Source organism: Clarias gariepinus, chromosome 4 (assembly GCF_024256425.1).
Source record: "Clarias gariepinus isolate MV-2021 ecotype Netherlands chromosome 4, CGAR_prim_01v2, whole genome shotgun sequence".
NCBI classification, from domain to species: domain Eukaryota; kingdom Metazoa; phylum Chordata; class Actinopteri; order Siluriformes; family Clariidae; genus Clarias; species Clarias gariepinus.
The window spans coordinates 25,039,591-25,111,679 of NC_071103.1; the positions used below are offsets into that span (position 1 = coordinate 25,039,591).

The 72,089-nt window shown below is 35.9% G+C and overlaps 2 protein-coding genes across 2 annotated transcripts; both read right to left on the bottom strand.

Moving 5' to 3' along the window:
* Nucleotides 1-36,659: 36,659 nt before the first annotated feature.
* paqr7b (progestin and adipoQ receptor family member VII, b) lies at nucleotides 36,660-41,651 on the bottom strand. The gene is made up of 2 exons (XM_053493670.1): nucleotides 41,508-41,651; nucleotides 36,660-39,482 (listed from the first exon to the last, which is right to left on the bottom strand). The coding sequence occupies exon 2, from the start codon at nucleotides 39,447-39,449 to the stop codon at nucleotides 38,385-38,387; it is 1,065 nt and encodes a 354-aa protein (XP_053349645.1). The 5' UTR covers nucleotides 39,450-39,482; nucleotides 41,508-41,651; the 3' UTR covers nucleotides 36,660-38,384.
* A 1,217-nt stretch (nucleotides 41,652-42,868) lies between these two features.
* stmn1b (stathmin 1b) lies at nucleotides 42,869-47,378 on the bottom strand. Its single transcript, XM_053495491.1, has 5 exons — nucleotides 47,289-47,378; nucleotides 45,356-45,401; nucleotides 45,073-45,245; nucleotides 44,655-44,846; nucleotides 42,869-44,553 (listed from the first exon to the last, which is right to left on the bottom strand). Exons 2-5 carry the CDS (start codon nucleotides 45,369-45,371, stop codon nucleotides 44,485-44,487), a joined length of 450 nt encoding a protein of 149 aa, XP_053351466.1. The 5' UTR covers nucleotides 45,372-45,401; nucleotides 47,289-47,378; the 3' UTR covers nucleotides 42,869-44,484.
* Between the last annotated feature and the right edge of the window lie 24,711 nt (nucleotides 47,379-72,089).

The window sequence follows — 72,089 nt, forward strand, 5'->3', positions numbered from 1 at the left end:
AGGTAAAAAAAAAAAAAAAAAAGCTCTCTGGTATTTTTCCCGGAATATTTAGAGGTGTTAAAAGTATACAGTAATAAATAGCCACTGAATAGAGTAAGAAGTCATGAAGAGAGAGTTGGAGGAGAAGATAGAATGTCAGTGCGTGTCAGGGTAAAGTGTCTAGAGGTTACTGTGAATGGCTCTGCATCAGTGTTGGAAGCTGCCAAATGTCAGTATGCTGGGCCTGCACTAGCATACTTAGTTGGGCATGATTGATGTAACTAGTGCCCATTTGTTCTTAATCCTATGAATTTTTAAACAGCCACGCAGATGCTGACTGTGAACCTGTTTAAAAAGTCTATTGCGGTATTGTAATAAGAGGAAGTACTGCTGTGATGCTTTCTGCACACACCACTCCCTGATGGTGACTAATATATGGGGAAACAAATAATATTTAACCAGATAAATATTGTGTTATCATAAAATAATAAAATGTATTTAAAACATTGACAAAAAATATTTTTTACATTAAAGTTAAAATCAGAAATAAATTCATTCAAAATTCTATATTTTATATACAGGTTTTGTTGTGTTTGTTTCTTTGTAACTCCAAAGTTATTGATTTTATTTCTGACTTCTGACACTCCTGATTTAACCATGTCTCAAACATGTGCCTGTAATATTTTTCTTGGCCCAATAAGGGAGAAAGAAGGAAATAACTTAAAAGAGTGTGCTAAATATTTCAGTAGGCCTGCAGATTCTTCTCATGCTGAGCATAATGCTTCCCTTCTCTCTCTCCATCGAATCTTATTTTCTGTAAAAAAAAAAAAAAAAGGAAAACCCGCTATGACATTATTTCATATTTGGTGTTTTGTAAATTATTAAACAGTAACAGCAAAAAGAGAACAACATACAAAAGCCACAGCTGTGGTGGTAGACGGAAAAACTGAAGATAAGGCAGCACATTAGGGAATTAACTAAATTCTGTACTGTTCCAACAAATAATGATTGAACTATTTTCACCAATAAAATCAGCATTTTCGTAATAATATTTTCAATTTATTATCAACTACATAAACCAAGTGCATTTTTGTTCACGAAAGTTGTTTGTTTACTAAGTGGTTCCTTTTTAACATTTGAAGGTTTTGTATTTGTACCTGAGAAGATACACAGACAGACCTGTATAGTGACTGGCATCTACATGAATGTAGTTATGTTTGTATCTAACATGTAAAAATTCCTGTGAAATGTTATAATCAAGGTACCAAAACAAAATATACGTATACATCTAAAAGATGTCTACACTGAAATTATAGCACAAATCAGTTACTGGTGATTGACATCATATACCTATCCTTCAATGCTTTTTAAATATATATTTTATTTAAATATGGAATAATCTAACACTGTAGCTTTTAGGAAGCAGGGAGCATCAGAATATTGGCATTCATAATTTCAGTTACTTTTCAAAGATAGTTAGTGTTTTATTGAGTAGCACTGCTTCCACTTCCCCCAAGCAATGCTCTGTCTTTGTTCCTATGACAAAAAGATGAGACAGTGTGACAGACAGCAATGACAGGTGGACATGTACACCGTGTTCTAATGAGTCAGCAATAGCCATTAGGGCCTTAATTTCACCAAAAAAAAAAAAAGGATAACCGCTTGGCAGCTATGATGGACAGTAAGGGGATGTTGCAATGAAGTGACACAAAGTGATATTAACAGTGTGTTTAACATGAAAGGCAAAACTTAAAAGAGCACATGGCAGATATTGATCACGTGACAGAAAAAATGACATATGCTTTTTACCACATGATTGTATTTACAGAATTCTTCTCACTAAATGCTTATACACTTTGTCGGGCAAACTGCAAACCAGTAATTGCAGCTCACCTTGAGGCACCCAATCAATCATATGAGTGCCTGCACATCTGTAAGCAAACACCTTTTAATATAGATAATGTACATTATACGGTATAGACATATAGAGCACACGTAATTAAACAGTTATGTAATTTTACTTGTATTCCATCTAAGTGAATAAATATATGGTTAAACTCAGAATGAAAGCATTGCTGAAAGGTTCTCCAGATGTGCATTCAACGCATTATTAGTGCATGCATATGAGTGGAAATAAATTATCTTTATTTGATTGTAGATGTGGTGCATCTGGGGCCTTGTGTAAATGCCACAACCGAATATTGATTTCCAAACATAGTCAAAACATTGTGTTTGTCAAAATCCTAATCTAGGTGCCATATGCCAATACCAAGCTGATGGAACTGGAAAATGTGACCATATTTTCATTTTTTTTACTTTGTTCCAGAGGAAACCTATGTTGGTGGGCCAAATGGTACAAACAAAACCTATTTAAAAATATGATCGAAATATGTAGTCAGAGTGAGGCAAAAACCTTGAGTGAAGCTCAATATCCATTTTTTGTCAAATCTTACTATTTTATTACTTTTTTGTCTAAAGGAATTACTTCAGCAACATATTTTTTTGTGGTGCTTGTGGGCCTGATGGTACACTGTGGATGTAATATAGGGGTACTTGTAAATAGAAAAACAGTATATCCATTCAGTCTAACAATACATACATACATACTGTAGTGTATGTTTTTTTTTTTCTTATAGCTCATGTGGTTAGAATTTGTGTGAAACCTATGCAGAATTTAAAACATCACCCTCTCAGAACAGAAACCACCCACCATCAGTCAAAAAATCCTGCTGTGAAGATAATGCAATACGAAAAGTTAAGGACAATTTCATTAACAAAATACTCTTTTAAATACATCGTGAGATGGTAGGTCTTTATTTGAAGACAGCCAAAAAGAACAGAGGATACCTCGGCATTGAGCCCTGTGGGATACCACTGGAGAATCTGCATGGGGCAGATGTGGATCCTTACCATATCACATGATATGACTGTCCATCTGAGTACAAAGACAACCATTTCCATCCTGTACCATAAATTCCAAGGCTTATAAGGATGGACAAAGTCAGTATAACACTTTGCTGATTGGAAAGTTAACTGCATATCAGGCCTCCTTAACCAACATCAGCATCCAACCTCATCAATACTCTTGTGCTTGAATGTGCACTCCCCAGACAGCATACTAACATTTTTTTGAAGTTTTCCAGAAGAGTGGAGGCTGTTTTACTGTAACAGAAAAGGGAAAGCCAAATCAATTACAATTTTGCATATAGAGCAAGCACATTTTAATATGTAAAGAGAATATAGTCAATAAATGAATTGTAAAATTACTGGTTCACTAAAATTAAGATATATTACTCATTTCACAGATACAAATTCAACATGAACTCCTCATACCATGGCAAAGATAGTGGACATTCACAGTGCAGCTCCACTCTGTTCTGAATACATTTTTATTTAGAATTTTATTCTAGGAACCTGTGGCAATTCGTGTATCTCTAAAGAAAGTATAATTTGCTGTGGCTTAGAGAGAGTTTATTAGCCTTCTTTTAATTAAGCATGTTATTTATTTATGCATATTTTGGTAAAATTAATCCCTTTTTAATAATTAACAGGAGATTACTTCACATTTGATTTAATGTGCTATGTCTCTTCATTTTTTTTCTCTTGTCGCTTTCTATAAGGCCAGAGTTGTGTGTTACTAACGCCTTTCATCATATTCACCTTATTCACTGAGCTCTTGGGAAACAAAGCAGAAGCAAGAGGAAGCTTCTTTCTGTTTTCCGGAATTACACTTTTTATTATACAGTAACACATCAGTTTGCAGAAGAAATTGATTAGATAATGTAAAATTTCTAATCACTGTGAGTGATATCTTGATAATCTGATATCTTGATTTCCATGTCTTTGTTGACTGTCGATTTCAGACACATTTTCTGGCGAATCATTCTGTTACCTTGACTTGCATTGTTTCAGAATGGGGGCAATTAACAGGATTGAGCCAGATTCAGCATGTGTAGAATTCATGCTGTTTATATTCAACTATGTTATTTATTTATTTATTTATTTTTGGAACAACCTTTCATTGAAACTTGATTGAAATTTTAATATGACCTTTCTTCAATCACCTGCAAAATGCAACATATATAGTATAAGTGTATACATAATAAAGAAATATACACTACCGTTCAAAAGTTTTAGAACACTTTTTAACTTCATGATGGTTCCTGATTTTTTTTTTCTTTCTACATTGTAAAGGAATGCTGAAGGCATCTAAAAATGCATTAATCTCCTTTGAACAGTTAATGGTGAGATGTGTCTGCTACTTGTGCTCTGTAAAGACTTCATAACGCCTCTAATCTGAGGTGCTGTTAATTGGTCATTTTTCAGGCTGATAACTCTAAATGAACTTCTCGTCTGTGGCAGAGGTAGGTTTTGGTCTCGCCCTCCTGGGATGGCCTTCATGAGAGCCAGTTTCATTATGGTGCTTGACGGATTTTGCAAATGCACTTGACAATACTGTTCTTGCAAGAACTATTACAGAAAGGCTGATCTCTGTGTCTAACTGTTGTTTTTCTTGTTGTTATGTAATTACCCAATTCCATATGTGTTATCTTATAGTTTTGAAATCCCCAGTATTGTTGTAGAATGTAGAAAATAAATCACTAAACCAAAAAAAGAAATTTTCAAGTATTCTAAAACTTTTGAACGGTATAATATACTTTTACTCTTATCCTTTTACTCTTATATTTTTTGCAATTTTTTGAAGCAGTAAGTAGTTGCAGCAGGTACATTCAGAAAGAGAAAAGATGCATTTCTCTTTCTCGCACACACACACACACACACACACGCACACACACACACACATACACACACACACACACACACACACACACACACACACACAATGCCTGCCTCTCTTGGATTTTAAAAGGTGCATTAGCCCTTTCATGTAAACTAGAGATTCCCCTTGACATTTGCTAGAATATTATAAGCTCATGGTGAAAAATCAAAGAACAGCTTCTTCCAACTCTTAATGTAATTCTCCTATTTATCTTTGGATGTCAGGATAGAAGGTTTTCTAATCCTTTTACTGTGTGTATGCACGTGCGTGTGTGCTATGTGTGCATGTGTGTGTGCCCACCAATGTGTATGCATATGTTGTACTCCCCCTCTCAGACTCTTCCTGCAGTGCAATGCCAAACCCCACCATTCTTACATATTATGTATACATTAGTGAAATCAGCATTTGTTAATTTCCAGTGTACTTTGTGTGCTGCATTGTTGAAAAACCTTTAAAAACAAAACATAGATTTACTCACCTTAGTCTTCACTTTTAAATTGTTTCTAATAAACATACTATAATGATTATTTTTTGGGGTATTTCATAACTGTCATGGTTTTCCTCTAGAGCAGAGCACTGCATGCAGCAGATCTCAGTGTGCTATGAAGATGACAGCACAATGTCATTGCCTTTTCTGTATATATTGTCTACATTCCCACATGTCTTTTGGTTTCCCGTATTGTCTCCTCCCCTGTGTTGTCACTGGTTTTCTACCTCATGTGTCATGATTATTCACAAATATTTGCTTTTTTGATACTTTTGATAGTTTTGTGAGTGATATATATATATATCCCTTTTATCCTGTAGTCTGTGTCATGTTTATTGTTCTGGTTTTTAACCCTGTTCACAGTAGTAGATTCTCCAATCCTCCACATGCAACTCCACTAACTTTATAGGCTAGAGAAAGAAGTGATAAACCCCAGGATTTTAATGGTGGAGCCCCCAGAAAAAATACCTAGCCCCATACAGTGGTGTTGAATTCTGACCAGATACTTTACTATTGGGGTTGTTTTACTGAGAGTGTTTGGCTGATCCAAAGACACAAGGAGGCCAGTACCGTGCTCTAAATAGAGAATTGTGGAGCTGCCTTCAGTTTAGGCCCAGCTTTATGTTGAGTTCAACATAGCAACTTTAAAAACACGACCTTGTAAGAAGACCTTCCCATCCCCTCCCGACTAAGAACATCACCCCAATTTCCCTGCTTCACCACAAATGTTTCTTCACCTCCTTGGCTTCAATGGCATCATGCCCTATTTTGTCTTTTGGCTTTGATGATATTGTGCTGGCTCTACTTGCTGGCTTTGATGATGTCACTATTTCTCTGCTCCCAGTTTTCATGACATCACACTGTTTCTCTGCTGCTTTGCCTACCAGCTTGCTATGACACAGAGTTTCTACATTTCTGAATGTTTGTTTATATTTGTTTTGATTTATATCCACATTCATATGATCCATAAAATGATCCATATATCATTTTCACCCTAAGTGTGTTTTGAATTTCCTTTTTGGTATACTTCATGCCTAAGCCCTGGGGCTCTTTATTTCCTTGTGAGGTAAATGTTTAGTTTTGCATGAAACTTTACCAAGCAGTTTTACTTTTCATGTTTTATATTCTGATTTGACTTTTTTTTTTTTTTACTTTTTTGACCTGTGTTTAGGATTTAATTGCTTTTTTTAATCAAGTGTCCTTTATCTGTGCTTAAATCCATTTCAAGCCTACAGTACTTCACATGCTAATAATAGGCTAGAACAATATTTTCCCCATTTATATGTGCAAGAATTAAATATCTTTCCCTTATGGTATTGATGCAACTTAAACACCATACAGAATAGAGCATTACATGAATGACAAAATCTAATTAATAATAAGTGTAAATTACAGTGCTGGAAACTACACATTACATATTAAGTGCATAAAGAGAGCATTAGTATTTAATGCTGATGCAGTCTGAGAGCTGTGTGCTTTATTACACTTCTAATGGTATTTATGCCCTTATGCCCCGTACTAGCCTTTTATACATTGAAACACACAACTATTAGTCCATGTTACTAAATATACTTTAGTTTTATAAACTATTTTTATATTGTTCTACCCTAAAACTATCGTTATTGTTATGTATTTGTGTAGGATAGGATTACACAGGATTAATTAACATTCAGACTCTTCTCTATCACTGCAGGGCAATATTTACAGTAGCTGTATAGTCAACAAGGTGTCTTGTACAGCATAGGCTGTGAAGTGAAGTGAGCACTCATAGTGTTATGGAGGGAAAGTGTCTCCTTTGTGAAGCCTGTAAATATCACTGTCTTAGTCCCGCTTGGATAGTTTGTGTAATTGAACATTGATCTTATTTATCATCTTGCATGTTAAACTAAATTTGCTACTCTGACATCAATCAGTTGATAACACATTGCTCTATCTGCAGTAAGAATTGTCTTTGTGACATTTTTGTGCTTTAGTAGCAACAACAACAACAGGCATCCTTCTGTCTTTTGTTGACTTAACCTTATTACGGATTTTGTTACTGCCAATGTGATGTTGGTCAAAGCTTTTAAAAGTGCATCAGCAGCAGTAAAAAAGCAAAATAGTTTGTCTGACAGAGAATAAAGATATTTTACTAAGCCCACAGGGGAAAAGAATTCTTTTTCTCCTTAATATCAGAAATCCGTCTTGTATTCATAGAACAAACTGCAACAATTTCTGGCTTACTTGCTCCCCCTGCTGAAAGTATGATACTCATCACTGTTGTATCAAAATCTTGTGATCTGCAGAAAAAAAATGTTCTGCTTACTGATTTAAAACTACTAAGCAATTGCAGTTAAATAGACAATCAATAAAGTATAATAAAAAAAGCTGAATGTTTTAATAAAGATTAATCTTTTATATTTTTATCATTTATGTAGGCTTGTCATAAATAATCATAAAAATCCAAATTGCTAGACATTATTCTATATCTCAAAGGAAGGGGCAGTGCTAAGAGGTGCCTTGAATTTATATCCCAGTTTTCAATTTGAAATTTGGTGCCATGATGATGTCTTTTATGAGCATGAGATTTCCAAGTGCTTGTTAATAAATTATCCCATCCTTTAATTTTCATATTTAGAGTATATAGAGAAAAGGGATTTAAATAACAGGAATCAAACAGACAACACATACACTGACAATTAAATACTTTACTTTAATTTAATTAATATTCAATATTTACTGTACACAAATTACATATAGGCTTAATTTTATGCCATGCATACTGCTGCCATTCATGGACAAGAAGTAAATAGGGTTGCTACAGTGCATAAAATTGCCCTAACTCACGCTTCAAAACAATAAACTGCCAATTAACTTTTAAAAAAAATATGTTTTTAATATTACCTCAGTTTAATACAGAAATATATAAAATATGTAAATATATAAATTTCAAATTAAGATTTAAAATTCATAAATCCATCCCTAATTATCAAGCCAGAAGTGAAAAAAGATCCCTGAATATTTAAATGGCAACCCACCTTCATCTGGGTGACACCCAGCAATTTTAAATAATAAGTTCACAGTTGGAGATTTAAGTGCAAAAGTGGTTGTAACAATTGCAGTCCATGTTTATAGTTTGACTAAAAAGGGTTCTTAGCCTAGATACACTAAGAATGTGTAAGTCCTGTACACTAAGTGAAATGCTGTTCCAAAACTTTGATTTTTGTTTCTGACCCCTAGTGTATCCTTCATTATTTGAGGTGCCAATAAATACTCAGCATCCTTTGGTTGGTATAGCGATTCATAAAAGATGAGAAATTCACTGAAATGCTGTGCATGAGATGATTTAGTGCCTTAAAGGTCAATAGAATTTTTATAATGGATACTAAATTTAGCTTGGAGACAAACTCTTTAACTTACCAGTGTTTCTGAGATGGATGTGGGCTATATATATATATATATATATATATATATATATATATATATATATATATATATATATATATAGGCTTATTGTAGTAATCATAGTAATATAATTTACAAGTGCTTCTAATGAAAGACTGGACTGTTTAAGAGAATAACAGAAACATAATCAGAATCTGTTTATAGCTAAATGGAATAGCCTACATACAGTTGTACGATTCGATCAGATAATATTTCACATCATATTAATTAGGCAGTTTCAATAAAAGCTACACTGTTTAACTTTGTTTTGAAAAAGATTAAACATTGAAAAATGTCCAATTAACTTTTACCAATAATTGTAGAGTTCACTTCTTCATTCGTAATTTAACTGCTTGTCAATTTAACATAATTTTAATTAATGTAAAAAAAAAAGCTATATATGAATTTCTATAACATTTATGGTAAATAGTGGGAAGGACTTTAAGAAACACCAATTTCAAATTCCAAATTCACAAAATTTACATTATGGTCATTTGGTATGATGTTATCAATATGTTCATGCTCCCACTTTACTGGACTAAAAAAAAATAATAATCAGATTAAGGACAAAGTGCCAAAGTGGCAGCAAGCTATGGCAATCAATTTTCTCATATGAATAAGTATATAATACAAAATTAGATCAAAAATAAACCAAAGAGGGTGGCAAGGTGGCATAGTGGTTAGCGCTGTGGCCTAAAAGGTTCGATTTTCACCTCGGGTCTGTGTGCGTGGAGTTTGCATGTTCTTCCTGTGCATGGTGGGTACTATGGTTTCCTCCAAAGACATGCAGATGGCTAACTGGCATTCCCAAACTGCCCGTCTGTATGTGTGTGTGTGTGTGTGTGTGTGTGTGTGTGTGTGTGTGTGTGTGTGTGTGTGTGTGTATATGCCCTGCGATAGATTAGCACCCTGTCCAGGGTGTACCCTGCCTTATGCTCAATAGGATCCAAGCCCCCTGCAACTCTGTACAGGATAAGCGGTATAGAAAATGAATAAATGAATGAATAAATCCAAGAACCTGCTGAACCCAAGTGTTGCAGCCTATTATAGTTGATTTTTGAATGGGTTCCATGTGATTGCTTGATTGCCATGTTAAATTGGCTGTTCTAAGAGAATTAACTGATCTGCACAGAGCAGCTGTGATTTTAAGCATGCACAAACAAGAATGATATCTGAGAAACTGTGTTATGTAGATTACCATCTATTTTTTTCTTAAATGTCTGTTTTGATAAAGACAGCAAACTAAACAACATGGTACCAATATAATCGTATTGGTAAAATTGGATAAAAGTTAGTTGTTTCAAGGGCTAAAACTCTTCATTCATTCATTTTGACCAACATCAAATGCAATGTAAAAGCTTCTATTGTGGTTCAGTGCAAGTGCATGATATTTTAATTTGCAATGTGTTGCCCCACTGTTGCCGATGAATCTGTTTAGAAGATCAGATCGCCAACACAGTAGCCAACTAACACTGCTTTTGAATGAAATAAAGACTCTCTGTAAAATGGAGATAAAAACTCCTGATAAAATTGCAGATTTTTGTGCATTTTTGATGCAGAAAATAAAAGCATGTCAAAACTTTGTTTATATTTAATGAGATATACTGTTGCAGCAAACATACAGTAGCCTATTTTAATTTTTTTTTGATATCTGTGTATATTGTATACATAAACCTACTTGTAACATTATATCTATCTATCTGCAGTTTGTATGGCCTGCCAGTGTATCAGACTTGTTTGTCCGTCTCATCCCATAGGTGCTCATTCGGACAGTATTCTAGTTGCAATCTTGTAATCTAGTAAACATGTACAGTTCTACTCCTAACCTTTGTTAAGCTTTGTCTTATTTTGTTAAAGCGCCTTTTGCTTGTAATTTTTTCCCTCTCCTTCTTGCCAAAACACTCCAGTTCTATTAAATCGCGAGGTGATCTCCAGCTCTGTGTACTTCTCATGCCATTCCACAGTCTTTCAGTTTTGATTTAGCTATGGGCTGTGAGCGTTCCAAAACATTAATTTTCTTTTTATGAACCAATTCCTTTGTTAAACTGGATTTGTGCTTTGGGTCATATCATGCCGGAAGGTGAATATTTTACATCACAAAAACTTGAAATTTTAACAGGGGTCATGACATTTTATAGCCACTGTTTTTCAATACAAATCTTTCAGTAAAAATCAGTAGCAGGGCTTGGAATGGAGGAATGGAGTATACGGTTTGGTTTCCCAGGAACAGGAAATCTAATGAACAGGATATGATACGAACAGTACACAAGAAATCTCTGGTAAACAGCTATAACAACTAAGCCCTTTAAATTATATTCTGTGTTTCTTTATTTTTAGTTTGTTTATAAAAGATTTAATAACATGCTAATAACAACGCTGTCTGTTTCTGAAATTCTATGCTAGTATTTATAAAATGCTTCATTTATCATACTGCGCTTCACATGCATGTTTTATAACAATGATTGAGATGGCCTGATGTAAAGTCGTTTTACTGCATTCAGCAATTTAGTCCCTACACAAGACAAATCAAGACAAAGATTTCTGGAAAAACCAAAGCAACATGAGCGGAGAATGCCAGATACTGTAACTGCATCATTCTCTGTTCAGATGGCTGATTCTATTCACTTCATCTAGCCATCTGTACTCAGTCTTCTGTGCATCTGAAATTCTCAAGTTCTTTATATACAGTAAACTTACATAAAAACTTTATGCACAATAAAAGCTACCATGCTTATTCATGCTTAATATTTGTTTGTAAATAGATAACATCAGTGTTATTAATCCCTCTTTTATCAATTTATCAATTAAACAAGAGATTTTATTATCAGAAACATTGATTATCAAAATTTCTATTATTAATGTATACAGTATGTTGTCTTTTACAGCAAAAACTAAGCTTTGTCGTCTTGGTAGCACAGAGACAAAGTAATTAAAAATGTATTTGTTATTGGTTACAGTATGCGTGTCTCAACCACATCATGCCCCCGGCAAATCCAATTATCAATCTTTTTCCATTTCTGCATTATTCTAACCCATGAGTCCATGACAATGATCGTTCTGAGGGGGAAAAAAAGATTTGTTAATACAGGGTTTTAAAATTATGCTTCTTTTCTTGCTTTTCTTTATGCTTTGTTTTGTACCCAATGTAAATTTACTGTTATTTTCTGTTCTTTTAACAAATATACAGTTTTTTTTCTGATGTTTTGAAATAACATTTTGTTTGGTTTAAATGAGAGCAATGCAAGGATGGTCCTAGATTTGACACAAGAGCACCATTTATATTAGGCATGTTTAAGGAAACCTTATGAAAACAGTAGAATTTTGGAAAACTAGGAAGACATGGGAAGAACACAAACATAAACCCACTAGTGCAAACCTACTGGTGCAACACTACTTACTTTGCCATAATGCTCCCTCCATTATACACACTCAATATAAAATAAAAAAAAACAAATGGTATATGTCAGTTATGTGTCGCATTGTCTCAATGCTTTAAACAACCAGTTCAGTATTTCCTGAACATACTACAGTACTTCACCACACTGAGCATTATGTACAGTATGAACATCATAAACAACTGTAAAATAGTAAAATATTTAATTTTACCAATGCTCATTATGCTACTTCTTTTGGTACATTCAGTCCATTCATCATTAAGGAAATATCAACCTCTGCATCTACATGTTCTTTCAGGCTGGGGAAAAAAAACGTGCTATTGCTTCAAAAAAATTCTGACAGAGGACAAAGAGTGAGCTTGAAGCCGAGACCATTTCCATTTTCCTCTCAAATGATCCATGTTACGACTTGTGTTTTTTCCCTCTCGCTTGGTTGTGGATCTGTAGCTTAACATCCATTAAATTGGGAGCCACATAAAAACATGGCTTTTAATGTTTATCCGTATGCCAGCATCAAAGAGCAACAGCCCCAGACTAAAAGTGATTTACGCTTCATTTTGCCTGTTATGCACATTGTCTGTCAGCTAGTTCACCATGTTAAATACAAACCGAATCTGTCCTCTAATGCATTTATGAAGAATAAACATACATTTTGCCTTAAATACCCATATATTCTTATCGAAGATGCTCAACTATATAATATGTGCTTCAACCTAACATGATATTGTTTTTTGTGAGTGTCAATCTTGCATTGCAGACTCTTCTGTGTTCTTAGTGTTACCGCTACAACTAGGTTAAGCTGAGCTACTGAGAGAGAGAGAGCTAACAGAGCAAAACAAGAGAAAGGAGGAATTAGATTAAACTAAGTGAAGCAATAAATAAAAAAAAACAGCGATGAAACCTACAGGCTGCAATTACAGACAGAAGTTTATAGTGTCCTGACTTATGAGATGAAATACACATACATGGCTCTTTGACAATATTTTCAAGTTAAATAAAATTTGAAACAAACATGAACAATTTTTAATGTATGTATATTGCAACCCATTTTTTAATGTAGGAAAGATATTTTTAACACGAGAGATTTTAATCTTTATCTTTTTTTTATTATGATGCTTGATGTTAATATTAACTGAGGCTCTTGAACCTGTATCTGCATCAAAAAAATAAATAAATAAACTTACCCAGGTCAATTTCACATCAACAGGATTCCTACATCCTATACACTCTATACATACTATTTAGTTGCATTTACATTATGGCCTTTTGTAGACTGTGATCTACATTGGAAAAAATGCCATTTGCAGCCACCTTTTTAAGATTAATCCTATGTCTAACTTTTTTTATTATGCAATATCTGCACTAAACATATAGTAAAACCTTCTTACTTCTGTTGTTGTTGATCAACATATTTAAATTAAGGATAAAAAAGCAAGGATACTTTTAAAAGTTATGAAATATAAATGCTAAATTGTCACTATTATTTACAAATTATTTTAGTTCTTATTGTTGCAGAATTAATAAACTATGAATTTAAAATTAAATTAATGCTTTTTTAATTACTTACACAATAAACACACAAGCAGAAGTTTTACCTCCCAAACTCTGGTCTTAAATCATGATTTTGTACAATGAGTCATGAGTCTCATGAGGCCAGTCTCCCGCACAAGTCTCTTATTAGTGCCCATGTAAACTAAAGTGCTTCAACTACAGTATGGAGGACATAAACACTTAGAGTGAAACCTCTTAATTATTCATGAATTATGAATGATAATAATAAACATTGATGTAAACAGTGTACTGGGTTTTAAAATAATTTATATTGTTTTATAGCCTTTTAGGCTTTTTAGCTCATAAAAGTTTATTACTAACTTTGCTCCAAGCAACACTCGAACAATGGCTGGAGGCAGGAACAGATTTTTTTTTTTCAATAAACAGTACCGCCATAGCTAAAAGAATTACAAGATAATGTGTCACTTAACTACATGTACAGTATGCACAACCAACAAACACTTATCAATGCTAGCTCTAAGAGTAGTTATATATAATCACATCCCATTTGCCATTGTTTACATAAGGATGTCTGTTTTGTTACAAATATTACTACTTACATCAGTTGGCTAAGGAGCAGTAGATTGCTAGCTTGTTACAACTAAACTAGCGGCAAAAAAGCAATATGTGATATATTTAAAAGTACAACTACGCAGCATACTGTTTATCTGAGTATTAATGTGCCAAGAGAGGCTATTATACAGTAATAACTTTTTTAAGCTTACTACTAAGAAAACCAAAAATTAATATTAATAATAAAGTTTGGAAATTGGAAATGTCATCTTTTAAACAAGAAAAGTGCATGTTTAATATCTTGAATGTTTAATATTACAGATTCTGATCAATCTGACAGATTTACTTCAAAATGGATCATAAGGTTTTGCAAATATATGTGGGGTCCATGATTGTTCAAGTAAAAAGTCTGAAATTCATGTAAATATTTAAAATATTCATTTTTTTATGAAATCTGTTGTAAATAATACTTACTTAGGAAATAATTAGAAAATAATGCAAAATAGAACCATTTCTGATAATTATGTCTTGAACTACAGTAACAGCATTACCCAGACATATTTGTAGACATAATTGTATAGTGCAGCATTAATCAGACAAAAATGGATCCAGCGCTACAACAAAATTTATTTTTCAGTGCCTAGCGGTGATGTCTCCTGAATAAAACAAACAGAGAGAAATAATAACACCACATAGTATTACTTAACATCCAAAAGTAGAGCATTTTGTTAACATGATTATAAAAGATTGAATACATTCCTTATTGACTATGAAAAATTGAAAATTAAACTCCTTATTAATCACAAAATCTAAATGGCTCATATTCATTCCTTTTGGTAGGACAAGAGGCAATACCAGATCAGGTCGATTTCTTACCATAACATACGGCCTCCTCATCCTGGGTTAAAGCTAATAAAGCCCAGTTTTATTTCCCAGAGCTCCCGCTCAGGCCAGATCTGTCCACACAAAAGAATTGCAGCCAGTCCTGGTCAGCACTATTTCCCTTTCATTATTCCACAGTAGTCTTAGTCCAGGCTCATCAAATGCTTCAGGTAGTAAACTCAGCTCATAAAATATAGAAGACAAGGAAAGATAGGGTCCCTCAGGCATGGCACTGGTTTCTACAGGAAGATCAGAACAACTCAACATCATCCCTTGACCCTCCCTAAGAAAAGTAAGCAAGTCTCCTCAATCAAAACTGCATTTATATGCATATACATTGGTGATTTTAATGTGCAGGACCGCTATTACAGTACATGCTATTTCTTAGACTATGTAGCATAAATATTCTTAATAAAGTAAGAATATTATGATTATGTGATTAAAAGCTTTATAAAATAAAATGTTATAACATATGCATGTCAGGTGATTAGACATGAATGGTCTCATTTGACCAACAACAGTAGTTTATTTGCTCAGATATGCACTGTCTTTACACATTTACAAAACAAAGTACTGTTATGCATGGCAACTGGGGAAAATATTTTTTTTTTTTGGAAAATATTTGTCAAATTTTCACATATTCTACTATACAGTATACTATTTTAAAACTATAGGATTTCCTTAACATATGTAGTATATGTTCTTTCTTTTGCACATGCAATATCTCAAGCAAAAAGTAAAATGAATTCAGATTTCTATTAGTTATAAAAGACACTATGCTTAAAAATACATGCTGAAAAACAAAATCACTGCCAAATTTGAAAGAATTATTTAGTTAATTTAGTTTTAAATGAGAAATGCATTAGCACCTTCATTATCAGCAATATTGATATTAGTCTCATCTCCTGAGGAAAAAAACACACACCATTTAAACACTAACCACACCATCTTTACTCAGGTGACTGTGTGCAACATTGGTAATAATCCCTGGTTAATGTAATTAGTTCTGTTCTCTTAGCTAAAATTACTTTTGGTCATTATAACATTTATAACTCTGCCTGCTGTCTTCTATACACAACATGTGGGGGGTCTTTTTTTGATAATGGTGTGATGATGCAGAACAAACAGGTATAATATATTAGTAAATATCTGATCAGGAACTGAACTAAATAAGCTAATGTCCATTAAACCACAGCATATACTGTATAGCAGCTATGCATAAAATTATCAAAGTTCTTAGCTAATGAGGTTTATGTAATATGCATGCATGCATGCTCATAAAAAATCTAAACCAACATCTGGATTTACATAAACAGTTTTGTGCTTTTATGCGTGTGTGTGTGTGTGTGTGTGTGTGCGCGCGCGCGCGCGCCATTTGGATAAAAAAAAATAAAATAAAAATTTGGATAATTACTACAATGACTACTACATTTCAGCCAACAACAATTCTTTTAACCCAAACTGATGGAGTGAGTAGCTTCTCATTTCTTTAATGACCATGGACATGCTTCAGAAGTATCAAATTACTGGCCTGCATCAAGCAAAGAAAACAATTAAGGATCTGGCTGAAATTCCTGGAACTGTGTTAAAAACTGTCCAATGTATTATTAAAACCTGGAAAAACAGTGAACTGTTAATGAGGAAGAAATATAGGTTTGTGGTCAAAATTTATACATACTCTATATACAGTAGTATACATCGGGTCTAGCCTCAGCAACATTATGTGGATAGAAGTTATTAGACTACCTGAATGCACTTAATGATCATGATTCTTATTAATGGATTTCTTTCCTGAGGGCATGGGCATGTTCCAGTACGACAATGCCAAGATTCATATTGTTAGGTTCAAATTGTGAAAGAGTGGTTCCCTTTGAAATTATGCATTGGCAATTGTTTATATATGATAGATAGATAGATAGATAGATAGATAGATAGATAGATAGATAGATAGATAGATAGATAGATAGATAGATAGATAGATAGATAGATAGATAGATTCTATCCCTTTTACCTTAGGAAACAAAACCATGCATAATGTTTTGAACTGTAGAATGAAAATGGTTAGCCAGCTGACAATTACAGTGTCCTGTGGAGGTCTTTTTGCATTTATGGCGAGTTTGGATGACTGCTGACAAATTCTACGCAGCAGCCACTTATGTAGTCTATAAATGTATATCTACATACTGTATGTGGCTAATGGTTTTACTGAATATTTTGGCACTATTTTTCTTTTGCATAGTGTTTAAGACAAAAGCACTATTTGTGGCAATACTCACAGCACATGCTCCCCCCACATTCCAATAGCTCTAATGGCTGTTTGCCGAGAAACAACAAACCCAGGAAAATAATTGAAAGAGGATTGGAATGTGATTGCCATTTTCATGTTTACTACTGCATTCTCATCCACACCATCTGACTCAGCATCTGTCAGGACCACATTCACTTTAGGTTCTTTGCTTGGGAAATTTTAATACGTACAGTAGAGGATCCACTGTATAAGTGCAACAGATTTTATCATTTAGTGCAATACAAACTACAAACTATTGAAGTAATCACAAATATAGCTACAGAAATATTATATTTTACTGTATATTTAGTCAAATTGTATTGCATTGCCTCTTCCTGCTTTAGTGGGAAATGTCGGAATGATTATTGTGTTAACGGTGATGTTTTCTTTTGTATTTTGGTTAGTACATCATGTTTTAAGCAAACTCTTATTGTTGGCAAACACAGGGCTGCAAAACAAAAACACAATGTCTTTACATTCTACGGACATTGTTTCCAACTGCATATTCTCTTTTCCCAATCCACCTCTACACCACACAAGGCTTCAAGCCAAAAGCAGAATAACAAGTGTTGCCATCTGCATCTCATCAGTTTTGCCAAATCTCTTTACTGTGCGCACTGCAACTCGGCATCATGGGGGAATGAGAAATCCAAGCATGCATTACCTGCTTGACTTATGTTACGCTGGCCTGCAGAAAGCCCTGCATCATGATTAAGTCACATTTGCATTTCAATTAGCTATTTTGCACCAGGGCTTTTGTGTTCTTTACTACATTTTGCTTGTTTAATGGTCCTTAGTGAAATGAATAGCCAGAATTGTAATAAACAGAGGACTTCATTATGCAGATGCAAAACTTACAGTACACCATAGTGTTATAAAACTGTCTCTTGAGATGACCCTTTGCCCCATGAAATTCTGCATGTAACGGGATACAGTGTACCTGGATGTGTCCTAGTTTTTTTTTATTAGATAACTGTTTTGTAGTAGCGGTGCTCTATTACCTGAAGATCTAAACTTAAATTGGTGCTTTTGTTAGATTTCTGTGGAGCAAAAAAGAAGCATTGATGTGTTGTTGTTTGTTTGTGGAAGATGTAATGGCAGTTCATCCTGCAGTTAGGCCATAAAGGCTTTTCAATAAAGAATTTACTGATAGTGTGCTTTAGACATAAATGTCAAGCATAATGCTGAACATGGTTCTATAAGATCTTTTAGTATCCCGATAAAATTATAACTACAAAAAATTTCTCATTGAATGCAACTACTACTGTATATTGTTTCTTCATGAAAATATAATTTGCATTGAAATGCGAAGGATTGAAGTTGTTACCCCATTCTTGCATTCTTGGCAGGCTATTGAAACTTCTTCTTCCTCTTCTTCTTTTTTTATCCTACTTCTTCTTTTTGCAACTGTATGTATTTCTTTTTGCAACTGTATTCCTATTTAAATTTATTTTGCATTAATTAAAGATTTGTAAATAAGACACTTTATAAATAAGTGTTCAAGCATTTAAAGTCACATTGGAGTTAGTAGTAAGCCATTCTTATATACAGCACAGTGGGGCAAAAAAGTATTTAGTCAGCCACCTATTGTGCAAGTTCTCCCACTGAAAAAGATGAGAGAGGCCTGTAATTTTCAGAAAATTCACAAAATCACATTGTAGGATTTTCAATGTGTTCACAACCTCAAACAGTAACATTCCAAACTCCACTATGGCCAAGACCAAAGAGCTGTCAAAGGACACCAGAAAACAAAATTGTAGACCTGCACCAGGCTGGGAAGACTGAATATGCAATAGGTAAGCATCTTGGTGTGAAGAATTCAACTGTGGGAGCAATTATTAGTAAATGGATGACATACAAGACCAGTGATAATCTGCCTCGATCTGGGGCTCCACGCCATTGGGTCAAAATGATCACAAGAACTGAGAGGAAAAATCCCAGAACCACACAGGGGACCTGGTGAATGACCTGCAGAGAGCTGGGACCAAAGTAACAAAGGCTACCTGCACCACCAGGGACTCAAATCCTGCAGTGCCAGACGTGCCCCCCTGCTTAAGCCAGTACATGTCCAGACCCGTCTGAAGTTTGCTAGAGAGCAGAAGAAGATTGGGAGAATGTCATATGGTCTGATGAAACCAAAATAAAACTTTGTGTTTGGAGAATAAAGAATGTTGAGTTTCATGCAAAGAACACCATACCTACTGTGAAGCATGGGGGTGGAAACATCATGCTTTGGGGCTGTTTTTCTGCAAAGGGACCAGGACGACTGATCTGTGTAAAGGAAAGAATGACTGGGACCATGTATCGTGAGAGTTTGAGTAAAAACCTTCTTCCATCAGCAAGGGCATTGAAGATGAAACATGGCTGGGTCTGTCAACATGACAATGATCCCAAACACAGCGCCCGGGCAACGAAGGAGTGGCTGCGTAAGAAGCATTTCAAGGTACTGGAGTGGCCTAGCCAGTCGCCAGATCTCAACCCTAAAGAAAATCTTTAGAGGGAGTTAAAAGTCCGTGTTGCCCAGCGACAGCCCCAAAACATCAACATCAATGGGCCAAAATACCAGCAACAGTATGCGAAAAGCTTGTGAAGACTTACAGAAAAATGTTTGATCTCTGTCATTGCCAACAAAGGGTTTAAATTAATTAATTAATTGATATTAAGAAGTATTTAAATAAAATTTTGTTATGGACCGAATACTAATTTTCCACCATAATTTGCAAATAAATTATTTAAAAGTCCTACAATGTGATTTTCTGGATATTTTTTTTCGCATTTTGTTTCTCATAGTTGAGGTATAGCTATGATGAAAATTTCAGGCCTCTCATCTTTTTAAGTGTGAGAACTTGCACAATTGGTGGCTGACTAAATACTTTTTTCCTTACTGTTCAAAACTGTTTAAATGTCATTGTAAAACAAAATATATATAAATACAGTACCAGTCAAAAGTTTGGACACAAGGTTTGATTTATTTTTTACATTCTCGAGAAAAAGATTGGATTATTTAAAACTACGAAATTACACTTAATTACGGCATTACTTAGGTAATTAAGTAACCATAGTTACTTACAGATGTTATTTTAAGACACAAAGATCAGCTGTTCTCGAATAGTTCTTGCAAGAACAGCATTGTCAAGTCCACTTTCAAAACCCATCAAGCACCATGATGAAACTGACTTTCAGGGAGACCATCCTAGGAAAGTTCAGTTCAGAGTTACCAGCCTCAAAAACCACCAATTAGAAAGACCATGGAGTAAGAAGGTACAGTATGTCCAAACTTGCATTGTGCAAATAGTGTATGTATTTTAAAATGTCTACTTTTTTAAGTATAGCAATATAAATTTTTAATTAGTGTTCACTGTTTTAATGAAGAAAATTGATGAGCTACTATGACAAAAAATATTTATTAAAGCTAAGATATACACACCTAATTTAAGCACCAAGCCTGAACTTGACATTGTGTTAGAGGAGGTTAATTATTGTTATGCTGTGCTACGAACTACCAGTGCTTCTCTCCAGATGAAAAGATTTATCGCATTCAATATAGTGTGTGTATCTATGTCTGTTAATACAATAATCTGTAATGTCACTGAGCCATTTTGCAAAGTCTTTTTCAAACCCCAAAATAAACCAGCTCTTTCTCCAAAGATTGATAGCACAGATGGATATGATAATGAGAATTAAACAGGCTATAATTGGCATTGATTTACAGGCACATTACTCAGTTTCCTGTTTGATAAACCAGGCATGGGCATGGCAGAGATAAATTGAAATTGCTCATCATTTTGACCTTGTCCTTTCCAAGGATCATATTTCTTGCTTGAAAATGGTAGGTGCCTATTAAAAATGATACCCTCACTTCCAATTCCTTGAGGGGATGACAGAATAATAGCTGATTTGAGTCACCAACACACTCCCCCAAAATCACTGTGTTCCACCAGTCTATCTATAGTCCTCTAAGGATTGTCATCCTACAGTACATCATGCCATGTTAAACCATACGCTCATCATAGCTATATATCTATTTGTAAAAGAGTCTGATGAAGGCTCATAGTCTTGTTAAAAACCATTATGAAAATCCATAATTTATTTTTCAATTTATTTTTATATTTAAATTATGCAGAAAATAAAAAATTATGCAGAATATCTATTTATTATTATTATTATTATTATTATTATTATTATTATTTGTTTTTTTAACAAGGAATATTTACTAAGCAATATCGCATGCTATTCTGATAGATCCTTTGTATGCGTTTTTTTAACTAACTACACTACTGGTCAAAAGGTTGGTCACAACGTCTAATTCCATTGTTTTGTTTTGTTTTTCTTTCTACATTGTAAAACAATGCTGAAGGCATCTAAAATATGCAATAATGTCCTTTAAACAGTTGATATTTAGATGTGTCTGCTACTTATTTCCTATAAAAGATTAGCTACTCTAGTACTGAACTTCCTTATATGAGCTCCTAATTAAAGTATCTTTGTATTGAATGATAACATTTGTTAAAAATTACATTTATTTCCAGCATTTGCCACCATATTCCCTATAATAATGTTGCAAATCATTTTTTCTTTGGACTGGAGAAATAATACGTTGCAAATACTGGAAAAAAACATATTTTTCGTATCATGAAATCATATTCAATGTCATTTTGATTCTGCCACTGAAATGACATATAGGAATTCTCAATGACAGCCTCTTTTGCATTTGGTAGCATGATTAGTGTATGTGTTTGCATTTGCAGTGTACAGTAAATAGCCACGTTATCAGAATAGTACTCTGGGGGCATACTTTTAATGAGCATGTTACTGGTCTTCTATCTGGCCTTATTTCTAGTCACTTGTGATACAGAACAGGGACTGATTTAAGCATTAAAAAAACTTTGTAAGATTGTAAACTGTATACCTGCACACGTTCTGTCTGTCTGTGTGTCTTTGTAGATCTCCAGATCTGGCCCAGGCTATTCTCTTTGCTGTTTCAGATAAGTAGTACAACAGTTATTTGTCTCTGTCCTTGTGCCTGCATCATTACTCTTACTAGGTATTAAAAACAGCTAAAGCTATGCATCTGTAAACTGGAGGTTCTATCAACATTTAATAGTATGCTCTAATTAAATAACCCAGTCATGAGTCAAAATGGCAGTGGAAGTTAATAGTGAGATTTTACAGGACAGGATCACTTCACACATGCTTCTGATGTGGTACCTGGTGTCAAACATGATAAAGGTCCCATTCAGTCCCTGAAATTTCAAATAGAATAAATAGTACATTACCAAATAACATGAAATAACATTACCATGGTTAAAGTGGCATAATACAGTATAGACTATGGAAAAAAGCCATGACTACTTGGCTGTCTTTTTGTATTTACTGTTCAACTACTTCTAAAGAAGTTAAATGCCAAGAACCATCCCAGGAAGTCCCTGTGTTATGCACTCTCAGTGAGGTCTAGAGCAAGAGATGAGCCACTAAACTGTACATACAGTATGAACTTCATACCTCCAAGTAACTGCACTTCCCTGGAGCATTCCATTCTCCTGGAAAGGCCATTGAGTACAATATATCCAGAAGGCACTTTAATGGGCATTAATCCATCCACACACTACCCCAGTGAAACACCTGAATAATTAGGCAGGCACTGTGTGTTTGAATATTTAATTTTACAATATCTTTTCTGACCTGCCATGCACTAGCATCCCATTCAGGGCATATTTCCAACTTGCATCCAATGTTTCCAGCCTCTGAATCCACTGAGACCCTAACCAGGATAAAGCAGTTACTGAACGTATGAATGACTGGACGGATGGATAAATATATGGATGAATTGATGGATGAATGAATGAATAAATATATGGATGAATGGATGGATGAGTTAATAAATGAATTAATATGGACAACTGGATGATGAGGTACATAATGCACAAGAAGCACTTTAAAGGAGTTCTTCTAAATCATCTTGCAAGGACATACATAGTCAGATGCATAGGGGTACAGTGTAGGAGGTGAGAAACTCCTAATAAGTATATTTATAATAAGTTCTCTATAGCTGCTCCAATTTACAGGAATGATTTTACTCTCTCTCTCTCTCTCTCTCTCTCTATATATATATATATATATATATATATATATATATATACACCAAGTGTTTTGTAAATATCTCATTTGCATTTAGACCTGCAAAACAGGATTGTGTCAAGAACATCATTTTTAAATGAAAAAGATTTGTAACTACCAACAGTCTTCCCAGATCTGAAAATGGTTGCAAAAAATAATGAGCTGTCCTAAAAGAAAATCTTCTCCAGAGGTTTTGGGATATCAGGTTGTACCAGTGGTTTACATTTTAGCAAGAAAATGACCCAAAGCCTAACACCAAAGTAAGAAGTGACTTTGGAATAACTGTAGGAATAAAAGTCCTGGAGTCATGGGTCTAAATGTAAATGGGATATTTTGGTATTTTTATATAAATTAACAAAACACCTCAAACACCAATTTTTGACTTAAGTTAGTTTTTATTGTGTGTAGAATGATGAGCTAAAGGTCTCCTATTTTTCCCCTACATATAACAAAACTTGTTGCACATACTGAAGCTGTATGGAGCAAAAAGATCTAAATTAAGCCTCTAATAAGCCCATCCTAATCTTTACCAATGCTATGGATCTAGTCTCACTGATGCAAAACACATTTAATTAAACATTCCTTCTCAAATTCCCAGGTTTATCATCAAAAGACCCCAACTCCTTATCGCCTTCTACCAGTCCCTCTATAAATATTTACAGCCAGACTATCTGGTGCTGACAAATACAAATGCAAAACCAAGGACCTTTAAATATCAAGAAATGACTGCATAGCATGCCATTGAGATTTTCATCAAGAGGGAATAGATTAATACTGCAAATATTACTCTTTATTCAATCGGTTGCTGCTTTTTTATTGTGTTTATTTAGGTGAGATATCCATAAAGAATTCTGAAGCAGAATGCTACTTACAGTAGAGAGACTTTTAAATGGTGTATGCACACACACACACACACACACACACGCACACACACACACATATACCGTTCGAAGTTTTAGAACACTTGCAAATTTCTTTTTTTTTTGTTTAGTGATTTATTTTCTACATTCTACAACAATACTGGGGATTTCAAAACTATAAAATAACACATATGGAATTAGGTAATACATAACAACAAGAGAAACAACAGTTAGTTGTTATTTTTAGACACAGAGGTCAGCCTTTTTATAATAGTTCTTGCAAGAACAATATTGTCAAGTGCATTTGCAAAATCCGTCAAGCACCATAATGAAACTGGCTCTCATGAAGGCCATCCCAGGAGGGCGAGACCAAAACCTACCTCTGCCGCAGACGAGAAGTTCATTTAGAGTTATCAGCCTGAAAAATGACCAATTAACAGCACCTCAGATTAGAGGAATTATGAAGTCTTTACAGAGCATAAGTAGCAGACACATCACAATATCAACTGTTCAAAGGAGATTAAAGCATTTTTAGACGCCTTCAGCATTCCCCAGGCTTGGAGTGCTGCAGAACAGTTTGGACTGACCTTTGTATCAGTAGATCTTTAGCTATTCCAGAATTCTTATCAGCATTAGTCTTTGCTCTTACTCTTCATGATTTAAAGCCATGTGCCAAAATGTCACCCCTGACTCCATCTATATGAATGTGTTGATCCAAAGACAAGACATTTCAAGCTTAGAGCAAATGCCTGCTCCCTCACACACTTCCATTTAGATTTTGTCAAGATATTTGCAACACACTGTTGTGCTGTATATAAAGACTGGGGTGTGCTTCATTTCTGTGCTTCAGCTAGATTTATTGTGCAAAAGAAAGATGTTAAGTTTAAAATTGATGAATGAACCACTAAACTGTCCGGTAAACTTAGATACACTCGATGATTAGTTTGGACACAGTGGCCATTCGGAAGAGACACAAAATTGAATCACAAGGGGAAAGGGGTAAGTCATGTTCTGAGTAAATAAAAAGTATATTCAGTATGTATCATGTCCATCTGTTATTACATCAAAGAGCATACACTAGTCACATGTTCTTTAGAAATTCAGGGCAGCAAACCATAGAAAGAAATATATGATGAGGATTTTGAGGTAAATTCCTATGAAATTGCTATGCGTCTATACCTAGAACTAGTAGAAAATATAATGAAAATTCAATTGGTGAAAAAGAAACCCAGACACAATAAAAAGGATCTCAAACCTGCTAGCACTCCATCTGGATGTGCAAACTTGTCTGAAGCAGAAAGGTTTTTACTTCCTTCAGCTGATTTTCAATCAAGAACATTTCTTGGTCAGTGTACCATTTCTGTAGGCTTAGATCGATTGACAACATACTCACGTAATTGAGGCAGTGTTTATAATTTTTACATCAATAATAAATAACAAACCTGTCAATCATGTAGCAGCAGGGAAGAAAATTGTCCAGACATACAGTAAGTCAAGAACTGCAGGTATTATTCCATCAGACATCAGAATTAGGGGGGTGGAGATGGGGGGGGGGGCTGTGGCATGGCTGTTGGTGGCAGATGGGCTGTTGAGATTTTCCCACACAACTGTCTATACAGTAGAGTTTAAACAGAATGGTGCAAAAGACAAACAAAACACAAATCACAAAAACACCTTTATGAATGTGATTAGAAGAGAATGGCTGGACAAATTTAAGCTGACTGAAAGGCTACAGTAACTCAGTAACTCTATAGGGTTGTGTTGAGCAGAACAACATTTTAGAATACATACTACAGTACATGTTTTAGCTAAGGCAGATCAATTACAGCAAGATCACTGATATTGAACGAAGATCACTTTAAACGGCCATTTAAAGATTTGGGTTTTGTACATATACACAGATGTACATATAAAATAAACATGAAAATGATATTGTTGGGTCTGATGACAGTGGTGATATATCCTTTATACTGGCCACTGCTTTCCCACTGTTCTCACTTTGGGATTAATGGGATTGATTTAAGATGCATGCTGTGTCTAAACACTTTGCTGACATTTTCCACCTTGCTAAGGGCCTTACCAGTAGATATTAGCTTTCCTGCCAACCCGCTTCACTACAGTGATTTCTCCAAATTAACCTTCCTTCAGCCACCCCAGAGGAGGGCAATTTCTCACAAAAAAGAAAATTACTAATGTCAAAGTGAACACAGCTTGACCCCATGCTTTTAAAGTGAATATTTTGAATCTCTCCATATAGCTCCCCTGGCAATCAGTTCATTTATGTTTGCATTTTTAACTAACAGAATTAACATTCTTTTAAACTGAAAAAATTCATAAGCCAACCCCATCAATCTATCTTTCACAGAATCAACTTTTTAATAAGTTGCCAACATTATTTTTTACTATTCACTGACGTTTTTAATAAAAAAAATTTTTGCTCTACTGCCTTTAAAATTGCCTGGATTTACAGTTTTCATTTATCACAGAAATTTATTTATTTGGCAGAGGCTTTTAGCCATGAGCACCTAAAAGATGTCTTGTTGTTGCTAAAAGTGCTACATTTTTTACACAATTATTAAACAAACCTAGAAAACTAGTCTAATTATTATCATTTTTATGCAAATCATAAGACTAGAGATCTCAATAGTTTATTTCATATCACAGACTTGAGCAATAACAAGATCAAATAATAAAAAATATAAGTATAGTATATGCTTGCAGTAACCTTTACAGCAACTTTTAACCTTTACATAATTTTTTTATTTCTTATCTAAAGGTAATGTGACAGATGTCCATGCTAGCTATAGATACAATGGCTATAGAAAAGAATCACCCTCTATAAATTAATCACATTTTGTTGCATTGCAGCCTGAAATTAAAGAAGCAACAAAAAGTGGTCATTGTGTGCACAGGCCAACATTGTCACAAATTCTCAAGAAATGTGGCTTGTATTGAAGGTTTGCAAGAAAAAAGCCAGAGCACTGTCAATGGGAAGAAAGTTTACCCTTTAACATGACAATGACTGAAAATACATAGCAAAACTCACCACACAGTGGTTGAAGGAAAAAACGATGAATGTCCTTGAATGGCCTAGTCAGAGCCCAGACTTAAACCACATTAAAGTCTGTCGAATGATTTGAAGACTGCATTCCTCAAATGCTTACCATCAAATTCAACGCTTAACCTCAGCAGTTCACCAAAGAGGGGGCAAATATTGCAACGTCTAGATGTGCAAAGCTGTGCGTGTAATAATAATAAATCTGATTATTTTAAATTGGGTAATACTTTTCTATACCCATTGCACATTATTAAACTGCCTGCTATACACTCTGTAATTCTCAATCACAAATCCAATTCAATCACCTCACTACAGGCTTCCTTACCAACTGCACATGAGTAAAAAACTAACCAAGAGATGAAATCCTAGGTAAAATGTAGGTAAAATTAACCAGTAGCCTTTCCCCGTCAGCCAATTTGCCTCAATCCTGCATAAAGTAGAAACAACAATATGAAAAGATAAGGCCTGCTGGCTTTTGGGGAAAAAACCTTTGTATTTGCCAAACTTAATGCTACAGTCTTTCCATTGCACCTGTGGTAAAAAATTATAACAATCTATAGACTCTGAATAGAACAGGAAACACACTGCCAGTGGAGGAGGAGACGAACTGCCTAGGTTGCTGTTTCATACCAACATACTGTAGCCTTGTTCTAAAATATTATAAGGTCACCAAAATCTTGATTTATACAAACATTTAAAAATGCAGAAAGTGCAAATGCTAAAAGTCCATAGTAGTTTCAATGATGTATAGATGTATTTCTTTTGAACTATACAACTATACAGAGAAATTGCAAAGAAAGTGGAATTATGAAGTGGATAAGGTTTGCCAGAATTAAAATTTTGTGTGTGCCACGATGACCTCGTTTGTCACACAAATGGCTAAAAAAATAAAATTAAAAAACAAGAAATACTTGTTAAAGATTTCCAATGCTAAATTAGTTCATTCTAGTTTAATAATTTTTTTTGTGTTTTTAGGATGTATTTTTTAGGATAATTTTTAACCGATCGCTCACTTTCTGACCAAAATGTTCATTTTAAGCTTCCTCTATGGAAAGCAGGAATTGGAAAGAGAAAAACTTAGCACATGCCCTATGCCACAAAGACATTACTCTGTCTTAATGAGGCCATTCACGTCAGTTAAGTCAAAGCAGACAGAGCACCTCTCACAGCCAAGTTAAAATACACCTTCTTGTACAATCATTAGCCATCTAAATGCCTGTTATGTTGATATATTGAACTGTGTAGTCAGCTGAAAGCACTTTATCCCCTCTACACTGATCCTTCTGTGGATCTTACATCTCTTAAAATAATTTAAGATTGAACAGATATCCTGATATTATGCTTAATTTGATCTGCAAAATATTTAAATATGTTGCAAGGATATCTTGTGCCAAAGGTGTTCATTCGTCAATACACATCGAAAGTTTGGACACAAACTTCTACTGTAAGTCCATGGTCTTTCCTGATTTTTATTTCTTTCTACATCGTTAAACAATGCTAAAGGCAACCAATATACAATAATCTCCCTTGAACAATTGATGTTGAGATGTGTCTGCTACAGTACTTATGCTCTGTAAAGACTCATAACTGCTTTAATCTGAGATGGTGTTAATTGGTGATTGAGGCTGGTAACTCTAAATGAACTTCTACTCTGCAGCAGAGGTACAGTACGTTTTTTAGTCTTGCTTTCCTGTGATGGTCTTTAAGAGAGCCAGTTTTATTATGGTGCTTAATGGGTTTTGCAAATGCACTTGACAATACTGTTCTTGCAAGAACTATTACAGAACAGCTGAACCATAATGCTTAACACTTGACATTTGTTAGTGTTGCTGTTGGTGTTGTTTTTACTTTATTACCAAAGTCTATACACATTATTTTGTAGTGTTGAAATCTCCAGCATTGTTCTAAAACTAATAATTTTTTTTTAATTGACAACAACTAATTAAATTTTTAGCATACAGAATTTTCATCGGTGATTGCATTTTATACTTTTTAAGTATGTCATATTAAGATCAAGTAAGTATCTTGTATGATACAGATAGAGTATATACACGGAAATGAAATACTTATTTCCCCCACTGTATATAGATAGATAGATAGATAGATAGATAGATAGATAGATAGATAGAGAGAGGGGGAGAGAGAAAGAGAGATTTTCATATTATACATTTAATGAGGAGATGAAAATAATTGATAACTTACAAAGAGAAGTTAGAAAATTATCTTAACTTTTTTAGGAAGTAACAAGATTGAAGAGGAAGGTAAGTGGAGTTTGCAGTCACAGTAAAAAAGATAGGGCAATTAAATAACTCTGAACAAAGCAGAGTCTTCCAGTAAGTCCAAATTTTAATTACCCTGCATGATTGCAGGCCCAGACCGCCTGATATTACTTCACTAACCTTGATACAAATCATGTTCTAGCAGAGAAAATGAAAGGTTTAGAAAAAGGCATGCAAATGTGGAGAAAGGCTAGGCTCTGGAACGATGGTGAGAGAAAATGTGGACTGGTATAATGTCATTTCAAGTCTACAGATTGAAAAATTGATGGAGACAAGAGATGGAATTGAAAGTTCGAGGACAGGAAGCAGCCAGCAAGGTGATTATTGCTCTCTTGCCTGTGTGATTTTGAGGCTTCTAAACAAATAATACATGAGGAACAAAAGGAATTCATCACAGCAGAAGTACCAATTTGTGTATTCTTTATGTATCAAAGAAAATAGCTGTAGAAGTGAATACACTTCTGTGAGTTGTGGGGTGTAGAATGTGGTGAATTTAAGAGCCTAATTTGGTATATGCTGTCACACACATCTGTGTGAGTAAGTACATGCATTCTCCCACTTTCACACTCACACGCATACACTTGCAGACAGCACACATTCTGCTGACATAGCTCTCTGTATAGCAAAAGGTTGAATGTGTGCACCACTTGTCTGGTTCCTCTACGTGGGCAGAATTAACAAAGGTATAATCATCCTTAAGCTGCACTTAATTATGACCTGCCCACAGAGCCTTCAACCATTCAGTCATTCATCTTTTTAAAAGCATAACTAAAAGGTCTGAAAGCAAGATATGTTAAGCATTTTCATGGTAAAAAATGTATGTTGCATGTTTTAGGACCAAAAACCATTAAAACACTAATTGCTGTTATATATGCCAGTATATAACATATAAAACACCAAACGAGTAAGAAGCTTATCTAGCTAGATTACAATTTCTGTTTAAAAAACACACACAAAATCATTACAATGCATAATTTTGAGGACCAAAGACTTTTTAAATATTATCACATAAGCTGTTAATTAAAAAAATAGTTACATTTTCTATTACAGTATGTATAGGCTGTTTTTGTGTTCAAAGTTTGGATAAAATATTACATTAAAGTGTGTATTGAACTATCTGTACTAACTATACTGCGTTATCCTGTATTCTGGGTCGTGAGGGGCCTGCAGCCTGTCCTAGGAGACAAGGTGGGGGACACCCCGGACATGATGCCAATCCATCGCTGGGAACACACACACACATACACACACACTCATTCACACAAAACGAGCAATTTTGAAAAAAAAAAAAGAAAGCGCCAATTAGCCTAATCTGCATATCTTTGGATTTTGGGAGGAAATTGACCAAGCATGGGGAGAACATGAAAACTCCATGCACACAAATAATTGTGATAACAGGGAGTTAAGAAAAATCACTCATAGACCCACTAGCTAAGCTTCACAGACCCCAGTTTGAATAAAGCATTGCTTCCTGTAGGTCTTCGTGTTTGATTTGTTCAAGAAATTGAACAAATGCCCAATTACATTTAGCACAAGGAATAAATAACACTTCCCTGAAATAAACAACTTTCGCATGTTGTTTCTTTCCATTCTTTCTCTGTTCGTTCTATTTTCTTATGCAAATATGATGCAATCCTCATTTGCAGCTGCAGTCCATATCACTTCTCACTGCCTGTGGTGAGATGCAGAAGCTATGATGATGTGTGTAGCATGGTTCCCTCAGCAAGAAGGAACCTTTCAGCTGTGTTTCCAATGAGGCAATCCAGAACTCAGTCCCTCGTGAGTCAGGCTCTGTCACAGCATGGGGTCCTTCACACTCTCGCCATCGCTCTCTGCTTAGCTTAAGATTTATAGAACACTCACCATCTATTACTCACCGAGGAAAAATAAATCACTGAGACCTGGAGATTGAAAAGTGCCCACAGTTTCTGGATGGATTTCTCTTGAAAAACATAAATGAACATGTGCTCTTTTAAAGGAAAACGAGTGTGTTAAGAATTCAGAATAACCTTCAGTAACAAATTGGCTTTTTATTTTCTCTGTGGTTTTGATGCAAACCTTGGAGTGGGAAATTTCACAGGTGTTATATTTGTGACAGCCAATAACCGGATGTGTTACTGGGATGAATTTGGACAGCATTTAAAGGTGAAAGTGAATAAATTGGAAAAGATTACCAAAATCAGGAACCATGTCAATCAGATCTCAAGCAGACTGGGTGAGTGGTACAAGGTGATCTTTTCAGATAATATATTACATTCTGCTAAGATGCTGCGGTTGTAGCACAGCAGATACATGGTATCAGACCTCACTTTTTTACACAACTGCTCAAGAGCTTGAATGTGCAGTAAGTGGAAGGCTAAGATAAGCAGTGAAGCACATAGAGCTCTTATCTGAAGTCACCCTGCCCTTTCTCAGAAGGAAACATTCTCATGCTTCTGCAGCAGCTAAAAGAATGACATTTCTGGTTAACAGGTTCATACATCCTTCAGGTTATTAAAGGTTAAAACTTAAATCTAGTTACCATGGGTATGCAATGACATAGCCTACTGTATATTTATAAATTCCTTTAAAGCTGCTTTGTGACAACGCCTATTGTTTATAAAAATAAAATGTAATTGAAATTGAATTTAAAATGGCAAAATTATATGATAATTCAAAATACTATTATATTGCTGTTATTTCAGCAAGAAGAAAATGTGTGCTGAGATGTTTTTCAATGTTTTCAGGCTTTGGCAAGACTGCCACCAAGTGGTCATCTTTCCATGTGACATTCTGATTTGGTGCCAGATCTTAAAAGCACCTTGTTTCAGATACAGTTGTTTGTAGTGTATCAGAGTTAATCGACATCATATCTACAGTATATTCATATCTATTTACAGAAACTCATATCTATATTTGTATGCGCAAGATAGCATTTACTGTTCCTCTCAACACCGCTTGTAGATTCTTTCTTATTTTTTCTCCCCATAATTTATTAATAGCTGCATTAATAAAGTTGCTTTAAAGTTTTATGTCTCAAGACAGTCATTAACATGACAGAGTTCATTTTTTATAATTAATCATCATATATTCGCAGTATGTAAAATTATTTTGCACTATGTCCAACATATGACACTATGACAATTTATTCATGTCTCATTGTACAAGGACAGAAGTATTATGAATGTTATGGTATACAAGTAATTCTTCACTGTCATCCACTGTCATCACTATTACCTATTATCAACTTCCTCGAATAGCCTTAATATCCTGAAATGGCTTGACATCCAAATTTTTCTCATAAGGTAGACAGGCAGTCAAGAATTAAAAGAAATTGCTTGCATTTGTTTTGAACTGACTATTTTTTTCCCTCCTGTACTCGATCTTTACTTGTCTTTTGCCATCCCACTTTTAATAACAGATAAACAGCAATATCTTAGATTTCACCAAATTTAAGTGAATAAAAGGACTGAAGAGCACAACCAAGACAGCCTAATAAACACTTAGATGAAATGCTTTGTGAATCTAGAGGTTATGATGCATGTTTATTTAAGAATCATTTTTTTTTTTTAAGTTAAACTTTACTTTAATGTTTTTTTGTACAGGTTAAAAAGGCTAGACACTGGTATCACAAGCTTCCAAAGGTAAACCTACCTACAGTATTTACTTTACTCTACTTTACTAAGTAACCACTTTATCCAGTTCAGGGTCGCAGCAGATCTGGATCCTATCCTGATAATACATTTTGTGATCACAAGTTTACCTGCACTCATTATGAACATGAATGTCATGGTAATGTTAATATTTGAGTGGTATCTTTGAACTGGCCTCAGTGCTTGAATGGATAAAGCAAGCTTAAGTGGACAAAATCTTAACTAGAATTTTATCAGAAGCTTCTGGTGACTACCAAAAGTTTCTGCTAATGGTGACCCTTGCTAAATTACAGTAGATTTCACCAAATAATAGGCGTGCTATTGTGTATATACACAGCAATCTGTGTCTAATGTAAACTCACAGAACTCAATGCAGCCAAGAAACATGGCTGCAGAAGATTCCATCTCATAGCATACACGTTCAGGTTCACCTGAGTCACAGCACACAGTGTAAAAGGACTCAAGAGTCTAAAGTATGCTTTGTGTAACCTACTTTATCCTCTCATTTACCAAACCTTATATTACTGTATTGATATCATGGTGTTGAACTTGTTTTCTGTTTTTTGATTCTGTCCTGCCCTGACCCTTGACTCTGTTTATTTGGTTCTGTTAAAGTGGTGCTCAACCTGCAATTGTGTTCATTCTAAAGATGTGTATTTTTAACCACATATGTATAATTTGGATCCTGTGTTGATTTCAGAACGCTTAAAATAAATTGAAAGTTGTGCATCAAATTATTGAGGTTTTCTTTTATTAGGGCTTATATGCTATACACTGCCCCATTTCACTTATTGTAAGATTTTAAAGCAAATATTACAATGACACTCAGGTTTGCAATAAGCATATGCTTATTTCTGCCTGGAGCTATACTGGGTGTAATGCCAGTCTGACAACTATCAATATGTTTTTGGGAGGTTGTAGGAAAGCCACAAGACAGAGAAAAAACGTGAAAAATAACAATAACAAGTAACTCAAACGTGAGATGCCGCATTACCTGTGACTCTGTTTTATAACAACGTATGCCATATGACAATTCAACTATTTAACCGTAATGATTAAAAAATAACACACCATGAAAATATTATGTGTTCAACCATAGCACAATTTTCACAGACACAATGGCAGGACAACACTTCTTTATTAATTGTAATTCCACAATGCAACATGAGTAATTTTATACAATGTTGGTTTTGTTGTTGTTGCTCTGTTTTAAATAGACCCCAGCCTTTTTTTTAGTCTCTCTCACGTCTCTGCAGTATGACAATGAGTGTTAGTCAGAGTGTGAATAGAGAGTTTAACACCGAGCTCCAGAAGCACACAACAGTGCCATCATCAGTGAATTGCCAAATACTTTCCTGGCAAACCTTCCTCATGGTATATGCCTGGTCCTGACCGTAACACAAACCATTAAATGTATTTATTTAATTTAATTAATTAAAACAGAAGTATTTTTAATATTCAAATTATTTTAATATTTAAGTTCTGATTAAATGTGAAATCAATTTTCACAGTTTAGTTGTGTCAGTCACATGTAGTGGGTTTTCCCATTATAAAACACTGAGCTAGATTCTGACAGGCTGGTCGAGCCTACTCGCGCCTGGTGCGGACTTCATCACTGTTGTATCAACACTGGCATGGTGCCAACTTTTGCGTCCCCTTAACACACCTTCCTTTTTAGAATTTCATTATGTAATATAGCTTACCCCACACACAGACCAGAATAAGTTGCATTTCGAAAAAATAATATCAAAGGTTCAGTTTTTCTTCTGTTAATATTAATTAGTACAAATTAGTTTCAATAACAAATAAACCTGGTAAATCCCAGTAATTTAATTGAAAAAGGCTGCAGGCATTTTATGCCATATATTCTTGCCAAAGAAATCATTATTGGTCCAACAGTCAGTCAGTCACTTCATTAGACTTCATGTCACTGACATCATCAGTCTATGGAGCCGCCAATCAGTGACGTCATACTTATTGCACTCTGCCGATATGACACGCTACATAACACACAATTCATACATTAAAAACACTCTGTTTCCCAAAAGCACTGCAGGGATGCAAATCTATGTTATGAAGTGTTCAAATGATGCTTCATCATGCACTTTTTGTGCTACAGATCTTTAAAAAAAAAACTAAGTCAACATCAGGTAATGCATCCATTAAAAAGAAATCTATATTGGCATGTGTAGAATGTTACATTTAAATAAATGTGTGCTAAAACTAAAAGTAAAATGTCATCTATTAAATAAAAAAGGAGTTTTAACATGATTTTGCTGGTTTATTAAGTGCAACTACCTAACTACACACACTGGTCATTTTACCAGCCACATGCACTTGCAACTTGTAGACCTACAACAACACAACCCATCTGCCCTGATACACTCATATCACTGCCACCAATATGTCAATATCCCTGCTGTGCTGAGAATAAATCAGCACCCAAATAAAATGTAGTCTAATCTAAAAAAGTCTAGTGGTCCTGTTGTGGTCCCTTTCTAGTAGATAGTCGAGGCAGACTGAGTAACCTCAGTCAGTGGCATATCAAGTGCAGGCTAGTGTGATAACAAAAAAGGCAATGAGTGTAGGTATAAGTAAGGTCTCTAATACACTGGTAATTATTATTCACTCCCATACAGCATTTCTTATCACAAGCAGCTAAGTGCTGTATTAACTAGAAACTGCACACACTCACCACCACGCAAGTTTACTGACCCACATAGATGCATGCACATATTCAAGCACATTTAACACTCACTGCAACACTAAACACTTCGCCCAGGTCACGATATACACAATGCTACTGATATCAGGAAGTGTTAAAAGGCAAAATTCAATACCGTAGCCCTTAGGGTTTGACAATAACATCTTGATGACAAAAGCAGGAATCGCTCAATGACATAATCAAGGGCATGCAGTTTGTCTAAAACCCCTGTGACCCAATGTTAATAACTGACATCATACTGTAAAGCAAACATCAGTACCAAATCAATTCAACAAACATTGACTGAACTTTCAACTTTATATAATGTGCATTTTTTAAGTCCTTTCATTATGAGAAAAAGTATAAAATATGAAAACTATCCTGGTTTATTGCGGTGTAAAGTAGAAATCTATCAGCCGTAAGTGTGACTGTAAAGCATATTGGCACATGTGCAGGCGTATTGATTTCAATCTGTTAGGGAAACATCAAGTGGCAGTATTTAGGGGCGCACACAACACTCAGTGATTACACTCAGCGCTTACACACACGCTTACGCGATCTAGATAAATGCGTTCAAATGTGCATTTGAATAGATTTAAATATGTGTCCCTATATATATATATATATATATATATATATATATATATATATATATATATATGTGTGTATATATGTATATATATATATATATATATATATATAGGGACACATATTAAAATCTATTTAAATGCACATTCAAACGCATTTATCTAGGTCGCGGCATTGAGTGAATGTTTGCCAATATTTATTTTTCACCTCAAAACTATTTAAAAAATAAACAAACACTTAAATTTTTCACAAACTCTACATAAATTCCCAATTATGTGTATACTACTTGGAAAAAATTGCAGACTTTTGCAATTTAATAAATGCGCAGGTCCATATTACGATTTAGATTTTTATGCGATTAATTGTGCAGCACTATGTATGTGTAGCAGCCATGCCCTAAATGTCCCTTTAAGCACCAATAAATTGAGCTTATCTAATTTAAACTCATTTTAGATCTCATTTTTCATGCTGCTACCTGATGTTATTTAAGCATGATCATTAGCATCACACTGAGAATGTTTATGAAAAAAAACGGATTTGTGCAAATCCTGATTGGCTGAGATTAGAGATATGTCTCGAATGGCGTACTATGCAATATGTTCTATATAATATACAACAGAGGTGGTCATCAGGACTGGGATCATGCAAGACCCCAAAAATGTTATGAGTAGCATTTTTTACTTTCAAAATTATGAGCTCAGAAGTGAGGCATGCTCCCATGCTCCCATGTCAGTGAATGTGGCTTTTAGTCCACATTCACTGACATGGGAGCATGCTGAGGGCTAATGCAGCAGCTTGTAACACAATCACCATCAGTCATCCATTGTGACTATAAATGCTTTATGGACAGGGGTATAAAAGTGTCAAAAATATTTTGGAAAAAAGTCCCAATGATGTTCATTATTAAAATAAACATCTTTAGTCAAGCAGCGGTGGCTCAGAGATTAAGGATCTGGCCAATCAAACAGACACGATCATTATGATTTTAAATTTCGGCACTTTCCAAGCTCCTACTGCTGGCCCTTAAGCAAGGCCTTCACCCTTGCCTGCTTCTGAGAGGTCTTGACTGGTCCTGCGCTACACTTCCAGCTTCCTAGCAAAAACAAGAAAAGAATTTTACTGTACTGCACTTTTATATGTGACAAAAAGGGCTGCCTTTACCATGCAGTACCTCACATCATTTAACTATTTAAAAAAAAGAGGGAAAAAATGTCTTGTTAAAATTTATTCCTAATGAGGTTCCCAATTATTTTGGCTTTTTTGGTAAAACAAACTACAGCACAGCCTATTGGCTTTATAATGCAACCATTTAGTGCAAAATGTATGTAGACATTTTTTGAGGTTTTAGACTATCATCACAACTATTAATAGTTCACTATATTTTAGGTTTCACACAAGTGAACACATTTCTCACAGTAAAATATGCATAGTACGCCATCTGAGCTGAGGTAAGAATTTCTATCCATCAGTACATTTGCAGTGCCTTTGCATCCATAAAACATATCACACATTCATGCAACTAGACATTCAGAAGCCTTCAGAGTAGATTTTATCAGAGTAAGATCTCTCTACTTGTTTCATTTAGTGTCCCGTCTTCATGTGTGTTTTAGTTTATAAATGATGTGAACAATACATAACTAATTAAAAATACATTTTGGTAGTCCAACCAACATATACAAGCGTTTACAGTTCAGTTCTCTTCCCCGCCCCCAAAAGTGTGATTGAATGGCAGCAGATCCATAAATTTCAGTGTACTTAGTATACCAGTGCAATCATCTGCGCTCAGTCTTCCCTTAAATTCTTGCCTTCCCGTGCCTCCTCCTGCGCTCCTCTTTTTTAATGTAGCATGTTATTCTTGTTTTTCCTCAAGGTAGGCTTTTACTCGCTTCCGGACGTAGAAAGCAGTCAGGGCACTGCAGCATGTTGTAAAGACGAAGAGAGCTGCTGCATCATGAGCCAAGTCCCCGTGCAGGTGCTCGTACAAGGGCCTACGCTCAGCGTAGTCCAAACGCACAGCCTCAATCTGCATCAGTGTACACAACACGAGAAACACGTGGAAGATCTGGTGGCCCTGGCCGATAAAGTCACACCGCCCAGGGAACCAGCACTCTGGATGAGGGTAAGAGAAGAAGAAGGCACTGATCAGAAAGAAGAGGATCTGATAAAAGTGAAAAGTGACAGCTGGGTCGGTGCAAGCCTGCTGTGAACTGTAGCACGTGTATATGCGATGCACCACTGGGCTGATATCTAAGCAGTAGGCCAGGGCTGAGGGTACCATCTGACAGAACTTGGGACCGAACCAGGGCAGGCGCCGACTGGCATATTTGCCATAGCAGCAACCAGCGCATGAGAGCCATGCCATGAAAGCAGCAGTGGGCAAGAAGAAGCCCCGAATGTAAGCATGCCATGTTTCTTCCACTGAGTAGTAGAAATGCACCAGGGCACTGCCATACTGGTACACAGCCACACCCACATAGTCCAGGAAGTAAAAAGTGTAAAAGGAAAGCTCAGACTTGGCAGAAAGCAGGTGGGCGAGAGCACTGCAGGCTAGATATGTGAACGCAGTCAGGAGACCGATGAAGAGCGGCTGCGCGTGTGGGTCACGCAGAAAGTCCACAGTCTCTGACACTTCCTGGAACTTGACAAGTATAATAAGTGAGGCTAGCAAGTGCGTCCACACGTTTAATGTTTCGTTATGTCGCTGGAAGAGTGAGAGGAAGTAATAGCGCCAGCTGTGGTCAGGTGGCCGGTAGCCTGTGAGTACGTGTGATTCCCTGAAGACGCAGGGCACATCACTGATGCTCACAGTGCATGGCAGCGTGGGAAAGGCAGACTCAAGCAACTGGGGGATCTGACGCAGCTGCTGCACGTTGATAAATAAGCGGCCAATCTGCTCCATCACCACGGTCGCCATTGTGAAGGTTAGAAAAGCTGAACAATCTAGGACCTGTAAGTGTGTAAAAACAAACAAAAAAACATCATGGTGAACAATCATTCTTGTTATATATTTGTCTTTGAAGTACTGACTATTTAGTTAATTGTATTCTTATAATCCTTTTATTACTACACATTGTATTAAAAGTGCAGACCAGTGAGGTTCAACTATGTACTTTTTCACTTGTGGTCCAGCAACGATCTACTGCAGATGCAATCGTTTGCTTCAAGATATAATATGCAAATCAGCTAATAACAAGTGACCACAACAATCCCTGTGATATTCCCCCTCATTCCCAATTGCTGTATGTGGGAGGAAAAAAAGTGTTGTCTCAAACTACATTTTTGTATGTGTTTTTTCTTATTGAAGCCTCAGCATAGGAAGCCCTGGTCATTCTTTGTACATTCTTTTATGTACACTAAGATTACAACAAAACAATTATTAGAGTATTAAACTTATTTCAAATCAAATTTACTACAACTTTAGGGAAAAACAATCATGTTCTATTGGCAGTTAATTTGACTTATTTTAGGAATTTATTTCTTGAAAGAAACAAAATTCTCCACTAATAGAACAAGAAATTTGTGCATACAATTTTAGTAACATTTGACGAGAAATAAGCTTCATAATAATTTTCGAAAAATTATAGATAAGTTTGGCTAGATTGTATCATTTTTACTTGGGAAAAAAGTAAATGTGCAGTGTTAATGTATTAGCAGGGCTACTTATTGGTTCATTTTGCAGGTTGCGAAAACTTGGATGTGTGCAAAATTTGATTGTCCCGAATGGCGTACTATGCAAAATGTTCTGTATAATATACAATAGAGGTGGGTGTCAGAACTGGGATCATGCAAGACACCACAAAAATCTATGAGAGTAGCCATTATTTCAATTTCACACTGACAGGGTTAGAAGAGAAGCATGTGAACTAAAGGCCGCATTCATTGACATGGGAGCATGTCGTGTGCAGCACCGTGTGAAACATTCCCATCAGTCATTCATTTTCTGTAAATGCTTATCTTTGCATATAAAAGTATTAGTAACGTTTTAGAAAACATCCCCAACAAGTTTTTTTTTTTTTTTTTTAGTAAAATCAGCATTTCTATATTTCAAATACACCATGTAAGTAGTACCTATTTTCTCAGTCAGTATATCACAAATCAAACATTAAGGGTAGATTTATAGGGCACATTTTCTTATAAACAAATTCCCTGCAGTGTAGCATTCCTTTCTTTTACCAGCTAGCAAAAACTGTCTATCAGTTTAAGAACAGCTTGGCATGTAACCTACAGGACATGATAGACATCTTGAAGCAGGTTGAGCAATCATTTTCAGTAAATCTATCATAACCATGCCTTTATGTAATCTGATCTCCTGTGAAAATGTAAGTAAAATAACTAACCACACAGTAAGATAATTTTATCCTGCTTGAGAGGTATAAGTGATTAAAAATACAGAGTAAAAGCTAGGAAATTAATGAAATAAGACAATTATACAGAGCGTTATGTAATTATTTAGGGCGATTAAAACGTAATGTTACATTAATCTGTATTAGGTAATGGTAATAATGTTATTAATGTTAAGTCACGAACTGGCACTTAAATGTCTGTGTTGTAAACCTCGGCTGTTAAAGACCATTAAGAGGTATCTGTAAATTAAAAGACTAAAAGACTTGTGAGTTGAGCCTGATGAATCATTTAGTAATGGCACCCGACAGCAGGCCACAGCTCTCCACACCCTCGAGTAGAAAAGCTACAGGCTGAACTACTAGAGAATGTTCTAGCTCATGTACTTCACCGGATAGACAGATAAGGAAAAACACCGCAATGTGAAGAAATAGAGAACGACGCTTAGATGTACAGTTCCTCTAATGACAGTTCAGTTTGCTCTTCACTCTGTCACCGATATCAGACATGTTAATATAATACCTGAAAAAAAAAACTCTCCATCCTCATCAGAACAAAAACGAATAATTATTATTACTACGCATTTTCTCCTTATCGCCGCCTGACACCCGTTGTGTGGATGGTGACTTACCTTTTCAAGAGGCAATAATCGACAACGGATTTGTGCACGACCTTTTACACGCGCGTGTGAAGTAGACCTGAAACCTAAACATGATGAACGCTAAATATTCGTTGGATTTTCTTGCGGGTGAGGCTCCTGTCAGCGGTCTGCAGAGCCAGGCAGAAAGAAAAGTGTAGACCGAAAGAAGGACAAGCGGATCAGCCAATCAGGGCAGCGCGCTGTGAGTCACGCAACGTGTTCGGTTGCTTGTCCACCAATGGGAGAGAAGACTAATAGACTGCAGCCTTTAGATCTAGGTTACAATGTATGAAGAGGGTGAAACAGACCCGCCTACTTCCTAATAACGTTGTCTTGCGAGTCAGATTCTATATGTAAAAAATGATTCAGTGCAGAAGACGCCTGTTATCTTAAAACTTGTCATAGGTTAGCTATGATATGAAATCAGTCCTGTTAAACAAGATGCCAGTGTGAGGCCACTATATTGCAAAATGTGTCACAGTCCAACAAAGTCCAAACAAACGTGATTTGATGAGGAATGGACCAGCAGTGATAGTGACTCCCTATATACCCTGGGGTTTGTACCTGGGATCTTCAGAACCGCAGTCCAACATCTTAACTACATCTGCTATTTAAACAAGTATTTAAATAGTTTTTGTTCTTATTCGGGCAATTTTTTTAGACCATTCGATTCCCATCTCTGGTCTGTGTGCATAAAGTTTGCTGTACTGTATGTTCTCCCGGGCTTGTTGGATTTTCTCTGTGTCCTCCAGTTTCCTCTCACATTCCAAAGACATGTGTGTACTGTACAGTATGTGTGTGCGCTCTGCGATATACCCCACTTTGTGCCTGAAATCTCCTGTAATAGGCACCAGGCCCCCGCAACCCTGCATACAGGATAAACCAGTATAAACGATGATGACAATGACAATGAGGGTTTGGATCTAGAGTGTAAATGTGCTCTCTTTACCCACACAGAGGTGGGAGATGTTAACAGTGTGGCTTTGTTAACCTCTGTTTGTGAATAGAGCTTCTTTCATCATAAATTTAGACAGCAGGTCCATACTCTTTTTCTTTCTGGTTCCACCAAAATAGTCTAGTTTATAAGTTTGCATGGGATCTTAAGCCAGATTGACTTTGAAGTTTTTTCCATGTACAGTCTGTTTAGAGGTTTTGGTGGATATGGATAAGAGCTATTGCTAACATATGTTGCATTATTTAAATGTTTTATGTTATTTAACACATTTACCAAAGCCAGGATAAGCTTTTATCTTGCAAGAGGAAATTGCTGAAGTCAATAGCAGAACTAAGTATTTGTTTTAAAAACAAAACATGTGACCAAATTTAAATAACCACACTTACACCTCCAACACTTCAAGCACAGACAAAATTATTTTTTAATTTTTCATGCTGAAAATGGACAGTGCTAGAAAGGAGTACATGAATTGCAATAGGATCAAGGTACTTTACGTTACTAAATTGCAAAATTGTCCTACTTAGACAAAAAGGCCTAAGAAGTTATGTAAAACCTTATTAATTTTTTTGTTATTAAAGGTAAAGATTAATTATGGTGAATTTGGGATGTGGAATGTTTAGATGCAGTTTGTAAAAAAAAAAACTGAAAAAAACTGAAAGTGTATATACATTGTGAAAACATACAACTTCAAGAGAGTCAAATGGGTTCAGGTTTGCTTTGCTTGGGTATAAGCTGTTCAAAAACCCTCATTCAGTTGATATTTTAGTTGCAGATCACGTCTTCCCCAGCAACCTCTTTCTTTTCCAGCAAAAAAAAAATATCAAGAATGAAAAAGTGCTATGCCTTCAAATGGGCCACTAGGTGTCAACACATCCATTACACAACAGACCAGACCTTACTGCCAGACATTACTATAACTGAAAATGTGCACATATGTTTAAGTAAAGGCTATTTTTTTGGTTTCCTTATTTATATAAATATATCCAATAAAAATCATAATGTTTGATTTATTTAGTAATGGCATATGACAGCAGGCCACTGTTCTCCACACCCTTGAGTAGGAACGCTATAGCTATTGACTGAATTACTGGAGAATGCTCTAGCTAATATTAATTACCGGATAAACAGATGAGGAAAAAACAGTCCAACATGCAAAATAAAAAGACAGCCTTTTAGATGTACATTCTCCATGATGTACATTTCACTTTGTTCTTTTCCCTTTTCTGCAACACATACAAAACAGACTAGATCTTACTACCCAACATTATTGGAAATTTTCACGCATGTAGAAGTGAATGCCCTTTTTTGGTTCACTTCTTTAGAGATAAAGTACATCCAGTATAGAAAGTGTTTATGAAGAGCAAATGCAGATAATATTGTCAATGCACATATTTGCCTGTGTAATATTAGTACGTATCTGTGTTTCTCCAAAACTATTAACAAGTTTACCAATGACAAGGTAAATACAGGAATGTGCTTGTTAACCAGATGGAAAGAGAGTTACACAGACAGGCAGACAATTATTATTTGCTCATAAATGAACAGTTACAAAAAAGGGCAGATCTAAAACTGTTAAACCTAAATGTAACAAGCAACTGTGCAACTTTATTAAGCTCAAAGAACTGCAATTTTGACATACACTGGTACAGGTCAACTTGCACAATGCAATAAACAAAGCCAGAGACCTATGTGTAACACAGGCATGCTTCCCAATAGAATAAAAGACTGCTTATTAACAGGCCAAAAACCAAAGGCAGACAGCTCTACAGGTGATGGAGATTTAAAGTAGGTCTGAGCATGGAAAGTTTAAAAGATAATTATGCACCTGCTCCGCCCCTAACCTTTACGTAAAAAGTGTAAAAATAAAAAAAAAGGAAGAAAGAAAGAAAGAAAAAGAAAAAAAAGAACACATAATACTGGCCGTATAATGGAGGAAAAAAATTCTTTGGATAAGTAAAAAAAAATACCATCCCTTAAAACAGGTAGCACAAAAAAAACAAACAAAAAAAAACCTCAGTTCTCTTCACCCTCGCCTCCGTCTTTTGTTTCTTTGTTCTTTCGGACTTCCTCAAGTTTCTTGTCCTGAAATAAAATTTAAAAAAACATAGCAAAAAAGATAGAAATTAAATTCATTTACAGTTTTGTGACTTAATAAATGAAAACTTTCAGGAATTGAGGCTAACCTTCTCCTTAAATTTTTCATTCATTGCTGCCATCTGTTTTGTACGGTTTTCTTTGTTTGCTTCCATTTTCTGGTTAAGTTTCTCCTCTGCCATCTTGCTAAAATTGTTGTTCTCCTCCATTGCTTTCTGAAGAACCTCCTTCTCATGCTCTCGCTTTTCAGCCAGGTGTTTCAGGACCTCTGCCTCATGATTCTGAAGAGAATTTTGATTTAATTGATCATAATCATACAGTATGTCCTAACACAGCTAACAAGTAGAAAAATGTGGTTGGGGCAGGATCACCAAAGAGCCCTTAAGAGAGGGTAAACAGAGTAGACAGTTCAAAAAATCATTTATGTGAGTAAAATTAAAACACTGCCTTGAAATATTATCCTGTATTTTTGCGGAAATAACTGGGTATTTACAATCATGTCATTACTTTACGTCTCTCCTCCGCTGCATCTAATTTCTTCTGGATCTCATCCAATGACACCTCCTTCTTTTTGGGGGTGGACAGAGGGAATTCACCCTTGGTGTCCGGTGCCGTGGGGCTCAGAATGACCTCAAATGCTTGTCCAGAAGCACGCTTGTCCAGCTCCTTAACATGGATATCTGTGGACGATAAGACATTGATAATAACAAGTGTAAAGCATGATGTAAGAATTTCATTAAATCAAACAAGCTGTGGATAGGAGAACATGTCTGTTTGTTTTCCAGATTACCTCCAGAGGACGCCATTGCACTTTTAAACGTGAGGGTTTCAAATACCTAAAAAAAAAAGACAGAAAGAAAGAAATATATCACCATCATCCTTATCATCTTGCAATACAGATAGCAAGTATAACCCAAGCCACCAGTCTGTTCGTGACAGATGAACAACATATTCTTTGGCAGCCCTAAACAACAGTGGCCTGGCCTGACAGCATTGCCTACCCAAGCAGCATGTTCTCTTCAATACTCTATTATAACAAGACTTCAGCTGTAAAGTCAGAGGCTTTTGCAAAAAAAAAAAAAAAAAAAAAAAGGAATAATAATACAGCTTGGACCTGGACTGCACTATGTTCTTTCTATTGTTCATTTATTTCTGTCTGTTTATTTGTTTCTTTGTCTATTTCTGTCTCACTGGAAGTTATATAAGGAAGGAATTCTAGAAATATTTTTTAAGCTTGGCAGTGAGGAAAGTAAGAAATAGAAACAATGGCTAATTTCTCTGTGTAATCCTTTGGTATTGATGTTGTCTCTCTATTCTAGGAGAGTTGAGCACTTAAGTAAAGCTGGACACTCCTCACCTGACGCGCCTAAGAATACTAACAACACCGTAAGAGGAGGCATTAAATATATACACACTATTCGCTAAAATAAGTGATGTCTGACTAAAGAAAGTGGCATTGATTTGCAGGTCATGAACACCGAGGCTGTTTAGTGGGGTTAGGTGAACTGGGCGGCAGCTCAAGGACGGAAACAAAGGAGATTTTGTGTCTGTAAGGAAACAAAGGCGACGGCGGCGTTTTCCTCCAGACCACTGCACACATGTACAAGTTCACTGAGCAAGTAAACATCAGAATGGATCATATATATATATATAAAAAAAAAAATAAATAAATAACGAATAAGCATTAGGAATCCGTGAGTGACATGAGAAGGAGATTGTTTTTTTTTTTTAATGAATAGACGATTACGGTGAAGGCGATTCAAACGAGTATACTACTTTATGCAATACATAACACCTCGATTGTAGCTCATTTGTGCAATTTGTCCTATTTGACGATTCCACACAAAGGATCAATGCACAAATATATCGAGTAATGAGTGTCGTAATCATTACGGATAAATAATGTGTCACGTGGTACGACCCAAGCTGTCACACCCAATATCAGCCGATGTTTGTTCCCTGTTAAAAATTGCATTGCAAATTCCAAATGATATCCAAGGTATGAACGCGTAAGGTGTACCTTTGTTTTAAAATAGCTATTAAGATTTTCCCGCTGCCATTTCATCCAACAATCAGTGTGTTCAATGAGAGGCTGCAGAGACAAAGACACTGTTGACTCGCATGTGGACTGAGCACATTTCTTACAGTTCTGGCTCGAGACATCACAGAAAGACCTAAATAAATCATCAAATCGGTGTCGTGCTGCAAATGATGCATATTTTTATCTTACCTGCATCTTTCCCATTCTTATTGCCAGCCGAGTTTTTTTGAAAACGTGGCCAGCTATGAAAGACTCACTGACCCCAATCCATGCATGTCAGAATCTATCATCATTTCAGATCATTCTCTAATAGATGATCCGTTTTACACTGACAGTTTATACCTGTGGAGTTAGCTGCCACCAACATGCAAAATTAAGACAAAACAATCCAAAGCCTGCTGAATTAATATCACAATGAAATGCTAATGTTTGTTAATATCTATTCTCATTCCTGAAACACCCCAAAGCGATGCTGCCTTCATGCCTATTGTTTGCTTCGGGCGCTTACTTTTTTTTTTTTTTTTCTTTTTTCTTTTTTTTACACATTTTTTGTATTAGTATTGTTTAAGAAAACACTTCTAACGCAACCGAATTTAACACCGAGGGTTTTTTATATACATATACGTACAATCGCAACAAATGTAAATAACAAAGCAACACGAGACCCGAATAACACACCCACCTCGGATGCTGTAGAAAAAAAGCCCTCTGACTCCTCACGCGCTTGAGGCTCCGCTCTGCATCAGCACCGCGCGCTCGCGCACAAAAAAACTACCAGGGCGGGTGACGTGCCACATGTCTCTGATCGTGATTGGATGAACTGGACACTTAAACAACGCAGTCGGCTGCGAGGATTCTGGGATTTGTAGTTTTTGCATCTCTGCCGTTGACTAGGATTTAATAATGAATTTGAACGTTAGGTTTGGCGGTTTGAGTCATGGACATGCTCATAATAGATACATATTTTGATTTTTTTACTGTTGGTAGTTTCACGCAACATAACACATAAAGGTAAAATGCTTAAAATATTCATCACCAAGTAATCTTGAATGTAGGATACAGTTACAAAAAAAGGAATGAATTCATGTCCGGAGTAGTAGTTAGCACTGTGGCCTCACACCTGCCTTCTGGGTTTGGTTCCTGCCTTGGGGTATGTGTGCGAGGAGTTTGCGTGTTCTCCCCGTGCTTGGTGGGTCTCCTCCACGTATTCCGGTTTGCTCTCACAGTCCAAAGACATGCAGATTAAGCTAATTGGCATTCCTAAATTATCCATAGTGTGTGTATGTGGGTGAAGGTATGTGGCCCTGTGATAGATTGGCACCCTGTCCAAGGTCTCCAGAGTTAGATTTCAGGCTCCTGTGACCCTGTTTAGGATAAACGGTATAGAAGATACATGCATAAATGAATAAATGAATGAATGAATGAATGAATTGGTTTTAAAAAATGTGTCTTGTGGCAATTAGGCCTAAATTCACTGGCACTTTAATAGCAAAACTCATTTGCCTTCCCCACTTTTATTCATGCAATTATACAATCATCTAATCATGTGGCAGCAGAAAAATGCATAAAATCATGCATCTCAAGAGCTTTGGTTAATGGAGGAGTCAGCAATACTGAAAAAAGAAATTGTTTATATTTAATATTATTATCTTTAGAAGGTCTGCCCCCACAAACACATGAATAAATTCCGCCAAGCCGCAGAATAGACAGCTAGCAGACCATGAGGAAATGTTTGCTGAATTTGATTCGCTGACTTCTCCTTTAATGTTCACGTCAAGCATTAGAATGTAGGCGAAATGGTACCTCAATAACTTAGTTGACATAGTTTCTGATGTCACATTGCATGGTTAAAGTGTTTCTATAACAGCTGATCTGCTGGGTGTGAATTTTACACACGACTGTCTCTAAAATGTACACAGAATGGTGTGAAAGACAAAAAAACTGCAGTAAGTTTCAGCTCTGCAAAAGCAAACACCTTGTTGATAAAAGAGGTCGAAGGAGAACGGCTAATGATGTCTGAGCTGACATGAAGTCTTTGTTAACTTCAATAACCATTCATTACAACTAGGGTAAGCAGAAAAGCATCTCCGACCACACCAACATGTCAAAACTTGTGGTGTATGTGCTACAAGAGCAGAAAACCTCTGCAAGTGGAAATCAATCATTTACAGCTAATAAAGTATGCACAATAATATAACTTAAAATATATTAAATATACCTGCACTATGTTCTATGTTAGATTAGAGCTACGCATAATAACATTTAGGCAATTTAGGATTCGCTTGCCATTCATCGTGTTTGACTTTGATGTACTCTTGAATTTCCTTATTGTTTAAAATTGTCTTCTGGCTGTTATCATTATTTGTGACAATGAAAACTCACATTTGTGCATATTTGATTGGTAGCATGCAGACAATGTAAGTTCAGTTTATAAGATTAAAACTACCCTTATTTATATAATTTCTCCAACTTAAAATCCTAGAGAAACAAAGTCTACAACATGTCTAAAGTAGGTTTATGACTATACTATATCTTTTAAGTAGCACTCTTGTGTATCTGATGGGACCAGTATTGTTTTTTTGCTAATGCTAGTAATAGCAGACACTCCCAGGCGAAGGGAGCAGATGGTAGAGGATGGTAGAGGATGGTAGACCCCCCTGGGGTCATTGCTGCATGTTCAAAGCCACAGAATAAAAGCATAGACAGAGAGATTCCTTGCTGAGTCTAGTACTCTCTCCCACAGACATAATGTTCTCCTGCGGTGCCAGATCATTAAGTCATCTATTTAAAATAATGATCATTCAAACAAAAGCTTGTGTCTTGTGCACTTAGATTTTCTCTTGTCATACGTCATTATTTGCATCGAATCTTTCAGGTTTGTAGCAGCATATTCATATTTAATAGAATTCATATGTTCATATTCATTTATTTATATTTTTTTAAACGTTACTTTCAACAAACCTGTTATTCACAGGTGTGAATATTTTGCAGTACAATGTGATGTGTGAAGATGAAATCATAGCTTAATACCTTGTGACTCAGTGCTTGAAGATTATTGGACAGGGGTTTGTGTGTAACACGTAGAGTGAGAAAGCATTCAGGCTCTCAATTTGTATGCTAGTGCACATGTCTGGTCATGTGAGCTATAACAATGAGACGTGATGTCACTCTGTCTGCAGTATTGTCTTCTTTTTAGATCCCGAGTTAAGCCCAGAAGATAGGGTTTCTGTATTACAAATAATATATAACAGTGTACTGGAAATATTTTGCTGATTGTTGATGTAATGGAAACAGTCAAAATCATTTCTTTGTCTAGAGTCTGTTTTGCTTCAAGCAGAGCATTGTGAATGCTGAAAGCACAATTGCCCAAATTTACAGTCTGGAGTCTGGATCAAATGTCTCCCTGTCTCCATGCACAAAGTGGGTCACTGGCAAATTCTCATGGTACTACCTTATGACTTTACCATGGGTATTTGCTAATGACCCATTTGCATGCTGTAATGCATGACAGGTCCTATCTGAAGTTCATGTAATGGTAAATCAAATGCAGCACCTAAATTTATAAACTAAGCTGAGGAAGCAGATTTAACATAGAGGCTTCAACACTTGGCAGCTTCATTTGGCTTTTTGGGTGACATCAGACTGAGTGACATCACAGTGTTATGTAATACGCAGCCTCTCTGCCTCCCTTAGACAAAATGTTCCCCTCCTCCACCCTGCCAGGCATGGTACACATTCACATGCTCTGTACATGTTGCGTTATATAATATACATCATTCCCTTTTGTTAGAGTACCTCTCTCTCCTTAAGAAAGGTATGTCTCAGTTTTCATTGTATGGAGCACCATCATAGAAATATAACACCAAGAGGAAAATACTATAATAATAATAATAATAATAATAATAATAATAGCACTTATAAGTTTTTCATCACAAAAAAGGCTTTGTCAGTTGTTGTTGTTTTATTTTTTTGGTTTGCTAACCTCTAGAGAAAGAAACGAGACAAGTGAAAGATGACTTATTAAAACTGATATAATGTGATAACAGGAACCAATTGGTTTTATGGCATTAAATTTAACTAAAAGGGAGTATTGAATGAATACCTAAAAAAATGTGACATAAAGTAGAATTTAATCAATAGTTTCCTAGAGGAATCCAGACACTCGTTAAGTTCTAGTGCACTTGCTTTGAACAAAAATAGTTGTATTAATAAAAATTGATACACTTACTTGATGCACTGTATGGAAACATTGCTGTGGTATAAAAGCAATTAAACAATTGGGGACAATTGGTTATAGGAAAATAATGCATTTTGTGTTAACACTAATCTGTCAAGTTTTAGCTCTGACTATTTCATAAAGCTTGATGTACAGTACTGCAAAAGTCATGAGTCACCCCTAATTTCTTCATATTTCGCTTTCATAAAGACAGACGTTCTTGTATTTTTAATGCAGTCTTGAGGAATAGTTCTACTGGCTTACTGAAGGACTTCTTTTTGACTTTCATTTTCAGTCCAGTCCCTGTACCTGACCAGTTTTAAATAATTGTTTTTTTTTTGTTAACCCACACAGTGATCTATACACCATTCAAGCATTAAAAGCATCTAACTTAAGGCATGAACCAGTAATAAACAGGTGCAGATGATGGCAGATGTTTAGGCTGGTGATTAATATCCTAGTGATGCTGAATGCTGAGTTTAAAACAGACGAGAGGGGAAATGAGGTTGCTGCTGAGGTTGAAGTTGTATGTTTATGCACTATTCAGTCAAATCCAAGTCTCAGTTAAATATTTGTTTCCATTTATTTCTTTAATAAACAAACTAGTTGGTAGAGTTGTTAGTGATAGAACATCACTTAGTTACCTAGTTACCTCACAAGGACTTGTAGATTGCTGGTAATAGCTGGTAAAAATAGTTTTCTTTTTCATCTTTGTCTGATGAACTTTCATATTTTAAATCAAAAGTTATATCCATGAAAAATTAATTTCTTGCCAGGTCCGCTGCTGCTGCAAATGCTACCAAATTAATGGTCTCAGATTAATTGTTTGATTTAACTAGTGAACATAGACAAGGCACAGTGGCATGAACAATGTCCCAATGGGATTGCAGTCAATAACAGTACTCTAGGAATGCTGCTTATGCAATCAAATTAGTGGATTGGAACTAATCATTGCATAATTACTATATAGACTGCTCGATATAGAGCATTTTGTAGAGCAACAGTGAAGGACTGACATCATACTATCATACTGAATTCTGGCACAATTAAGAACTCCAGAACCACTAACCTGTACATGCTGGCATTAAACCTGGTTGTTTAAAAAAAAGATCTTTTATTAATCTTGTTATATAATGTGGCTTGGTATCTATGCAGACAGATTGATGTTTTGATATGGTATGCAGTGCAGATGAGAATGTAAAGATGAAGTAGAGGTGTAGTTTCCGGTGCATTCAGAATTATATTGTAGTGCACTATTATGTGAATATAATCCAGGTTGTATATTAAATATATTAAATAGGGAATTGATTCAGACATGGAATGAATCTCTACAATTTCTCATTATGAGATATTTTACTGCATAACTAATCTCAATCTTGCATCTGCCTCAATATCACATTTATGATTTTAAACCAGTCATTTTACAGCACCTTTTATTATATCACAGACTTGCATGCTGCAATGATATTTAAAAAATCTGTACATCACATTCCCTTTGCAGTAAACAGAAGCAACACTCCAACAGTCAGTTTTCATGTCAAATTGTCTAGTCGGCAGAATTTGGGGGAAGGGTATTTATTTTGCATGTACTGTATGGGTGCTAAAAAGTGCAACTAGTAGTGTCATTTCCTGTTTGCCTCTAATGTGTATAATTATGTAGGCTTTCTTTCCACACTCTCGCAGCAGCGCTTTATTTGAATCTCTCAACAGCACTCAAGTGGAAAAATACCAGCATCTCCTTGGAGGGACGACTGAAAGAGCGACGGTTGCGCCAGTATAAAGTTGTAATCCTGGCAGCCGCCTCATGCACACAGTACAATGGAGAGGCAGATATCAGCTGCCTAGGCCTCTCCCAGCCAGAGGAACCCACCAACAGCTAAACAAAAGATCTGATTATAACAGACTGAATCAGTCTGAATAAGCACCCAGCAGCTCACAAGAGTGGGGGACATTTCAGTTAAATCTGTCCCCTTGCCTTTCATCACAGTGAGTAATGACATCAAATGTTTTCCCTTTTCTCAAGAAGGGTCACTGAGTTCTCCAAAATGGTGACATATTTTTAAACACATATTACATACTACTTACATATTATGACATATTTAGTAGTTCATGTTTCAGGGTTTCTTTTTGCGCAAGTGATTTTTTTAACAGATGTCTTGTTTATTTAAAATGTGATTTTTTTTTTCTTTTAGCAAAATTCACTTATTTTCTAATGATTTTAGGTCCTGACCACTGCAGATAGGGAACATCCCACAAGAGGTTCACTTGCTGCCTAACATACCCCACCCACTTTCAGCCGCATTGCATTTTCAGCATCAACAAGATAAGAAACAAGATTGAAACTGTAGTCACTGTGAGAAAGGACAAATTGTAATTGCTAGACATCTGGTTCAGAGCAACTCCAAAACTGCAGCTCTTGTAAAATGTTTGTGGACTGCAGTGGTCAGGACTTTACAAAAGTGACCCAAGAAAGGAAAACCGGTGAACTGGCGACAGGATCATGGGTGGCCAAGGTTCACCGTTACACATGTGGAGTGAAGGCTGTGTAATCCGATCCAGTAGAAATGCTAGTGTAGATCAAATTGAGGAAAAGGTTGATGCTGGTTCCAATAGAAAGATTTCAGAACACACAGGTCATTGCTGGCAAAGCGGGGGAACCTACTCAATATTAGATGGGTGGCCATAATGTTATGGCTGATCAATTTATATTAGTGTATGATTTCTAAAATGTTTATATTCGATGTTTAATGGGTGAAACATTGTTTTGTTTAGGTTTTTTTGCTTGTTTGTTCCATGCTGTCCATCAATGTTAAAAACTTCAGAGTGTGACCAACATATTGATCAAGTGTCCAGTCTTAAATCAGTCAAGAACACAACTGGAGTTAGATGTTACTGGTTTACATCATCTTCGTCATCATCTTCAGGATTAGATCATCGATTCCCATTTCCCATTGCACACCCTCCTGCAGTGTAATGTATGGATGGTACACATGGTAGGAGTAGTCCAGCTTAGGCTTTTCAAATCTCTTATCTTATTGAGATTGTTAATTCTTTGGATGTGTGATCATGTGTTTATAGCCTAATTGCATAAGCCATAATCCATTTCGGTGCTAATTTCACCGTACTCAAGCACAACATACTACATTATAAGAAAATAAAATAAAAATGTTATTAGAATTAAATATTAGCCTTACATAAGTTATACAGTTTACGGTTAGTGCTTACTATGCTTGGAGATCTCCTAAAATTTCAGTTCTTTTTGTGAAATTTCAGTTTGTTTTGTCTATTGCATGTTCCCTGAGCTTTTTTCCCTATGACTTTTTGTATTTGTGTTATTCCTGTTACAGCTCATATAATACAGAATATTTTCTAACAAGTTCACTGTGGTGATACTCAGTGGGATCAGTTGTTATGGTTCCCAACTGGAGTCTAGAACCCTCAGGGATTTGTGATATTTATATTGTGTTACAGTGTGGAAATGTAATTCACCCTCATTGAAACTATCATATTCATGAGCAAGTTGATATACTAGAAGATAATTAATTAATAATTACTAATTTAATGGAAAGTTCAGAAATAAAAGGCTTTAAATACCTTAAATATTATTGGAACTATCTAAACAATGAGCCTAATTTTTTTATTGTGTTTATTGAAAAGAGATTCGAGAGAGTCTGAGAAATCTATTTTTAAAGGGTCTCTGGCTGCAAAAGGTTTGAGGACCCTTTAGTTTTGCTCTCTCTCTCTCTCTCTCTCTCGCTCTCTCTCACACTACATACCCTCTCTACTGTATATCTCTCAGTGGAAGGCAGGTTGGCAGAAAGGCATGTTAAATGCCGTGTGCAGTATTTTAGTGTGTATTGCACACTCCCACTCCTCCCTTTCCTGAAGGATACCAGCACCATTCTAATTACAGTTCATTGGCACGCCTCGACGCATATTATTTGTTACACCATTGTGGGGCAGCCAGCACTTCTGCCCCAGTGGAGTTGAGCTTTCAAGAACATTGGATATAATGGCCCTCTCAAATAATGTTAGACATGCCAACACAAATTGCATTCTAAAGCCCCTGGGTGACACTCACCAAAGGTCAACCATCAGAATAGGTCTTTGGCTTACTGGCTTTAATTGCCATGTTAGAGCTGAGTGAGCTGTAACACATTTTCACTGTTTCAGTTTCTCAGCCCAGACATGCTTTAACGTGATATTGACTGATGAAATACAGCCAAGCAGTTTCCCTTGTGTGTGACCAGACAGTGACTAGTTCCTTACTGTGAGGATGATGCTTTCATATTTTTAGCTCTGACTCTGGCCTTCATGCATCACCCACCCTCCTGCCTCCACTCCCTTACCCCTCTGCATGCACCCTCTCACATTCTGCAAATATTACTAATGTGTGGTACTGTTATTTCAACCATTACAGTCCTGAGTCCTGCATTATGCTGTAAAATCTTTTCACCCTCTAGCAGATAGTTTAGTTAGAGGCATGTGTGTGCATAAAATATTCAAGATTCCATAACGCTGATAAAAGTATTTTCAGCAATGTTTTTTTATCAAATATGGTTTCCTCAGCAACGTGTTACTATGGCAATAGCATCAGCGGTTTCCTTCCTGGAGCGTAAGAAACATGCTACTATGACTTTTGGGTGGATTCATTTGGGCCAACAGTATACCCAGTAGCTATAGCAACATGCTGTGCAAGCCCAGCATCAGTTGAATGGACTTACTGTAAACAGCAGAAAAATTGCACAGAACATTTAAAATGTGTTTAATTTTGAGCAGTTGTGGATTCAAAATAATTATGTAAAAATCATTTAAATTTTGTTATCACTCTTATTCAGAGGTTCGAAACATAGCTATAAAGTGCTATATGATTTTCTATAATGAGAAAAAATAGCTATTCATTTGAATTAAACAATTAATTAAATGTCATAAAATGCTGCATTTTGTTGACAGCTAATTTTTATTTAATTTTAGTTGTAGTATTTTTTAGTTTAGGTATGTGGGGAAAGAAATGTTTGGATGGATAATGGAATTTTAGCTTTTAGCCTTTAGTCTTTATTAATTTTTACATGTCTTATAGTTTTTAAGCTTAGCAAAAGCACCTACAACAAATTTAGTCCACAAAAAGTCAATAGTTTAAGCATTTAAGATTTTAGAAAGTTACATCCATTCATTTTCTACTATTTAATTCTTTATTGAATGGAACAATAGATATCACTTATACAAATGCATCTTTCTACCCCAAAACTTTTTCCTTCCCCGATGTGCATACAGAAAAGTTATTTTCACTGCAGAGGCTAAAAACTCACATTGGTATGACTGTACAGTATATTCAGCATGCAAAGATATATAAAGCAATACTGTACTGAGCACAGTAATGACGCATCATACACCAATCAGCCATAACATGAAAACCACCGTCAGGTGAACTGAACGACATGGATCACCAACTACTGTATAACACCAGCAAACTGGTGACAGCACAATGGACAGTCAAGGACAGTCCAATCCCACAGAAAAGCCAGTGCAGCACAAATCCACGAAAAAGTAAATGCTGGCAACAATAGAAAGGCACCAGAACACCCACTGCACCACAGCCCACCTCAGGCCCTTTACAGTCTGAGCAAAAGACAAGGTAATGTATTAGCCCAGCTGTAACTCAGTGGTTAGATAGTGCTCTGCTGATTAGAAGGGTGTGAGTTCAAACCAAAGCAGCAACCAACCTACCAGTGTTGGACCACTGAGCAAGGTGTAGCAAAAATGTCAAAAGATATCAAGACATAAATAATTAACCATGATTCTGGAATCTTGTAGGTTTAAGTTTCTATTTGCATTGATGTGATGTGGTGGATACAAGTAGCATGAGTTCCTGACTGAATACAGTCCAGCTGGAACAGGAGGTCAAGTTTCATTATGGTACTATACAGGCAGGATGAATGGGTAGGTTGCTGAACACGGGCAAGGCAAGACAGGAGGGAAACAGTTTGCTTGCTCAGAATTGAATAGAAAGTCATATAACAATGACAAACTGAGTGCAGGAAACATGTGTTTGACGTTGCCATGAATTATGAATCTATTTATGAATAAGAGTCACAGAAAATAACACAGTATTTTTGAGTCAGGGCAAACAAGTGCAATTTGCTGTTTATTTGAAAACTATAGGGTTTGAGGGTTAGTTGAGCAGATGTTAAAGAAGTGGTCTTAACATGATTAAAGTACTTCTAATCATACCAATTCAGTGTGACAGCTGGAGGCCTAACAAATTGTTGTGTAAAAAGGAAATAGACTTTTAATAGGAGTTGTTTTAAAAAATGAATGAGGACTAGAAAAATGAAAAATGTCTGCAAGTCTTGAATGTGACTTTTTTTAAAGTATTTCACGCTGCAGATTGTTTCATTTCAGCTCCCTAAAACATGCCAGTAGGTCGACTATCTATGATCAATTGTCTCTATGGACCAATGACTTTAATCATACTTCCAATCCAGGGGGTATTCGCGCCTCATGCCCAGTGTTACTGAGATCCCCGGCAACCCTAAGAAGGATAAAGAAATGACTAGGTGAGAGTGAGGGAATGAATGATAGCCAAATGAGAACCAATGTGCAACTATTTTAAGATACGGTGAGCATACTTTAAGGTGTAAAGCATATCCTATACAATCCATTAAATAGAAAACCATTTTATTATTTTCTTAGGTTGTTTTGTAATATAAAATAAATACTTAATAAAAAAATAATAATAATAATAATAATATTGTTGGGAGTCTTAGCTCCACCTTGTGGCCAGATAGATACATACCATATCCTACAGTGTTAAAGATTGTTCTTAAGGAAGACTCCACCCTAAACATATTTATGGCAAAAGTACAAGAGCCTCTTTACAATTTTTACATTATCCAGAAAAGTTCAATGTCATATTAATTGGAAATCCAGTGCAGACGTATGTAAAGAAAACAGCAAATGCTGGACTCTGAGTTCAAAAATAGGATACAGACCTATGTATCTGTACAATTACAAGAAATTTGTCCCAGATAGCCAGATGATGAGCACAATGGCATTGATGATGGCATTAGGATGAAAGTTGAAGCTTTGGAACTTTTTTTGTTTTGGCAAAGAGCAAGGATGAGAAGTAATAGATAGCTGAACGTGCTAAAAGATTAAAGTGCTGCTGCATCAGTCTCATAGATGAAGGTACATAGAGGTAAATGGACTAACTCCTTCTGGCATCACTATCAGTGGAGTAAATGGTATTGTGTGTAATATAGGAAAGTTGTAATGTTTAAATATATAAAGTGTAAATTGTAAAAACTCAACTGAGGATTTCATTACAAAGTAAATCACAAGTTAATTATTAAGATTGTTCAGGCAGGATTTTGTCTTTAACTTGTTACTGACACATTACCGCAGTCCTCCAACTCTGTAAGTAATTAGACAGTGACAATTTTTAGACAGTGCCAGCAAAATAAATTTGAAATTAAAACAACTTCTATAAATTACTCTCACAAAAAAAATCAACATTGCATTAATCTGTTTTATTCGCACAGTTATTGTTTCATTTCAAATCCAGCATGTCTCAGAGTAGACCATCAACACAACAAAATCATATCTTATAAACAACACACAGTTTTAGAAGAAGCAGTAGATAATATTTATCCAGTATATGCACAATACATCTCATTTATATTAACCTCTAAACAATATTGATTTTAACATTGTCATGTTTAACAGATTGGCCTCTTAGTGTTATTGAACAGAATACAGTGTAATCCACATGTTCTATGGCTTAACTGATGTGCACTTTCACTTACTTTTATAATAATGTGGATTATTGCCATTAAACAACTGTGTGTATCAGGATGGCATTAATAAGATTTTTACACACATACATTTAACAATTCATTGTATACTGTAAATAAGACAGCACTGCAAAATTCTTAGGACTATTATAAAGGGAGAAAATAGATAAGTAAAAACAGGAATATAAGCCCCTGAACATTAATATGGCATACCACAAAAAAAAAAAAAAAAAAAAAAGACCATGGCTTTAGTAATGCCATGACAGATTGAATTGCTCAAACAAAACAAAACAAAAGGATACTCACAAACTATCATGAAAATCACAAGAACAAACAAGCAGAGAAAGAGCATAGAGATTTGTTTAATCAAGTCCTATAATTGCTGAACAGTTATTAAATTACCAAACTTCCCTGCGATAATAAATTAAGTCATTAAACAGTAATTAAACTTGATAACAGGAGGAAGGAGAATTTATACTATATACTTATACAATAATACTTTTACCTAGTCAAAGTATGGCACGCAGTTTGACCCACTGAAGCGTTTTACAGTACCTACAGTAATCTAATAGTCTTGGGCCTTGACTTTATGCATAGAAGATTATCAGTGCAGTGCTGGAGCTTACTTATTTATTAACTGACAAGTCATTTTTTTGTAACATTTTGTGAATTTCATGGCTTTATAATGCTGGAGACAGGATAATGCTACATAATATTCTGATGTGTTTTTACTCTCTCTCTCTCTCTCTTTCTGATGAAACACACACAGAGACACAAGCACACTTTCTGCCGCTCATTTTTTTTTCATAAATGTACACATTATAACAAAGACATATGAAATCTTTTTTTCAAGCTGATATTTTTATGTAACTAATATCACACAATACAAATCCACTCTTCACAATAGATGTTGAAATATACAAAACTCATAAAAGAACAGCATCAGGTCAAACAACAGGTAAAATTCATTAAAGCACTCATTAGTGGTATCCTCCCATGATTTGGTTTGTCTATTGGCAAAAATTCAGAGTTGCTCTTAGGAGTTTGCTCTCTTTCAAAGTTCAGCTCCTGTCTTTGGACATACTCATTGCACTGTGCCCTAGACCTGGTTTTCATGTCCTTCCTCCTATCCACTGCTTGCTTTCCATGCTGTAACAGTCTGTAGAGTCCTCCTAAGGCCAGTGGAAGAAATCTGCATTCGTGCAGGGAGGACAGCAGTGATGCCACATGCCATTTTGAGCTAAAAGTTTGACACCCACTGCTCTGGTCTATGAGCCTTCCTTCCCCTCTGGACTTTCTGTGGGTGTAGGGGGCTCATCCGTGCTAGGAGACTGAACTCCTGCTGGCCCATCTTAGAAAGAAGGAAAGGATTAGTATGCACATGTTTACTATATCAAGCACATATTTATTGGAAAGAAGAAACATTATTCATGCATATATCATGCACACAAAAGCATATAAATGAGTGCAAATATTTCACATGAAGAACTAAAACAAGTGGTTCAACTTTGTACTATTACAGGAACAGACAGTACAGGGGAGGCATCATAAAATATTCATTGTAAGTGTGCAGGGAACTTTGAAGTCAATGTTTTGCACTTCTGTTTGAAGAACTTTAAATTTAAAATATATATTTGTCCTATTATGTTTACACTCAAGGCATTTTTTTTGGCATGTTATGCATCTATAATTTTGATGGTGCCAATAATTTGGGTGGTCACTATAAATGCTTTAGCAGTTATGTAAAGAACACTGCTTTGCATTCTGCTAAAATTGAAAACAAAAAGATCAGTAATTATGACGGATACTTTCACTACATGTTTATCTGTTTTATGATTCAGTAGTATTACCAGTGAGGGACAGTTCAGCCAGTTTGAGTGACAAGTCAGGGGGGACTCCAGCAGGAGAACCCAAGATATCAGGCAGTGCATTGCGGCGGCCAGAACGGCCTGATGAGGCGAAGTCCAACACTGGCTCCAGTTCGGTCATCTCTAGGAGAAAAAAAAAACACAGGAAGAAACAAAGACATTGCAGTAATATTACAAGGACAAACTGCATTGCCAGTACATGGCAGATTTTACAGCGTTTATCGGAATAGGCAAACCTTACGTGCCAGCAGAGGGAGACAAAGCACTTGAAATGCCTCACACCCTGCCACATACCACAGCATTCCTTTATTGCTTGACCCATGTTAATGTCTCTTCGAATTAAACAAGCCTAGGATAGAACACGGCCCAGGAAAAGGTCCTATTATATGATTGCATAACACATGAATAACAGCTCACTAAACAAGCCTTTTATAATATAGTATAACATAACTTAGTACACCTAATCACCCTCTGTTTTCTGTCTCTGTCTGAGACCCGTAACCATGGCAACAACACGTGATCACCTATCAGCTACTGCATGGCAACAGGTAATCTCTTTTGACAAATTACTCCCCGGTTGCAGTTTGGTTCCATTTTATCCCTCCTCTGTGTTATTCTTGTCGCTCTAGAAGAAATGTCTGCACTACAGTCTGAATCCTCTGTTTCAATATAGCTTATTAAAGCAATCACCACCTTCCCGGTGCAGTCATCAAACATAAATCCCAAACACTGTGTAATAGCTTCACGGTTCTCTTAGCACACGCTCAGGAGGTGCAGCCAGAAACAGCAACCAAATACACAATAAAACAGGGACACCGGGCGAAGGTGAACAGAAATAGAAGGCTGTAATAATTAAATATAAATTATTAATTGTTCAGCTAATCATATTATTCAAGTGTTTTCTAATACAGGGGTCAAACGGTCTACTTTTATGCTTCATTCCATTAATAATGTATGGTAGATGTGTTAGATTGGTGAATGTGGCCACTAAAGCTGGTATCCTGTGTTGCTGATTGCTTTCGGAAAAATACGTGTAAAAGGTAGGACAAAAGAGTCTTAAAGTCATTAATAGCCAAGCTTTATAATATTTTGAACAGAATTGGAAAATATGAAGAAAGAGGATTTAGTATTAAGAGATGAATTGCACCTGTAACATAAGAGCTATTTAGGGCCTTAAATGTTGAGCTATTTAAAAGTATTATGGAAATATAAGAATTAGTATCCTTGTTCAGACCTACCAATCTGTATCTGCTGTCAGGCTGCCAGACATTATATAACATTTTTTTCATAAGGTGCTATTCTATGACCTACTGGCAAAGGCAACACATTTCAAGTATGTATTTTAGGTACAGGAATGGCTACATTACTTTGCAGGGTTTATTGTGTGTGTGTGTGTGTGTGTGTGTGTATGTAGTCTACACACAGAAAAATCTCATCAACAGCTCTCACACCCCCCCCCACCCTTCTTTCTCTCTGACCTTTTCTGTAGCTTCATCCCTGTATAATTATAAAAGAGCATTAACTACAGTCTACGTTTCAGGAGAGTATACAGTATATAATATATTTACTAGTACACACAGCACATCTGATCCAGGTCTATATTCCTTTTTTATTCATTCAGATTTCTCTTTCTGTTGAATAAACTTTTGAATTGCACTACTGTATGTCAATGTTTCTGTCCTTCCCCAGTGCTCCCTCTCCTGTTAATATGAGTTTTATGTTAAAATTAAATTTCATATATATTCTTCAAAAACTTAAAACACCTTCAGACATAGTCAGACCGCATACATTTATTACATAAATAAAATAAACCAGACTTTAAAATCTGTAAGTGAATGTCTTTTTTTGTAACAATAATGGTAAATTAGGTGTTTCACATCATAAACTACCTCTTTGTCCTTGTATTCTTTTAATACATTCATTAATCAGGTCACTGTATCACATGATAAATCATTTTATACTCACACAATTAACGTTTGCCTTTCTAACTCGTCATCATCAACAAGATTTTTTTTCTTCTTTTTTCTGTTAGTCTTTGCAAATATCTCTTCCTCTAGCCTGCCTGCTGTCTTGCTGTGATCTGGGAAGCTTTCTAATCCATTTTGTATGAACCAGAGGATTATTTAGCAGACGATGTTGCAGAGTGCATCACCTGCTCTGTAGAAGAGACTGACACTCCTCCTCCTCATACTTCCTTCCTTTCTTCTAAGAAACCAAAATGTATTGCTTTGCCATTAAATCGTTAGAAATGCATAGCAGATGTGTCTTATCTATTTAAAATGAGAGATCCATAAACCAAGACTAAAACAAGCACTGTTGCTCCTGAGTAAAAATAAAAAATAAAGAATGATAAATAAAGTAATCAGAGTGAGAGATTATTCTGAGGATCAGAGACGATACATGGGTGAGTAGGATTTAAAAATAAATACATAAATAAAATATACATCTATAATCATATATATGCACACAAATTATACACCAAAATTAATCGAATAAAATTAAGGCTAATCCTATGTTGTAGTCTATATCAAAGTACATTGGGTGAGAGAACTCTTATATTCCACTTCATAATCTCTTCATTCTTTTTTTTTTTTATAAATTACTGCCCACATGTTGAAGTGCACTTGATGCTCTAATGAAAGTGATCATTAAAATATGAAAATATTGGCTTAATGGACATTACTGTTCTCAAAAAGTTACAATGAGGTAACACGGAGGCAGTACTCTATAGCTATCCACAAACCACAAAAAAAATTGAGGCTGTGTTAAAGTCATAAGGTGAATGTGTTATATTACTACCAGACTATCGCAATGCTGCTACGTACTGTAGATTACATCTACATTACAAATACCCACATTTTGCCACACATTTACACATCCTCATCATGAATATAAATGTCTTGATAATATTGGCTTTTCATTGACTTCTTTGAACTGGTCTTTTTCTGGCAGCAAGATGACTTGGTGTTTGCACTATTGCCTTGCATCTTCACACCTCAGGTCGTGTGCATGGAATTTGCATGTTCAGTGCTTAGTGGCTTTTTTCTGGTTTTCTTTCCCATGCTTAGTGGCTTTTTTCTGGTTTTCTTTCACAGCCTAAAGGCATGCAGATTAGGCTAATTGGCATTCCCAAGTTGCCTGTAGCGTGTGAATGAGCGTGCAAGTGTGTTGGATTGCCCCGAGATGGAATGGCACCCCATCCACAGCGTACCCCGCATCATGCCCCAAGTCTACAGGGATAGGCCCCAGGCCCCCATGACTCTGTATACAGGATAAAGCGGTATAAACAATGATTGAATAAGTGATGGGTCTTTATCTGGGGTGGTATAAATTATACAACACCCCAAGAATTTGGAACACAAGGGTTCATTTTTTTGGGTTGTCTGAAATCAACACAGGGTCAAAATTGTACCTACAGGGTCAAAAATACTGATGTAGATAATTCATTCAGTGGTGCTGAAAGTCCTGTTAGTTTTTTTTCCCCCAAGCCCAAGTCCTCTCAACTTCAGATAGTGAGGTTGACTTACTACAGCAGGTAGCTTCTCTCTGCCCAAATACAGTAAAAACACATGAACAGCACTTGACCAACACACAGTACAATGGGAAATACCAAGGAGCTCCATGCACATCTAAAAAACAGGATGGCAGTCAAGTTAGAAAATTCTCCTGGCGCCATTTTTAATCAACTGTAGATTCTGTAAGATCAGTTTAAAAAAATTGTAAGTAAGGTCTGAAAGACCCAAAGAGTCATAAAACTGAACTGAGAGAAAATTAGTTAGTATGGTTAGGAACTACAAGGTGCAGGTGTGCCATAAATTGGAAGCTGCTAGAACACTAGTGTCACGGTCACCATGGACTGACAGGCTGACGTGTAAGTAAGGACCCCTGCTTAATCCAAAACCTTATACCTTAACTAATGAAAACACTTTATTTAGAAAAGTTTTGACCAGAGGTATGTTTGGAGGAGTAAAGAAAGGTCAGGCATTCAACCTTACTTTTGAAGGCTACCTCAAAATTCTCCAGTATAACCTCTAATCAGCATCTAGATTATAAGCACTTGGACAAAATTAATAGTTCCAAGAGGATAATAACTAAACAGATACATCAAAACTGGGTGCAGGATGCAAAAAGTTAGGCTTCCAGTACATCAAATCTTAAATTAATTCATCAAAATTTGCAGTCGGTGCTTAAAAGTCAGGTATTTGCCAACACAATTCTGACAAGATGAGTCAAGTATCAACCAGAATTTTGCCAGAATCTTGCTGATGGTTACCACAAGCATCTGCTAAAACATCTTGCTAGGGGACAATCAACCAAATATTAGGTGTGCAGTACAGTATGTACTTTTTGACCATGTACATATATTCTTTACCCTGTGTTAATTTTACTCACTCATTTACCCAACTTCTTTACTGCTTAGTCCTGTGTACAGGGTCACAGGGGGCCTGCGGCCCATCCCAGGAAACTTGGGGCACCCTGGACTGGGTGATAATCAATCGCAGGGCACACTCATGTAATTGGAAACACCAATTAGCCTAATCTGCATGTCTTTGGACTGTGGGAGGAAACCGGAGTGTACGGAGAAAACCCACCAAGAACGAGGAGAACATGCAAACTCCATGCACACAAAGGCAGGAAGCGAACCTGGACCCTGAAGGTGCAAGGCAACAGTGCTAATGTTTATTTTTTAAAAAGCCAAAATAAATTACAGTTTCTGAAACAAATTCTTGGGGGTTCTTTTCTATTAAAAATGTATGGTGTACAATCTGAAAGACTGTTACAAAGAAACAACTGAAAGCGCAAAAAAGCAATCACTCTAAAGATCCCTCTCCACTTTTTCAGGTGCCTACATTTTAGAATTTGACTTGACTTGTGACAGCTATAGCATGCCAAAGACATTGCTATTTCGGTTAAGAGAAGCCTGTAGTTTTCATAATCATGTAGAGTAGAAAATGTCAAAGATTTTTCCATGTCAAGAGAACACACATATAGGCTACAGAAAGATTAGTCTCCATCACTTACAGTAGCTAAATACAGTTGTCAGGAACAGACACCATGTTATGCCTCAAAAGGGCTTAGAAATAACTTAAAACGAAAGTTTTTTTTGCTACAAAATAGCTTTAAAACATCATGTTTCATTGAGATCTGTCATCCTCTACTTGATTAGCAAAAACACTTATTCTGATGTTCATCATCTGTGTCAGAGTGTGTCCACACAGGCTCAGAGAGTGTGTTGCATAAGATATGAGGGCTGTGACAAACCTTAGATGACATGGTGGAGGTAAACACAAAGCACAGAGACCTCAAGAGCCAAGATCTCTTCATGTGTCCTTGTGTGACACTCACATTCAGTGTGGCCTTCCTTTCCTTATAAATCATATAAAGAATGGCAAGCAACCTGTTTTAATGTATTTGTCTTAACTTGTAGAGACACTCGAAGCAGAATTACAGCAATCACTGGAGTACATCACTCTAAGGGCAGGCAAGGCATGTATTCATTTGTTCGATTGTTACTATTATTAGATACTTAATATATTAAGCTTGCTGTTTCCTGGACAAACTATTACATGCTGTGCACAGCATGTACATCCCCTTTTCCTGCACATTTTGTATTGGGTACTCTAATATATATATATATATAGAGAGAGAGAGATAGTTGTCCTATTCATGTAACAATGTCTATACATGTGAAACTGATTAAAGTGATTAGAGGCTGCTTACATCAAACAGATCAAACAGAATGAAAAGTCATTTGAAGTCATTTGTGTCGGTTAGGCTTTTTAATATTAATTTATGAATAATGACAGGGCCTGAAAAAGTATCATGTAGGGGGTAAAAAAAAAAAAAAAAAAAATCATGCTTGTTTAATGCACACACAGTCAGTGCAATAGTGATCTGTTCACGTTAAAAAAATATTTTAGTCCACATCACCTTTGTTATGATCCCAAGTGTGTCCATGGTCATTTTTGAGTAATACAGAATAATTAGAGCTTTTCAATCTTATCTGATTTCTTCATTGTTCACGACTCTTGCTTGTCTGGTATCAACGTGAATAAACATTTATAAGGCGATGCAAGACCTTTATACTCTATTTCATTATCTGCCTCAACCTGTCAGGGCACTGGAGCTCTTACATAACCACGGTGTTTCCTATCCTTCTGCAAACACATGTCGTATAATGTTGGGTAGCATGTCGGAATATATAGCCAAGGCCTGATTAATCTTTAAAATGATGAGGGGAAATGAATAAGAAGCTTACCGGTGAGTGAGGTATTCAGGCGCTACGTGTCTCCTCCAACACACACACACTGCTGGTAGACATGGTGTTGAAGGACCACCTGCCTCTGATGTGTGATATGATTTCACCTCTCTCTCTCTCTCTCTCTCTCTCTCTTTTTCTCTCAGTCGCGAACTGGGAGACTGCGAATGACAGAGGGGGTGTGTATAGATATAGACACTGGCAAGCAAACAGGACTGTACCATTACATTCAGGAAACTGGGTGAGAAAACAGAGGCAGCGTTCATTATGTTTCAGCTTCCAGTCGAACAATACAGAGGACTGGGAGCCAGGTTGCCAAGTATGCGCACAAAATCCTCCCAAAAGCAGCGACCCACACTCAAACACAAAATGTCCTCCAAAATGACTATTACCTTCCTATTACCAGAAAACCAACATTTAGTTTATTTTTCACTGTGTTCGGCATTGAGTTTATTTGTAAAGTCAGAACTAGAGACTCTGGGTTTTAAGAGTTTGCAGTTTTTCATTTCTTTGTAATGGTTCTAATTATGTTCTAAATAATTCGAAAGTTTTTTTAGACAACTAAATGTGCTACATTTTACATTTACATTCAAGCATTTCGCAGACACTTTTATTCAGAGCGACTTACAAAAAGTAATTTTGATTACTCACTTTTATTCACTTACTCATTGTCTATACGGCATTATCCTGTATACAGGGCCGCGGAGCCAGGAGCCTCTCCCAGGTGACTTAGGGCGCAGTTTACAGTCTTTCATAGGCATTTCTTTGTTTGACATTTGTAAATGTACTAATTATGTTCTAATTATGTTTAAAAAAAAATACAACTAGTTGTGCTACATTTCACATTTACATTTAGGTATTTTGGCAGACGCTCTTATCCAGAGCTACTTACAAAAAGTAATTTTACATTTAGGCATTTGACAGATGATGATTTTATCCAGGGCAACTTACAAAAGTGCTTACGATTCTTTCATTGGATAGATTTTCCTCACTCTCGCCCACTCACTCATTGTCTATATCGCCTTATCCTGTATACAGGGCAGCGGGGGCCAGGAGCCTATAACAGGAGACCTAGGGCGCAAACCGCAAAGAGGGTGCCAACCCATCACAGGACATATACACATGTTCATTCAAACACTATGGGCACTTTTGGCAACACCAGTTAGCCTAATCTGCATGTCTTTGGACTGTGGGGGCAATTGGGAGTACCTGAAGGAAACCCACCAAGCACGAAGAAGAACATGCAAACCCAGACTGTTACTCTATCTAATAAAAATATCTAATCAAAGTCACTGTTACTCTATACACATACTCTACACAAAAATCCAAGAATGTCCTGAGTAAACCTCTAACAGATTTGAGGTGATAGAATAAGTCTTTTGTTTATACAGATTAAAAATATATAATAAGTTGATTTCCAGGAGTCAGGGGTCGCTCTTTGGGTAAGGTGTTTATAATTAATGATTGGAAGGTCCCACTTTCAAACCCTTCCACCATTGTTGGGCCCTTGAGTTGGGCTGTAAAGCCCTTAAAGTGGATGTTGCTTTGGATACGGGTGTCTGCCAAATATCGTAAATGTAAATTTTACAATTTTTTTGGGGGGGGCATTTGGCAGTAGTAGGAATGTTAATTATATATCCATATATTTACTAGGTAATAATGTTAACTGTTATTGATTTTGATGCAAATAAAATTGAAGAGAATATTCATTTTGAATATTTAATAGTCAAATGTGTGTGAAAGCATGGGAAAACCCTTCACATGGTTGAATTTTCTACTACATATTCTATAGTAACTAAAGTTGTTGTCTAATTTGCATGTCTAATATTAATTCCTGTTAACACATAACATGACAATTTTAGACATTTTAGCATTTTTAAATATGTTTTTCCAACCTTTTTCAATCTGCATCTTCAAAAGTGAAAAAGTTAAAGAAAAGGAATCTCAGATTTTAGTCAAATTTTATTGAAAGATGTTTCACTTATATATTTACAACCTAACCTATTGAATAAAAATTATTACTGACAAATTTTAAAAACTTGTATAATTTGCAAGAGAGATTAGTTATCATATTAATAATATTGACATTAAAATACAATCCTTATTCAAGCCTTATACAAGCATTGTTGATTATTTGACTGATTTCTGTTCCTATTTTTTAATAATGATGAGTAATTACTTCAGTTATGTTGTGTTGGCTAAAATAGTTTTGTTAATGTCATGCAGATGTGAGAAATTTCGTCTGTTGTCATCTGTACAAAGTGCATAAGCTCACTTCTCTAATTTGATGTAACAACACTTGACCATTGCATGCATTTCAAAATTCAGTATGACCTTACAGGCAAAATTAATCAGGGTATACAATACAGCTTATACCACAACTTTATCAAAGCATGACTTTCACTATTTGAGGAAATTACACCTACAGTGGTGTGAAAAACTATTTGCCACCTTCCTGATTTCTTATTCTTTTGCATGTTTTTCACACTTAAATGTTTCTGCTCATCAAAAACCGTTAACTATTAGTCAAAGATAACATAATTGAACACAAAATGCAGTTTTTAAATGAAGGTTTACATTATTAAGGGGGGAAAAAAACTTCTATCTACATGACCCTGTGTGAAAAAGTGATTGCCCCCCTTGTTAAAAAATAACTTAGGTGTGCTTTATCACACCTGAGTTCAATTTCTGTAGTCACCCCCAGGCCTGATTACTGCCAGACCTGTTTCAATCAAGAAATCACTTAAATAGGAGCTACCTGACACAGAGAAGTAGACCAAAAGCACCTCACAAGCTAGACATCCTGCCAAGATCCAAAGAAATTTAGGAAAAAATGAGAACAAAAGTAATTGAGAGCTATCAGTCTGGTAAAGGTTATAAAGCCATTTCTAAAGCTTTCGGACTCCAGCGAACCACAGTGAGAGCCATTATCCACAAATGGCAAAAACATGGAACAGTGGTGAACCTTCCCAGGAGTGGCTGGCCGACCAAAATTACCCCAAGAGCGTAGAGACAACTCATCCGAGAGGCCACAAAAGACCCCAGGACAACATCTAAAGAACCGCAGGCCTCACTTGCCTCAATTAAGGTCAGTGTTCACGACTCCACCATAAGAAAGAGACTGGGCAAAAATGGCCTGCATGGCAGATTTCCAAGGCGCAAACCACTTTTAAGCAAAAAGAACATTAAGGCTCGTCTCAATTTTGCTAAGAAGCATCTCAATGATTGCCAAGACTTTTGGGAAAATACCTTGTGGACCGACGAGACAAAAGTTGAACTTTTTGGAAGGTGCGTGTCCCGTTACATCTGGCGTAAAAGTAACACAGCATTTCAGAAAAAGAACATCATACCAACAGTAAAATATGGTGGTGGTAGTGTGATGGTCTGGGGTTGTTTTGCTGCTTCAGGACTTGGAAGGCTTGCTGTGATAGATGGAACCATGAATTCTACTGTCTACCAAAAAATCCTAAAGGAGAATGTCGGGCCATCTGTTCGTCAACTCAAGCTGAAGCGATCTTGGGTGCTGCAGCAGGACAATGACCCAAAACACACCAGCAAATCCACCTCTGAATGGCTGAAGAAAAACAAGATGAAGACTTTGGAGTGGCCTAGTCAAAGTCCTGACCTGAATCCTATTGAGATGTTGTGGCATGACCTTAAAAAGGTGGTTCATGCTAGAAAACCCTCAAATAAAGCTGAATTACAACAATTCTGCAAAGATGAGTGGGCCAAAATTCCTCCAGAGCGCTGTAAAAGACTCATTGCAAGTTATCGCAAACACTTGATTGCAGTTATTGCTGCTAAGGGTGGCCCAACCAGTTATTAGGTTCAGGGGGCAATTACTTTTTCACACAGGTTTGGATTGTCCCTAAATAATAAAAACCATCATTTAAAAACTGCATTTTGTGTTCAATTATGTTACCTTTGACTAATAGTTAAATGTGTTTGATGATCAAAACATTTTGTGTGACAAACATGCAAAAGAATAAGAACTCAGGAAGGGGGCAAATAGTTTTTCACACCACTGTATAGGTTTTAGAAAGACTGAACATTTACTGCTGCATTTATTAAAGTGGTTCAATTTAAGCCATGTTTATTGCTGGCTTAAAAGGTAAAGTTTAGAGGAAAAATGTAAGCTAGATTTAACATTGACTAAATTAACTGTTGAACTAATTAAAAAAAATGGGTTTTCTCAAGTCACTCCATATAGGTTTAACTTAATTGAAATTCATTTTTAAATATTTTAATTATAATTTCTATTATACTTCAAACATTTCAGTATCTTAGAAACAAAATAAGGCTGAAAAAAAATCACATGACATTTCTGTAATCCACACAGTAAACAGGAAGGATATATGGAGCTTAGAATAAAAGGAGAATAAGGTGTGAAACATTGAGGAATTAAATCTACTGTACATGTTGCTCCACCCAGAGAAAATATGAAGAATGGAAACTGGTCATTGTGATTCAGTTCCACACCCTGTCATGGTTTCATCGTGATGTTTGTGACATTTATACATGTCATTACAAAATAGGTTTATTTTAGGCTGTGATTTATTATCATCTATTATTATATAAAAAATTAAAATTCAAAGTCTCAATGTCATTTGGGCTGGAGATTTTTATGTAAAAAAAAGCATCTGGCATTCTCAGTATATAACTGGACCAGTATGTACATGCTTTCAGAGTTTACTGCGTATGGTAGTTGTAGTCTTTTAATTTGTTTGTTTGATTAATATTCTGGAATATTAGTGTGAGTGGTTAGGGTTTTAGAGCATTTTAGTAATTAAAAGTTATAATGGCATAAGTTGTCGCCTTGCAACTCCAGGTCCGATTGCTAGTCTGTATGCTTGTTGGGTTTTTTCCCACAGCCCAAAGACATAAAGATTTGGCTAATTGTTGTTGGTCATTCGGCTGCTCCCATCGAGGGAAACCTCGCCCACCATGCAAAAGGCCCGAGTTGGCTTTCTGCCAAATGCCCAAACCCCAGCCACTGAATGCAGTGCCAGTCCCATGCGTCAACAATGCCCACAGATGAGGCATACTGCCTGTGATGTGTGAATGAGTGTGGGTGTCCTTTGCAATGGATTAGCACCCCATCTAGGGGGTACCCACCCTCACACCCTAAGTCTCCTGGAAAAGGATATAACATCAGTAAATAAATAAATATAATGGTCCGTATTTTAAAAGTCTTCTCAGACATGACGTACATAAAAATATCAGGCAAGCCAGATTCAAAGCAGATTCATTATATATATATATATATACTCGCTGAGTAACGTCTATTAAATATTCAAGCCAGAAAAAATACACATATTTCTTTTTAATGAATCTGGCTTGGGTATCA

Excerpts from the sequence above, each read along its gene's own strand:
- paqr7b (XM_053493670.1), bottom strand. The coding sequence starts at position 39,449 with ATGGCGACCGTGGTGATGGAGCAGATTGGCCGCTTATTTATCAACGTG.
- stmn1b (XM_053495491.1), bottom strand. Across the intron at positions 44,847-45,072 it reads CAGCGGAGGAGAGACGTAAA|AATCATGAGGCAGAGGTCCT; the intron begins GTAATGACATGA and ends AATTCTCTTCAG. Across the intron at positions 44,554-44,654 it reads ATGAAAAATTTAAGGAGAAG|GACAAGAAACTTGAGGAAGT; the intron begins GTTAGCCTCAAT and ends ATTTTATTTCAG.